Source organism: Phalacrocorax carbo, chromosome 2, assembly GCF_963921805.1.
Source record: "Phalacrocorax carbo chromosome 2, bPhaCar2.1, whole genome shotgun sequence".
Classification (NCBI taxonomy): Eukaryota; Metazoa; Chordata; class Aves; order Suliformes; family Phalacrocoracidae; genus Phalacrocorax; species Phalacrocorax carbo.
Genome location: NC_087514.1, coordinates 24,000,319 through 24,068,602, shown reverse-complemented (window position 1 = coordinate 24,068,602; position 68,284 = coordinate 24,000,319). Strand labels below are relative to the sequence as shown.

The 68,284-nt window shown below is 37.8% G+C and overlaps 3 protein-coding genes across 3 annotated transcripts; 2 read left to right on the top strand and 1 right to left on the bottom strand.

The window, feature by feature from the left end:
- Window positions 1-10,483: 10,483 nt before the first annotated feature.
- FBXO43 (F-box protein 43) lies at window positions 10,484-14,437 on the bottom strand. The gene is made up of 4 exons (XM_009505730.2): window positions 12,957-14,437; window positions 11,935-12,034; window positions 10,822-11,007; window positions 10,484-10,732 (listed from the first exon to the last, which is right to left on the bottom strand). The coding sequence occupies exons 1-4, from the start codon at window positions 14,435-14,437 to the stop codon at window positions 10,484-10,486; spliced, it is 2,016 nt and encodes a 671-aa protein (XP_009504025.2).
- Window positions 14,438-21,984: 7,547 nt separating this feature from the next.
- POLR2K (RNA polymerase II, I and III subunit K) lies at window positions 21,985-25,412 on the top strand. Its single transcript, XM_064442317.1, has 4 exons — window positions 21,985-22,134; window positions 23,830-23,893; window positions 24,673-24,765; window positions 25,250-25,412. Exons 2-4 carry the CDS (start codon window positions 23,833-23,835, stop codon window positions 25,270-25,272), a joined length of 177 nt encoding a protein of 58 aa, XP_064298387.1. The 5' UTR covers window positions 21,985-22,134; window positions 23,830-23,832; the 3' UTR covers window positions 25,273-25,412.
- Window positions 25,413-25,564: 152 nt separating this feature from the next.
- SPAG1 (sperm associated antigen 1) lies at window positions 25,565-67,489 on the top strand. Its single transcript, XM_064442316.1, has 19 exons — window positions 25,565-27,240; window positions 28,910-29,051; window positions 29,635-29,794; window positions 30,147-30,272; window positions 34,956-35,023; window positions 37,146-37,264; window positions 37,745-37,850; window positions 40,290-40,420; window positions 41,078-41,184; window positions 43,489-43,651; window positions 49,909-50,334; window positions 50,723-50,822; window positions 54,007-54,159; window positions 57,114-57,289; window positions 59,081-59,222; window positions 60,125-60,251; window positions 63,552-63,716; window positions 65,716-66,087; window positions 66,241-67,489. The coding sequence occupies exons 2-19, from the start codon at window positions 28,912-28,914 to the stop codon at window positions 66,370-66,372; spliced, it is 2,913 nt and encodes a 970-aa protein (XP_064298386.1). The 5' UTR covers window positions 25,565-27,240; window positions 28,910-28,911; the 3' UTR covers window positions 66,373-67,489.
- Window positions 67,490-68,284: the final 795 nt, after the last annotated feature.

Sequence of the window (68,284 nt, the reverse complement as noted above, 5' to 3'; positions counted from 1 at the left end):
TTGGTATCTATGAAAAGCATAATCAACAGAAGCAAAGAATAAAATATAAAGATTCAAACTTAAGTGAGCTACGGACAATTTAAATACTTTGATAAGTATTCTGATGAAGTATTAACTACCCTTAAGTTCTCTGTATGCAAATTCTATTCAATAAGACGTGACAAACAGTAGATTAACACTGAATAGCATACATTTAAACACATGATTTCTTAGTGCCATGTATCAGGACATGTTCTATTGTGATTATGAAATATTTCAAATAGGTATACCTGATGTACATGTAAGAGAAAAATGCATAACAAGATAGCCCACAAAATGTAAAGTGAAATCTTTCCAACAGATAGCATTATTGCACTGCATTGAGACTGCATTGTCTCATAATCAAACTACTTAATATGATCTCAAATGTTTAAGTTAATGTTCATTCCACCACTTTTCCCCCTGCCCCTTTTTCTTTCTGATGTAGGTTTAGACATAGGCTTTGATGTATAACATTCTCCTGAACTCCCTTAATTGCTTGTAATTTTTGAAGCAAAAACAGAAACATAAGGAATGTGTCCTTTTTGAAATTAGAAGTGGAAGCCACAAGTCAGCTTAGATAGCACTGAAGTCTGGAAGTGAGTCAATAAAAAAAAACAAAAGTCCTTTTTCTCTCCTTCTGGCATCTGGTGTATTTTGGTATAAAACTCTTAAGTCTTTGTTCTCTTTGTATTGTGCTTCAGAGATTGCATTTTGCATTAAGCTCATCAAGAAATACACACTGTACTCTCTCATGGAGAATCTATTAGCAGTCTTTATCACTTTCTCATTAACCTTGGTTAATAACACACATTTACATAAAATATTTTGTGTGTGTATGCTCACGTTTCAGTACTGATGTTATATTGCCAGTTAAAATTTCACCAGCTAGTGAAGCTGTGACATAAAGATTAAGCTCATCTTCTTCCTTTTCCACATTTTTCTCTTTCCATGCTCTTATTTTCATTTGGATGATTATTTATCTTAGCAGAATTGCAGACCTACAGAATATTTCATGGATATAGTCAAAGCCATGATCTGCCCCAGAAAAGCATCTGAACTTGTAGAAAAGATGAATGGCTAGACAGAATGGAGAATAAGTCTTAAAAAATGTAATAATACAGTAAAATTCTAGACAAGAGAAAGCAAAAAGACTAGAAGTAGATTTCAAATTATTAGCATCTTGGGAAAGCAGTAATCCAGCAGAAGGCCAGCACAGGAAGATATCTGCACGGGAAGACAAATGGGAGGAAAACATACATTTGTCCTCTCCATCCCTGCTGCCATCTCCCTCCTCTGCTTATTACTGAAGAGCCATTTGGAGAGGTGAACTTTCAGTCAAGACTTTAATCTGTCATTGTTCCTTTCCTCCACACTTCTCAGAAATTTATGCTTTCAAACATTTAGCAGGGAAAGTGTTTCAAAGTATCACCCAGCAAATCAGATCAAAACTTTGCTCCCAAAGAAATATGCATGTAAAAGCTATGCCAGCTTGCTGGGTGAACAAGTCTCTTCTTTGTGACTTGCTCAAGTAAAGACAGACATAAATTGGGTTGCTTTATTAAGTCCAAATGTGCATTTTTGTTTTTAGGTACTAACCTGTGTCTGATTCCTGGCAATGGTCACAGTGAAGTCATGAACATCCCCACAATTAGTTACTTATACAAAAAAGTAGTGAATACTATTTAAAAATGCAGATAGGTATCCAGAGGGATCTCCAAGGGCAGCCATGAACTAATTACCACAGATTTTCAATAGAAACTCCCCATCTCAGGTAGAGGTGGACATTTCATAATGTGATATCTTTAATACCTAAATATCTTTGCAGAAATCTAACTTTAGTTAAATGTAACTACTTTCTTCTTTGGATGATTGCCACATACATTATAGCTTTTGCATCTGAAAGCAGCAATCTCAAACTGAAAACAGGTGCTAGGAAACCTACTTAAATATTGACTGCAGAACTGCCAAAATAGGAGTCAGATCCTGAGAGGAAAGCACTAATTGATAATCAGATAGCTGGCCCTTAAATGCCTTAAATTATTCTGTTGGCAAAATGGCAGAAGCTGCCCGTTGTAGTGGTGTGGCCTCTATGTGTTGAATCTGAAAGTTCCAGTTTACAGCACGGTTTAATGCAATTCTGTGTCTGTCAGAAAAAGTTCATACACACACACAAAGAAACAGTTACTGGGAATATAAGCACTCAAAAGAATTCTGAAAGGAGAGAGAAAAAAAAGCCATTCCTGAAGATAGTTTAGATGAAGAGGAAAAAAAAGAAAGTGCTTGAAGGGCTAAATAGAAAAGATGAGACATAGCTTTGGTCTACCATCGTTAGGAAACTTTTACTAGTGGAGGAGACTGTCAGAGGGAATGCAGGTCCGAAGAGCCTGAAGAGTCTACAAGGGTCTCTATTTGGATAGCCACTGGAGAATATTCCTTGACTTGTCCATGTCACCAATGGCCAAGGATTCCTATAACAATCTTATTCTTCCAGGACAAGGTAGAGGTGTTTTACCAAGTTTAAAAGCTTTAAATAAAGTTTGACTTCCCTTTGCTTAGTACAGGTCTTGGAAAAAATAAAGGAATACAGAGGCATACCTGGAAAGTGAATCAGAATTTGTAAGGACCACTTAGAAATTTGTGATATACATTTGTAGTCTTGCTACCTACATGCCAGCTACCTACTTCATATCTGCAGTCATCTGATCCCTTCAGAAGTTTTTACTAGTGTCTTAAGAGATAACTGCTAGAACTTTAGGAGATTATCACACTATCTTTTCTAACTTTGGAAAGGACCATTAAGACTAATTGAAAAAGCTGTTCAGCAAGATTGGGGCAGTTTGAAGAAGTACATTAGAAATAAAGTAATTCTGTGAAGACAATATGAAAATCAGGGAAGAACTACTAGACCCACAGCTATCAAACCACATGCAAGATAAAAAAATTGGCATGGTGCATAAGTTTACAGCAAGGCAGAGAGAGTTTATTGCTAGCAGCCTTACTACAGTTAATGTAGCATAGCTTTCAACTGAAACATAAGATACAGATCAGAAGAAACTATGGCAGTTATTTCTCAGAGATGTCACTATCAGGATGTAGCAGAAATTTTGGCATCACATACAAAAGATTGCACTGTCACTGTCTATTGTCTATTTTTCATGTAGATAAACTGGAGTCATGTTTTATAATACATTTTGGCTGTGCTAATTTAAGCCTTGCATGTTTACCACCACTTCTTACTTTTAGTTGTGCAAGTAATTTTCATGACAATTTTTTTTTCTGGGGTTACTTGTAGCTTAGTTTAAGTCAGATCAGTTCCTTGATCTTGGCTTAACAGGTGTTCTAGCCAACTATGGGGCTAATGCAAGAGGCATATGCAGAAGCTTCAGCAGATAGGAATAACACATGCCTATAGTGCCAAACACATCCTTTAACGAGATCATCCCCTGACAGTAGGGGGCATATACCCAATAAGAAACATTAAGTACATGCATGTCTTTCCAGTCTTGCTGTTACAATCAAACGGATGTCAAAGGCAGCCCCCAAACCCAGAATTCCCCAGCTAAGAGCCAAGTTATCCATGTGGGATGTAACTGATACATCGAGCCAGTGGATAGCAGCGGTGCTGTTTGAGACAGTGCATCCCACTGACCATCATTTCCCACCTTTCTGTGTTATACTGCCTTGGCTGCCTGTCCAGCTGTATAATGAAGCAGACTGGGAGTCTGATCCAGCTAAAAAGAAAAAGCTGGAGGAAACACAAAGATTTCATGTACACCAGCTTCCAGAATACAGCAGTGTCAACACAACAGGTGTTAAGAATGATATAAGAATCTATAACTAGTGCTCTGTAAGATTTCAATAATGCTTCAGAAAAGCATACAAAATTACAGCCTTCTTATTTTGTAGGTATTCTACTTTCCTACCTATTGCTCTCCTGGACTCCTGAAGTACCTAGTTAAAGAATAAAGAACACATTAAGTTCCCAAATTCTCACCCAGTCTTCATTTAACAGACTAAAACTAAAAAAATTCTGCCATTTTGACATTGTTTAAAATATCTTACGTGAGAACACTTGGCCCCTTCCAATTTTGAGTTTGAAAAAGTTTGTTTTCACTTTCTTGTTCACTAAAGCTATCAAAACATCAATTAAGTATGAATAAAATGCACACAATAAGGTATTTTTCCTGCAATCATTTTAAGTCATGATAGATTGAGGAGGCACTTGTAAATTATCCATACTTTGTAAAACTACATTGGATTTTGTTATCAAATACTTTTTTTGTAGTTGGGAAATAAAGCTCAGAGTGTGCAGCTCCTGAAACTATCAGCTCTCAAATACTTCAACACTTCCATGTGGGAGTTACACTTTGTAGCCAACACCAGGCTGGCATAGAGACTGCTGGATAATCTAAGTCCATGGCTGAGAGAGGAACTGAGCCACCAGGTGCTGTTTAGGCCAGTCTATGATTCCATGATCTTGCCTGGTTGCTGTAGGACCTGGCTCTATGCCCAGCACAGCTTCACCCTGTAAAGGAGGCCCTGGAGAAGTAATACCATCTGAATCACTTCCCAGGATGCCACTCTTCTCTTGAACATTTTGGTATGCAGCTCCCGGGGGCAGGAATTATGGCCACCCTTGCTTTCAGCTATTCAAAACATTTTGCATTTGTAATGTTGAGTTCGTGTGTAAGGGTTAAAGCAACTAAAGTTCTGTTCTGTAAGAAAAATCTCTGGTGCCCCCTTGTGATAAAATATTTTGTCAATGGAATGTATGCATTTGAAACCAAGGACTATTTTCAGTGAGAAAAGCAGTTCCACCCTTAAGATAGTTACACATTTAAGTTAGCTAATTGAGCAAAGCACTTCAAGAATTAGCTTGTTTTCTTGTTATCTATTCTGTGTTGTATGATATTCTCCCTGGACTACTCTATGATAATTACTTAAACCAAGGAAAAAGTCCAGAACAGGAACTTAAACAGTGCACCAATGAGCATTTGTTTGGAGCAGAAATCAGGACCCATATCTTGATTTTCACTAAAAAAAAAAAAAAAACCACCATGCTCCCATCTTACTGTGCCCCTTTGGGACAGAGTCTTGGAACAGTTTCTTGACAGAAACACTTCCAACAGCAAGGCCAGAAAATACCTGCATCCCAATAATAGTTTTTGTACACTAGAGTACACTATGGGACAAGGATAGAGGAAAATTGAACCTGAAATTCCAATGTTTTGTGGGAGTGCTCCTTTGGTACAGATTTCTTCCAAAGATGGGAGAATGTTCAACACAACCAAACTTTGTGTTTAAAAGCCAAAGATGTTTCTATTACCACAATCTGTGTAGCATCTAATCTATCAAAACGTGCACCAGGAAAATGTGATTAATTCATGCCAGAGGAAAACTTTAATTTGTATCCCAATGGTCTACATATAGGCTAGGTACTGAGCTACTGAGTCTTGGCAGAACAAGGCATTTCTAGGAGATGTGTTCTTCAGGCCTCAAATAACACATTATTACACACAATTCAGTACTTAAGAATCACTACAAAGGATTTACACTTGCAAAATATAATCTAATCACACCAAATACTAAATCACCACAAGGCTGGAGTAGGGGGAGGGGGGGGAAAGCCTGAAGCTTAGCAGTACAAAGTATGAAGTTATGCACTTATGGTTCAGTAAGTTTATGGAAAATAAAAGAATCTTTCCAAAATTTGTGAGGTAAGGATGTGGGAGTACTATACCAAGTGACTAAACTGCAAGCATGCAGAAGATATATAAAATAAATTCTGAACTTAGTATGCATTGGTCAAAGTATTTCTGGCAGAGAAAAAAAGCCCTAATATTTTTCAAGGTCTTGAGGAGGTTTTACCTGGAATACTGGTTGCAAAGGTTCACAGAACAGATTCCAATGGAAAGAGAGAAGAGACAGTAAGACAGTCCATGAAACAGAGGTGTTATCTAAGGGATGAGACTGAGTTCAGAGTTTTTTTGTCAATTAAATAAAGAGCGAGGGGATATTTATACTACACAATCATAACATTGGGGAAAAAAAGTCTAAGGAGAGGAACAGATGTATAGAACAGCTATTTTAATAGCAATGCTGAAAAAAAGGCAACTGGTTAACTGAATAGTAGAGCAATCTGGGATAGGTCTCCAACACAAAGGTCATGAGACCGTAATCTATCCAGTTTTAAGACAGAACTTGATGAGTTGACACAAGAGTTTGCTCCAGACTCCAGGAGTCCCTTTCTAATCTACCACTCCTGTATTTCTTCATGTGCCTATGAAAACAGAAAGAAAAGGGGTTACTTGTATTAAAATTAACCTAAATAGCCTCAGGGGTATTAATGAATAATCAATATATGAAATATGAAAATAACCTGACATTATGTTGATGAGCTGCTTAATTTAATGAACAAACTTTTGTAATTTTTAGCTAGTTAGTGATAGAACATACGGACATTCTCTGTCCTATAAACAGTTCAAAAGATTTATAACAATTTTTTGCCTAAACTCTTCCATACTTGTCACCAAAGAAAGAATGATCAGAGACTTAAGTAACTTCAATTTCCTTCTCACAGACCACTTGAGGTTTATGGTTACTGCTCCAAAAAAACGATTTATGAAGTACAATTCTTGTAGCAACATCTGTCAGCAGGAAAAGGTCACTTCTAAGAATTCTTTTTTAGAACTTAAACCCACAGCTCTGGCTCAAACCGTCACCTTCAGAAATCTAAATGCATTGCCTGGGCATTCTTTGTAGGCAATATCACTCCTCCCTCTATAGATCATGGCTGTCTGAAAGGAAATAAGAATTGCAAGAATGAAGTTTTCAGCAGCAAATAAACCCAATATTATTTTGAACATTAATTTTAATCTCATTACCCCCATATTCCAGAATGAAAGACAATTCACTCCTCCCTTTCCAACAATCTGTTGTCAATTGTAAGAAAAATTCTTGAGCTGGAGAATAATCACGGGTAGGATATTTTAGGAAACTCTTCACATTAGAATTTCTACCCAAGGACCACTTTTGCATCCTCCTTCTCTGTGTGCTAGCCAGAAGTTTTAGTACCTGACCTTGGGTCTCTGAATTAATTCAGCCCAGTAGAAAAAGAAAGTTAATCTCTAGACTCCCTGACACTCATGGACTGGTTTGTTTGGGGTTTTTGTGTTGTTGTTTGGGGGTGATGGTGTCATGTTTGGTGGGGTTTTTTTGTTTGGGTTTTTTGTTGTGGGGTTTTTTTGTTTGGGTTTTTTGTTGTGGGGTTTTTTTTTAACAGTTGGTAGGTTTGGGGGGGTGGGTGGGAGGGGGTTGTTTTGCAGGCCTTTGGAGGGGGGAGTTGTTCGGTTTTTTAACACAAAGTAGGAACTTATGTTCTCCTTTGCGGTTTCATTCGAGTCCAGACTCATACAGCTTGGTGGTATCTGTTTGAGACAAATCAAGGGATACAATACACAGAAAAAAGCATACTAAGAGGGACTCGGAAGAGCTACTGCCACTCTCCTACCCCAAAGACTTAATTTCTGTCTATAACTCAATCAAATATCATGAAAGAATTTTGATTCCTTTCACCCAAACTATTAGAGGCTATTAGGTAACTATAACATATCTTGTGTTCTATTAGATGTTATCCATTACCCACACATTAAGTATATCACTATTTTATTTCTCCCTTATGTCAAGACATAAAGCTAATTTTATTTTTTAAAAAGTCACTACCAGAGAGGAACATTACCAATAGGCAAGAAGTCTGGCTTTCTCACTTCCCCTCGCCTCTGGTGTAGCAGTGAACAACAGCAGAGAACATATTTCAACCAAACATGAGCACAGTTACATTCACGATAGACCTAACTGAACAAGAGACATTTGATTCAGGAAGACATTTTTGTGAGGCAGATTTAGAAGGGGGGAAAAAAGTTTTAAATATGCCAAAACAGGGGGGAAATACTCAAAATAGAGTTCAAGTATTTTTCCTCTCAAACTACTCCTTGTGGGATGGACACTGTAGGTGTCAAAGATCCTACCTTTAAAAAACAAATAATGCCTACACCAGAACCAATTTACCACCCCTATTTTTCCTGAATTATTCAGATTTTAGCAAAAGCAAGTGCTTTGGAGAAGGTCATACATCTTACCAGATTTTATTTTTTTTCCTCAGAAGGAAAGGACACTTAACTGATTCTTAAATTGACTTCCCATACAGCTTTCCATCCAAAGGTGCACCTGTTTCAGAAATACTTCCAGAATGATTACGAAAGTTTTCAAAACAAGGCTTGCACCTCATGTATTTCTGGACTGGACTGCAATACTGCACATCAGAAAGCAAGCTAAATCCACTCCCGTCTGGCATAACTCTCCCATCAATTTCAAGGATGCACTTAAAGGCAGTGATGCCAACAGCAGTTTTACATACTATCACATGCTGTACTTATTCTGTATTGCAGTTACTACCATCCCCTATTTCGTTTGATAATTCAATAATAGCTTAGTTTGGATTAGTTTTGTTTCTTAGGAAGTTACAAACTATATGCATTCAGATTATTGTGTAATATAACTTCCTGCCTAGAAAGTTGTCCTTCGTCATGCCAGTTTAACCTTCAATAGAAACTATTAAACATTTCTAAAAATGTATAGTTACTTGTCCCAACATCCTTCCCCTCAATTGTTCCCTCAGAATAGATTATATATAAACTCCTCTTTCAGTATTCCAGTTCAGTGCTACCAATCTAACCCTAGTCAAGAATAATGCAAAGGCTTAGCAAATTCAAATAAGTATGGAATGAAAGTGTTGATAATTTTATTCATCCAACAATCATTATTTTCTGTCTGGTATATTGGGTTTATCCCTTCTTTAATGATACCATGATTGGTAAAAAAAGTCAGCACTAAAAATTCTATGACATTTTACTCACCATGTTGTTCCCCCTCCTTCCAAATACTATGTGGAGTTATTGTCCCAGAAATCAAGTACACTAAAAGTACTAACCAATTACAAATCTCAACAGTTAGAGATAATAAATAGGAAGTGACGTCTCTAGAACATCCTGAATCAAATTATCCTGGTCCATTTGTCTTAAACATCCACAGATTTTGTGGAGACGAAAAAAATCTCAGCAGTTATTTGTAATTTTTAGACAAAAATAAAGTGATACGTGAGTAAATATTAAGAGGCAAATACACTGCTTATTGCTCTAGTTGAAGGTGCTTTTTTTATCAGACTACTTTTTAAGTAGCTCAGTGATAAGGTTTACCTACAAATACACACAGTGAAGTTACAACATCACAAAATATAACACAAAGGACAAAATCAGAGGGAGAGTGGGGAAGACACAGCAGCTGATTACAAGTGTTCTGCAAGATGCTTGTGACAAATTAAGTCCTTGAAAGGACAAGTATGACAATATCAGTTGGAGAAGTAAACTGATATTATATCTCATAGCGCAAGTCCACTTCTGTCACCTATATTTCAAGCTGTTTACAATTTCTAGGAGTTTAAGAAAAAAAAAACAACACACAAAAAACACACAAATATAATTTGACTTCTGAGGGGCAGATTAAGTTTTTTCTGTAAAGGATCAGCATATTTAGTTCAAGGGCAAAATCTGTAAATTCCCTTAATTAAATCTACAGCTAGAGAAAGGATGATTTCTAGCAGTAGATAATCCTTTAATTCAAGCAGAAGTATGAAGATAATCCAGTATCGGGAAACTGAAGTAAGGTCAGACTAAGAAAAAATGTAAGTTCCCCACATCAAGGTTAATGCAACAGCATATTCAGAGATGTGAATGTATCACCTGAAGTTTTCAGGTAAAGACAAAACTCTGTAAAAAACAATAAAACAGAGTATCCACACAGCATCAGCTTGATTTAGAAATTACTGTTCCATTGACTTGCACTACAGAGGCTAAGAGAACAACAAAATAATTACTCTGATATAAAATTCAGGCAATATATTGCTTTTGAGGTACCATTATTTACATAGGTAGAAGTATTTCTTGCATACACACCTAGTGCCCCACTTTAAGATACTTTGAAAACATTTACTGTCATTTAAAGTGAATAAATAAACCCCATTTAAAAGATTTTTTAAATAAAAATAATTTTCTTTAATTTGTCTTTAAGACAAGAATCACATTTTTAAACATTTATGAGGTGCTGTAAGCTAGATATCAAAGACTACATTTAAGGTACTTTATTAAAAAATTTAAGGTGTTAGTAAGTGCCTAGCTACTATAGAACAGGTAAAACGACATAAAATGTTTCAAAATGTTCACTTTAAAAACCCAAAAATATACTAAACTGATTAAGATATATACATGAGAAGGTATCTTGATAAGTCAGCAAAACCACATTGAATTAGACTTTCAAAATGCATATATTTAGGAAGAATGTGAACAAGATTTGGAATTTAGGAGAAGGGGAAAGGAATTAAGTGTAAGGACTTACATGCCTTACAAATCTAGAGTCTTTTTAAATTTCTTTTGCTTTGGGCACTTCCTGGAGGAGCATCTTTTTTGTTCTTCTGTTCTGCAGATAAACTATTACATTCTTTTGACCCATGGAAAGCACGCAGACATAAGATACAGAACTCAAATGCACATGCCTCCCTGCTACATAGTCCCCGTTTCTTTACCAATTGATATTTAGCAGGATATTGACATCTTGGACAGGGTTTTAGAGCTTCATCAGTGAACAGAGTTTTAGCAACCTGTAGCAAGAGAGAGATAAGAGCTACTTAGTGCTTGTAAATGAAGATTTTCTAAAAAACTGAAAGCAAAGAGTTTCTTAGCTACCTACTTTTATGTATTCTTCCTGTCTACTAGTTGAATGGGGAACAGAACTGCATCTCCTGGGTGTAAGTTCAGTGTATGAACGTGGTGTTAGTACTACAGGAGTTCTGGCTTGAGCTTGAACGGGCCTTAGAGCAGATCTATTGAGAACATTAAGTCTTGTGGCAGCATCTTCAGCTTTCAAGAAATATTCCTGTTAAAGTTTATAAGAAAAAAGAAACACAGAAAAAAAACACACACAAAAGGAAGCAAATCAGGGGTTTATTTCATTGGGATTTGAAGTTCATTTTTTTGTTAGTTTGTTTGTTTTGTTTCTGTGTCCCCCCACTCTTTTCTAATGTGATGTTGCAGGAAATTTTGTATAGTGCATGTACTTCCCATTAAATGTTTATATTTAGTAAAGGAACAAGAGACCAGAACCATTGAAAACAAAGTCTCATGAGCAGGCTGAAAAGCCAACTGTCTTATCACTCTCTACTGGTCCTCGGGTTTCTGAATTAGGAGACATCTCAATAGCAAGCATAAGATTTGTCACAGTTAGAGCAAGGTTACACTTAAGTGTACATGTATACACACGTGGAAGATCTAAAAAAAATTACACTGTTATTAATATGCTTACTTTTCTAGATGCCTCTTAAGAAACTTTTGTATGTCCTCCTGATGTTCATAAGAACACCATGAGGAAGCTTAGCCACAAGCACTCCTGAAAATAATCAGGAAGTAGTCTAGAGTGGGTCCTACCGCACGGCGGACTACAGTGAAACTGAAAATAAGGAACCACATGGCACAAAGGTATGAACAGGGTTTAAGATCCAAAGCCAGAATCAGCTGAGGAAGAGATCCTAGAGGATTCTCAAGAAGGGGGGGGGGGGGGGGGGGGAACAACACACGGACACACAACACGACAGAAAAAAAGAGAGTATCACATGGTTGAAAGACTATTACTCCAACTGTGGACAGTTGAAAAAGCAACAAAAGCTATTACATTCTCCTGTTTGAATACTCATGTTGGAAGTGCCTCTACCAATTACCTTTCTGTAGCTCTACAGATGTTTCTTCTTTCCTCTGACAGGTCCTCTTTCACACTTCAAAATAATATTACCTTTGAGACAAACCTTACCTCAGCTTCTTTCAGGTGTTGTAGGTACAACTTTCTCCTCTTATCTGCACTTTTATCTTGTACAATGATTTCACGCCAGTTTTTGCTTACTTTCCAGATGCTGGAAATGAATGAAAAATGTTGTCCACTTTCACATTTTTGCCAGGTAGTACAGAAGTCATGATAGTAAGACTACCTTTTAAAGATTTTTACATGATTTCAGACTATTGGCCATTTTACAGACTCCTGCTATATATTTCAAGAGCTCACAGTATTGTTATGAAACACAGATCTCATACTATTGTGCGCCACTGTATAGAATAATGGAGTCTAGAGAACCATTGAAATATAAACACAGCATATTTTTGACTTACTAAATCAAATAACTTTCTTCTTTCCACATAAGCCACTTACCAACTTTGTTTCTGAAGTCACATTTTTGCATGTTAAGGGCTCTGAAAACATCCATGTCCTTATACTTCCACCTATTCTCCCATTCCCTTTGTAACTATTAATACACGTGGCACTCTTGATTTCTTTGAAATAAATTAGTTTCTATTGATTAAAAATTAATCTAAAACATTATAAATGAAGAAAAATTCTTTGAGCATCTTTGGGCTTAGAAATAACTGAGGAAATTAGATAACACAAGGAAAAAAATCTACAAAATGTGTTTTGAGTACTGTGTGTTATTGGGGAACTTGTAATGAGAAGAAATTACTTTCAAGGCTTAGAGAAATTTTTAATATATTCTAAAATTTAGAAGTACTGTGATTTAGTTTTAAGTTTATAATTCCCATGTTTGGCTTTTTGTTTGTTTGATATTTAATTCCCTCATACAATATATTTTTAGAACTATGTAGAAAAAGCCACTTGGTTAATAGTGACAAAACTTTTAATTTCCCCAGAAACAAAAAACTGTATTGACAACACCCACTATTCCAGAAGTTATTTTAATTTACTTGCAGAAACACATATTTGCACTTTTTTTGTGAGGGGTGGGAGGGCTAAGGGGGGAGATGGGGGGGAACAGCAGTACTTACCTGCATAGACTTTCCACTGTCAAAGCATCTAAAACTCTAGCAAGAACATGGTTTAAATTTCTGTATTTTAATTCTGTTAAAATATCTAATTTTTCAAGGCCCATTTTCTTGCCAATAAGTCCAGCAAGAACATGTTCTAATGCAAATATATCTGTTCCATCAACATTCTCTGATATTTGATTTTGGTCTGATCTTTGTCTTTGCAAGCAAATTTCATGAACTATTTTCAGAGCTGGAGTTCTTGAGAGATCTCCGTAACTTACAACTAGGTCTCCACCAGGCTGTTCTTCTAAAACTAATGCATGGTCTTCACTAACAAAGTCTCTTTCTTCTGTTAACATACATGCTGAAGTAGCAGGACTGCCATGATGATCTTCTGTCTCTGACTGCGAGCCTTGTTCCCGAAGAGTGGATAGCCTTCTAACTCGTTCAAGTTTTCTTGTCTTTCTTTTACTATGCAGAATTTTCAAGCCTTCTTTACGTTTCTGGAAGAACTCGTGGAAAGACCGCTCATGATCAGACAATGAGTCTCCAGATTTGTCCAAATGAAGTGAATTATATCCACTATCCTCAGGTGTTAAAAGATCTGGGTAACTTGCCATCTTAACAGGGGGAGAGTTTATATCACATATTTCAAAGTTAAAGTTCTCTGCAAGACTGTTGCTAGAAATCGGGAACTTACCCTCATTGGCCTCAGGTAACACACTGTAAGTAGGAGTCCTAAGCAACCCATCACTAACACTCGTAAGGATGCTTCCATTGAACTCATTGGCATTACTAACAATAATGGCCTTACACTGAATTGGAGATAAACTTTCTGGTTCTAGCAATAAGGGGTCCTTACATGTGGACTCATCTAGTGTAGAAGTCCTTTGCTGTGAAAAGGAAAGTCTCCGTTTGGGGCAATCGGGATTAGAGTCCTCAGTTTTTGAAGTGCTATTTGTCAGAGGTTTGTAACTTTTATCTTTTGGAGAATCTGAAGCAGTTTGTAAGAGTTTTTCTTCAAAACTCAGAACACAAGAGCATATTTTTTTCCTGCTGCCTCCTGAAGGACTAGGTTGTCTTTCACAACATTCTACAGTTGTGCCAGTTGGAACAGTCTTAGATAAAAGCAGCCTCCTGCGTAGCGAGGAGCCTTTTCTACTCACTTTAGGAGTTTCAAAAAAGCCTGCACTTCTATTTGCTTCTCTTCTTTCTGATAAGGAGATAGAATTCATTTCTTTTTCAATAGATGATGACACGGGAGAGAGGGCATTTGGATGAATGTGCTCAGAATGCTCTTGCAGCAGTGATAAACTTGTTATGCTCAGTGCTTCTTTATGTTCTACATCAGAATTTTTTACGGACTCATTGCTTCTGCTGTCCAGAAATACTGAAGTACAACATGTGTCTTTAAAACTGGAATATTTAAAATTGCTGCTGGGAGATGTTAATCTATTTCTTTTAAGAATATTGAACATTACTGAATGATTGTCTGACATCTTCTGCTTGGTGCTTTGACTTTGTAAATGAAGATACCAGTGTTATTTCTGAAACAAATTATAGAAGAGGTCACCAAAACACCCTCAGATTAGTGAGAAAGCCTTGTGTAAGTCTATCAAGCTAGCAGCCATGACAAAAGTATTTTCATTAGTCTTAGTAGAAACAGTGCTTATACATGAACACAAAGATAAACTACAATCAAGTAGATGGTTAGAATGAGTGATTAAAATGCATAGTTTATCGTAAGTGGGGAAAATTAAAACATACATCCAGTTAGCTAATTGATCTGCCAATACTCATCCAAGAAAAAACACTTCAAATAAGCAACACAGCAACTACAGTCTTATTTGTGATTAAATCAGTGACAAAACTCCTTCTCGTTCCAATAGGACTAAGATTTTTATTAGCACTGTGTTATTGGTTTATCCAACCACTAACAGTTCAGTCCTCAAGAATTAGCATAAGCTCTGGTAATAGATGAGTTCAGGAAAAAAAAGGCATCTCTTCCTTAAGGAAAATGAGAGGATTAATCATGAAGTCAGAAGTCTAGAAGTCTGCCTGTTATTTAGATCCCTACAGTCCCTGGAGGGAATAAAATTTGACCTCTAGTTACAAAGTGAACAGTGCATTCTTATCTACCTTAACATTTAAACGCTATCTTATAAAGAAGCCCTCTGCTTTTGCTCAGCTCTGTGGGTAAACTGAGTGTTCTGAACCTTTACACTTTAAAGAAACTGATAGACTGACTATACATCCTCTTACCACGTGCACAGAAATAAAATTTCTTAAAACTTAGTAAGTATAAAAGCTTTCAAGAGTTACTATAGCTTTTCCTAGAAAAGTTAAGTGGCTGATGCACCCATTTAAGTAAGAGATGTGAGAATACAGACTTATTTTTGCTCTTCACACATGGCAGAGTTTCTCCACCCTAACCAGAGTGGCAATAGGTCACTGCTTTCTACACACAAGACACAGTAATTGTATAAAAGATGTTATGAATAATGCCCATGTGAGGTTTCTCACAGAAACCATAGTGGTTCACATCAATGTTGTAAGACTTTCAGAGTCTGAATCAGCATCTTTTACTGGAGTATGTTACTGGCCTCTAGAACTGGTATTTTGGAACATAAGCCTGGAAATAGTCATTGAAATTTCAGAGCAGACAAAAATAGTCTTTAAAGGGGGCTTAAACACCAAATATTAAGACATTGCTAATATCCCAACAGTCCTGACTCAGTCAAGCCCTAAGCCACCAAATCAAGCAGTAGGAACCCAAACTGCCTGGAGGGGAACTATTATGTGATGATATTGGGTCATTTAACAAGCATTTTGTGACCCATACTGAAGGCACTTTATAAGACTATTGCAATACAGAAAGTACTTTGGTTTGTTTTCTACTGTGAGGAGACAGCAACATATAGAAGTTCAAAGAGCATATAGAAGTTTAAAGAGCAGACTGTGAGAACTTGGCACAAAAGCCTATGGAATCATATCAGTATGAAATCAAACAGATTTAAAAAAAAATCCATTCCCATAACTGAGAAAAATTCCTCCAGGAAAGAAAGGCATGTGAAAATCATCCCAAGATGACAACAAACTCTAAAGTCTGGCCTGCTTCCTTTCCCTCTCCCATTTTCCTCTACAAATACCTTACTTTCACATTTGTTTTCCCTCACTGCTTTTTCTTATACCCTGTTTTCACTTGGTGAAATAAATGCCAATGCAAATAAGAAACACAAGGGCATAACTTTAAGCTAGTTATTCCATCAATTTGGGATAACTGCCTTGGCAGTGCAGGACCAACTCCAAGCAGCATCTAGTGTTTCCTCTGCATCACTTTCCAACATTTTAGACAATAGGCTGAAAATACTGTGTCATGAACTAGGAAATAAATTTTTAAAGACAGGAAAAGGGTATAAAGAGTCTCTGTGTAGTGCATTGCCGCTCATCAGTTGATTATTCACACTATGAGCAGAGGATCACATCAGCATAGCTCTTTCTGTAAAAGGAGGAAGACCTGTAAGAGACCTGTGAGAAAAACAGGGCATTATCTTTGTGTAATATACAAAAAGAATCCTAATTTCCCATGCCAAATTTTGGTGAACTGCAGTTAGTTGGTAAACATTGGCAGGAGATATTCCTACCGAAACTACTGATGGATAGAGATTTAAATTTTGAATGCTATTTAGAGACATCTATTCAAACTTTCAACCCCACCCTCAAAAAAAAAATCACATACCAACACTTACCTTTAAAATTATTAATATTTTCCTTAAACACAAACTAAACACACATTTAACAAAAGTGCACAGGCTTGCAGGCTTAGAAACTTAGCATTCAGGTGGCATGCTGAAGAAACAACAAAACAAAAACTCACACTTGCAAGTTTCCTTCTCAGACATTCCATGGGAGAAGTGATCTGATCTTATGAACAACTAAGAGTAGAGGAAATGTAAAATATTACAGTATAAAATAATTTAAGCAAACTTGTGTTTCAAGTAACATAAAAGCATAGAAAAACAAGGTTTTGCAGCTGTAGGGATGATCAGAATAGCAGAACTAAAGGCACGTTGACAACTCAAAAGCCAAAAATGTGCTGTAAATACAGCAGTGTCCAGCAGGAGGGGCCTGTGAGCCTACTATATTGATTTTGAGAGAACAGCTTTGAGAAAAACTATAGGGAAGCCACTACAATATAGCCTTTACAGGCTGCACTACAATATTTCTTTACAGCAAATCCCAGTATACACCTCAGTTTTGTAGACACTTTTTTTTTTTCCAAACTTACTCCTTGTACAAGTTAAATTTTAACACAAGGTCTCATTTTACAAATACAGTACAGAAGGGAAAGCCTTTCAGAGGTGCTAAACATCTCTCATAATAAAATGAGATGCTACTTATATTCATAAGAGATGCCCCAAGAAAACCTCTTATGACCTGTCTAGTGTTCTATAAGCAATTCCTTTTTCATCAGGATAAATGTTCCATCAACTAGATTTGATATGTAATATCAAGCCCTTTTCATTTGGGGATCTTGAAGTAATTTCTGAAAGCATTGTTAACCTTGTTTTAGACATCATAAAACAGATATGCAGGGAGGAAAAGACTAGTCACACAGCAAGTCAGTCACAGAGGAAGAAATAAAATCCATGTCTGCTAAGTGTAGATTCTTGTGCTCTATACATTTCTCATATCTATTATTAATTCTGTAGTTCTCAAGTTGACCTACAAGTCAACTGCAAACCTCCTGGCAGTTTACAGAACAGAATATTTCTTATTCAGAGACCGAAGCTAAATTGAGAACAAGACTCGGATGTTTAAACAAGGAATAATTTCTGATAACCTTAGTCTTACAAAGGGTCCTAAAGAGGTAAAAGTGTCAGTTGCTCGAAGGCAGTATAAATGGCGCCTATAACTTAGACATGAGTTCTAGAATGAAGTCATGCCCATTCCTGATACCAATTTACATTCCCCAGTAGCACACTGCATATTTATGCCAAGACATTTTCTGTCCTTGTTTATCACCATTCACCTTTGTTAACAAAACAGCTAAAGGCAAAGTTTCAGTGATACAAGAATATCTTTTCTGTTATTTAAGCACATATCTTACCTGTAGTAAAACTGACTTTATCAGAAGACCCTGTTCTTTGAGAACCAGGATCTAAAACCAGCAAAGTCATTAATACTTTCAAAGGTGTTCATATTGAAGATGACATAGCTAAATCCTGTCTGCAAGGTGTGGGTCACTTACCCTAATTTGTGAAGCAACTGGAGATCTTCCAAAGCAAGGGTGCTGTATTCAAAGTGTTGCTTACCCTTACTGATAAAGTAAGAAAGGATGTGGAGAGAAAAGAGAGATGCAAGAGAAACGTTACCCAGCTGAGGTGTAGTTTTCAGTTGGTCTATGTATGTGTTCACTGCAGTGTCTAATTACCCGGCGACGAAGATTACTGACGGCCACTTGGGGACTAGCACCCGAGGGTCTCTGTCACCGGGGATGCCGCACACGAGCAAAGGAACAGCTTCACCCCCTCATCTGGCAAATGGCTGGGCGCAGGAAACAGCCTAGCGGCCCCTACCACCGAGTACAGCTGAGGCGGCCGACGGAGCTCCCTGAGGAAGGCAATGAGCCCCCCTCACCAGCTGGCTGCAGAGAACGGGAGTCCCGCCGCCTCACAGCTCGCCGCCCGGCTCTGGGGCCCGTTGCCCTTAGCGAGGAGCCGCTTCGCTTCTCTCCATCCCCCCCGGCTCCTCGCGGGCGGCGACGGCCGCTTTCCCTCGCTTGGGTTTGAACTACCCGCCCTTACCAACCGCTGCCGCGCCACCTCCCCCGCGCTGCGGCCCTCGGGGGAACGGCGCCGCCCCAGGCTGCGGGACGGGTGCCTGAGGAGAGCGGCTCCACCCGAGGGAAGAGGCCGCTCCTCAGCGACACAAGGAGACACCGCCGAGGCTCGCCTTTCTCCTCACGCTTTGAACTCCAGCCCTGAGGCCTCCGCCACACCCAGCCCACCATTAAAAGCGCCCGTGGGCCGTCCTTCCCCCTGCTCTGCTTCTTAGGTGCTTGGCGAGGGTGAGGCTTTCCCGCCCCTCCGAGAGCCCTCTTAGCTCCCTGCGGGGGGGGCACCAGGGCTGAGGGACGGCTTCGGAGGTGCTGGTCGATTGCGGCCAGCTAAAGGCTTTCACAGATAATGACCGTTACCTGCGGCACAAGCTTTAAGCTTGAGTTATGAGGGTGCTAGCTGAGGTAATTAGTACCGGAACAAAACAATCACGGAGCATTTGTCAAGTCCTTTAAATCAGCTGTCAGTCGGGTGAGAGATGTCCGGTGACGTCGCCTAGGTTTTACCGTGGTTTTAGTTAACCTGTACATTAAATAAAAAACAAACAAACAAAAAACCCAAAAAAAACCCCCACAAACAACAACAACAAAAAAACCCAAAACAACTGAGTGCTTGTTTCTCCTGAGCTCGGTACCTGGGGCTACGCAGGCGGCGGGGAACCGGCAGGCCCGAGGGGGGGAAGCAGGCGCTCGCTGCTCAGGGACAGAGGAAAGGCCAAATAAATCAGGCTTGTGCCCTCCTTCTGCTGGGTATTACTCTCCTTCACCTCTTGATATAACATTTAGCCCGGGTTATCTCTAATTTTTCTGGTTCTTTTCCTGTTTACGCTCTCAGTTTTCTTCCCTCCACCAGAAGAATTTCGGGTCTGAACGAGACACGTCAAATCGTCGCGTGTGGGTCTAAAAGCAACACCTACACCCAAAGAAACCAAGTAGAGGCTTTCCAAAGAAACGTCGAAATTGAGTAACGTAATTCCTATACGTGAGGTTTGACGCCTTCCCCCTTGGCAACCTCTGCTCCTCCAGCCTCGCAAAGCCGACCCGGCAGCCGGGCGGGGGCGGCGGCGCCCGGCGGGCTAGAGGCGCCTGAGGAAACTCGGGTTGGCAAGTGCCCATCCACAGCCCGGGGAAATTGTGACATTTTTAGGTAAAGAATATTGCTTTATGTGCCTACAAGGCAACAGTAACGGGTACAAAGAGAAAGGCTCTTGGGACATCTCTCCCTTCCTTATTAGAAGGAGAAATCAGTAGAAACTTTCAGAAATGTAATACAAGTTTTCCGAAAGTGGTTTTTGTTGTATCATCTATTTCACATTAATCGAGAGAAAATATTTTTTCAAATAATTCTGTTTTATAAATATAACATAAATTGCCCTGTGAAATTGGCAGCTTGCTAGCTCCTTAAAGCGGGACAACACGGCAGCTGCAAGTTCTGCCTCTGTCACCCATCGCGGATGGACTTATGTGACTAGGATCAGAAATATCCAAGAAATGTAACAAGTTGTAATTGCGGCTTTTAATGCAATACACCAAATGCATCACACCAAAAAAGTGTGGTTTAACAAGAAGTGTCACACAAAAAAAAAAAAAAACCAAACAAAAAAACACCCCACAACCCCAGAACAAAACAAACAAACAAACCCCAAACTCAACCAACCAAAACCTGAGAACGTTGCTTCTAAACAAACGAATGAGGTAAGACAGTCTGCAACGCTCTCACACTGCGCTCGGCTGCGACGGCTTTTCCTTCCCACCTAAAAGGTACGCCCCGCACCTCCCCACAAGCCCTTCCTCACGCTTCCCTGCCAGCTCCCCAGGAGCGGTTTCACCTTAGGGGACGGTGGAGGTCTCCCGCAGAGTCCCAACCCCGCCTGCTACTCTAAATCCGAGGAGCACGTTTATCAGAGTGGGGGTTTAGTGTTAAAGCGCTCCGCTCGAAGGAGCCGGGCTTTATCCGAAACGGCTGAAGTAACCGAAGCTTTAAGGTCCGGTAAAACATCCTATTTTTTCGAAGGGAACACTTAAAGGATGCTAATAATTATGCAATTACGTGATTTCTTTCTTAATAGCGGATACCTTAGTTTCACAAAATTAACTGTTTTATGGCGGTCTTATTCTCAAGTCCTCTTAAAATGATGGGTTTGGCAAGTGCATTTTAGAATGAGAAACGTGTCCGGAGAAATAATACCAGCTGGTTTTTATTTGTTTATTTATGAGATGGTAGTTACTTAGTGTGCGTTTACCAGGGTTCAGGTATGGAGAAGCAGGTGAGCTGTCTGAAATCATTACTGTAGTTTCCTTACGTTTAACTTAAATACAAAATTAGGAAAACCGCAACTATTTATTATTCCTCAAGTTTATTTTAGATAATCTATAGGTTATGTGTGAAGGTGATTTGCTACTATGAAAACAACATCAGTCAGTTACCACTGATGAAACATCGATGCTTTTGGGTGCTTAGGAAAGAATTTTTATTCGATATTCAGAAACGGAGTAAGAATTTTTCTTAAAATAGGGAACCTCTTGAGTGATGAGGTAAATTAAACCAGCATATTGGCAAAACACAGTACTTGTTAAACATTTTTCCAGGAATAAAGGGGAGATGGCTAATCCCACGGAACGCCTGTCGAAGCTGCGCAGCTCATACCGCCGGTGAGGCTGAGCCGGTGACCGAGGGAGCAGCCGGTCCCTGTTTCAGCTCCGTGCTACGGGAACCGCCGCCTGCCGAACCTCTTTCATAATACGACCTTACACTTAAAATAAGTCGTAAGTTTGGGTTAATATAGGTACCCATACGACACCGACCACAAGATTAAAATGTCGAGATGCGGTTTTATCCAGGGTTCTTAGACAAAATGCTTCCGAAAATAGAAAGGACCTTGAGGTGACACACCTCGGCGGTTTGAAACTCCACAACCCTGTGACCAGACCTGTTTTTACTTTATCTACCGTGCAGCTGCCGGCTTTCTTCCTAGGAAAGTGACGCTGCTATTCGGATGAAAGTTTACGTGTTCAGAAATGCCACCAAATACTCCGTGCTGTTCTCCAAGGTGGTCAAGGTAGATGGCGAAGTGCTTATTACTTCCCCGACCCTGCCACTCAGGGGCAGGAGGCCGGAGCTGACGGCGGCCTGCGGCCGCGGCTCCCACACCTCCCTGGGGGGCGTGCCCCCCCCTCGCGCTGCCCACCGCTGGCTCGCGCGGCCGGCTGCCTGGCGGCACACCCTAATGGACGCGTCACCGGGCGTGACGCAGAGCACGCGTCAGCAGCAGCGGCAGCGTCCATCAGCCCGCGCCCGGGGTGTCGTCATCAGCCGGCGCCGAGCAGGCGGTGAGGCCGGTGGAGGTGGCTGCGCAGGTGAGCGGGGCCGGGGCTCCCCAGGGGTTTTCGGTCTCCTCCCCTTGGGGCCGGTGTCCCCTTCGCGGTGGCCGGGGTGGCGAGCGGGGAAGGGCCCGTCCCGGCCTCGTGGGCTTCCCTCCCGCGTGTAACGGCTCCGCGGGGCGGTGGGGGAGGCCCTGGGGCGGGGTTGGGGCGGGCTGGGGTGCGGGGGCCAGCGGGCCGTGAGGGCGGCGCGCCGACTCCAGTTATTGAGCTGTGGTTCGTCCGCCTTAGCTCAGCTCTCCGTTTTAGAAGATGCTGCTCTTTTCGAGTGCTAGTGGATGACTGCTTCTGTCTTACTATAATTTATGTACGGCCACAAAAAGGCTATAAGGCATCCGGGTTAAGGTGCCCCTGTAGTTATGGTGAAGTAAAACCTTACTTGAAAGCTATAGAGTTTATAAAATTATCTCCAGTTCTCTCAAACGGAGTGGCATAATGGGGGTTTTAACAAGACGGTTTTGTCGAATGCTGATCAGGTTCTCTTAAACAAAGGATGAACTGTTTCTGTCAAATCTGTCCCTCTGTTTTCGAGACCCTGGTTTTCCCAGTTGAATTTATACTGAAACAAACTGTGAAGGTCAGGGAAATAATCTTCACTATAATATTAAGCAAAAGTGTCTGAGAGTCATGCTCGTAAAGAAGCATCATGAAGGCTATTCACTGGCATAAGGGATTCTCGTCTTCTATGTCAGGCAGAACAGTGACAGAGAAGACAGCAACCTCAAAAAAACCTGCAGGGAAACATTCACGTTCTAGCCTAGACTTGCACTGAGTGGAAAGAAAAATTGTTTATTGTCTCTAGTGGTTACAGCAACAACCTTAAAATTTATGGTTGCAACTGTATTTATATGGTAGGATAAGATTACTTAAAGCTTGGTAGAATGTTTGTGGAGTATATGTAACTATTTAGTCTGCTATTGTGAAGGAATACTTGTGTCCAAATAACTCTGAACAATCAAAACCATTATAGGGCATTAAGAGGTGTATACCGCTGAGTTATCAAACCCTTTTTCAGTTTGGTAGTCATACCCACCGATGTTAAGATTTTGAGGGTGAAATTTCTTCTCTCTGGCCCCTCGTTGTTTTGTCTGGATATTTTAAATTCCTATTACTTTTCTACCTACAGTGTGTTCCCAGGATTTCTAATCCCTTAGATCAATAAAAAAGGTAGATTAGGTTAGCTCGTGGTGTATCAGAGGGGAAAAGAGTATAACAAGGCTTATCTTGTGTATGATAGCACTACTGTTACACGAGCAATGTGTAAGAAATTATTTATTTTTATGTTTCCAGCAAGGAAATTCTTACCATTGGCAGGAGGGAGGAAAGAAAGTAATATTCATTGGGCTTTAATGTTTAAAATCCCATTCAACAGAAAATGTTGTGCTGTCTCCATCTTTGAAGGTTTTCTACACCAGATTAGTAAAGCTCTGAGAAACCTGATATTCCTCTGCTTTTGAGAAGTTGAACTAGATGACTTTCTGAAGGCTCTTCCAACCTGAATTATCCAATGTCCTGTGTATCAAATACAGATGGAATTTGTTTGTATTTACTTTTAAGGAAGTTTTTCATCTTCTGTTGCTTTAGATTGAGATATTGAAATTATTGTGTATGCCTTGAAAAAATAATTTAAAAAAACTAAACTGGTGTGTATGTTGTATGTTTTTTGTTCAGAACATGGATTCACAGAAGGATGTTCAGCCTCCAAAGCAGCAGCCAATGATTTACATTTGTGGAGGTAAAGACATCAGTGAATTTTTTTATTTGTTTCTGGAGCTTTGGTGTTTTAATAATGAATAATGCATGATCATTATACTGAAGGGTACATAAATAGAAATAGTTGCAATGTGGATCCTGATGTTCTTTAAAGCTTTACATGCTGATAGTACCACATGTATGTGGTATATATGGATAGTGATGTGGAAGTAATAATTCACCAGAGCTTGTGTTGCTGTGTGGAGGTCCTCCATCTCCAGAGGACACTTTCTCTAAGGGTCCGCTTGTGGTGCAGACAGCAGACCTTCTATTTAGTGCACCTCTGAGAGTTTTTTTGAAAATGCTGTGTGGTCACGCAGCTTTTATTGAAGTGCAGTAGTCAAATGCTCTTTTACCTATAGATAAGTCAGCAACTTAAAAATTGGTGATTTTGAGTTGTCACTTCAGGAATCTCTGAAATATTTTGTCTTTTAAGAAAATAAACTTGAGGCTTTGGAGCTGAAGTTTTCATTAGTAGAGAGTCTTGTATCAAGAATGGAATGTGTTCTGTGCAGTAATAATTTGGTGATTTTTAGAAAGATCCTCTTTGATCTTAATATAAATGAACCTTGCTAATTTTTTTGTTTTTGCGCAGTATCTTGATATCATCCAGCTCTTGATACAAATTCACTACAATTATTTTTTGATATGTTTTGTTTGCCACAAACAGGAATTTGACTGTTATGACTTTCGAAAGTTATCTGTGCATTAACAATGCTGGTTTTGTTTACCCACTGCCTTTGTCTTCCTCCATCACATCAGAATGTCATACAGAAAATGAAATAAAGGCGAGAGATCCTATCAGATGCAGAGAATGTGGCTACAGAATAATGTACAAGAAAAGGACAAAAAGATGTATCCTTTTACATGGGCACTTGAATGCATTTGGGAAGCTGTGGATGGGAGACAAGGTATATAAGGGGAAACTGAATGGAAGTTTTGAGTAATTATGTAAGGATCCTTCAGGGCCAAAAATCAATAGAATAGAGCAAAGTACTATAGGGAAAACTGTGCACTGTGACTGGGGATCCTGTTTTCATTCCTGGCAATTTCTCTCTTTTTCTATTTTCTGTGCAAAATATAATAAGCTGTGATCATCTGCTGGATGACATACTGTGCATAGTTCATATTAGTGAGCCTTTTAACTAAAGGAAAGTGTGTGGGGTTAATTAAAGATGAGTTTTGCAATGCTTTTAGGTAGTTAATTGTGACTTTAGATTTAAGCAGTCTCTTGGTTTTGTTTCGTTTTTTTTTCCTCTTCCGCTCCCCTTTGCTTTCTTCTCCCTTATCTTTTTTTCAACCACAGTACATTTTTTTTCCTTTAACTGCACTATTCCAGTGGTGGTTTTTGATGCCCGGTGATTTCTGCAGAAGATGTAGTGCCTTTATGCTGCAGTTTATTCTTGCTGATAACTTTACTCTGTAAATCCATTGGTGTACAAATGCACATGCTTATTTGTGTTTTAAGATATTGAAGTATTAAAGTTAACTGTGATACTAAATTTTGTCTATACTGTCTTCCAGCAATAGGTTGCTGAAGCTGACATTTAAATTGTAGTCAGAATATGTAGTACTTTAAGTTCAGTGGTATTATATTCTTTTTGAGTTAATATTGTTTTCATTACTCTCATCTAAATTTTATTTGCATTTTAACTTTGTTTAAATATTCTTTGGACTCCTGTGAACTGCCTGCCTGCGTTTTGAATAAATTCTACTGAAAATAAATAGAAGGCTACACAAGGTTGGGTCTGAAACACAGATGTGGATTTCAAAAGAGCAAATCTCAAGTCCTTGAGACCACCCAATTCAGGCACCCAGCTGTGGAGGAAGTGTCAAAAAATCATCTCTCAGAAACAAAGAGGGGAGGGAGGCAAGGTAAACATTAGGAAAAAAATGCATAAATAGAAATTCCCAAAGTCCTTCTTGACGTAGTTGTACTCAAGGAAAGAATTAGGTCTGTGCTACAGAGATAATTTTGGTAGCATCCCAGAACTAAAACAGCATCGTTTTGCTTTTCAGATGACTTCTCACAAATCTGTGCTAAAAAGATTGAAGTGGATGTTCTGTATTGATGAGCCAATACTTTTTGCATCTGTCTATTTGGAATGTTTGTTAAGTAAAACTAAAATACCCTTATCACTGAAGTGTACTACAAAAAACTACTGGGTTGTGCCTGATGCTTATTTAGCCTCCTTAAGTGTTTCCAAATATCAATTTTGATGGTGCTAATAATGATGCTTTTAATGTTCGGATAATGTGTTTAGCTCTTTCCAATATAATAAGGCATCTTTGTCACAAACTGCATGACTATGTACTGGCTCATAAATGATCTACAATGGGTTGTTTTAGGGGATAAAAAAAGCATTCTTGAGATTTTGTTTTGGAGCTGTTTGGTTAAGATTTTATTAGGTATTTTACCTGCTCTTAGCTGTAAAGACATTTCTTATCCTTGGAAGCCAGATACACTCGAGTATGAATTATAACATTTTGACGAGATGGTCGGTATGAGTTTGTTCAGCAGCTGGGCGTGTGTAGCGAGCACCTCACGCCTGAACCAGGGGATCAGCTGTGGCCGTGACGGCCGGGAAGGGCGAACGCAGGAGCTGCCCGCTGGAGAGGGGGCAGTACCAGTGCTGCAGGAGGGCTGGGGCGAGGAAGGGACGGCTGTGGCTGGACTGTGGCTGCGGACGGGCTGGGCGCCTCTTTCTGCCAGACAAATGCGGAGAAGAACATCTGCTGCCCTCAGGAAGGGGTGCAGACTTGCTTTAGAAAACAGTGGCGGGGGACTGTAGGGCTAGCTGGCAATAGCAGTGTGCGCGACTGGCTTTGGGAGGGGGACTGGTACGAAGCTAAATAAAGTACCCCACTGAAAACAAACAGGTGATGTTTTATTAAAGCTACGCCGCCAACTGCTGTATTTCTGCCGCCGCGCCCCCTCCCGCCGCTCTCCTCAGCCCTGACCGCGGCGCCCGCTTCCGCCACGGCCCAGCTGCGCAGGCGCGGCGGCGGGCGGGCATCCCCCGGCTGAGGCGTGGGCCAGGTCGCGTCTGTGTCCCGGCGGCAGCAGGCAGGTGGGTGCTGAAGACCGCAGCACGACGCCAGTGCCGCCGCTGGAGCTCGGCGGGGCTCTGGGAGCTTCGCAAGGGGATCACTGAGGAGGGCAGCCCCGCAGCCGCACCGTCGTCCCCGCTTCCCTGCCGCTCGCCTGGCCGCGTCGCTGCGCGCCGCCGGCCGCCATCTTGTACATAGCAACAGTTGCTACGCACGGGCTGGCCGCGCTGAGCCGGCTCCGGCTGGGGTGCGAGGGGAACCTCTGGGTGCGATTTTAAGGTAAATTCCTGACTTCGGAGGGTGAAAGTTGCACGGTGCTGCGGCTTCGGGGAGCTGGCCGGAGGAGCGCAGCGTGTTTGGCCGGGGCGGTGCTGTGCCCCCGTGCAACCGGGGTCTCTTGTTACCGCATTGCCTCAGAGCTGCTCTGGGCAGTCGAGGGAATTCCCTGCTCCTGACGCTTATGGAAATACTGAAACGGCAGAAAATGTTGCAGTTTTGTGATGAGTGCCTCTCTTGCTTTTTACTCCTCTCTAATAATTTCTTGTATTCATCTAATGTCTCCAAGCATGTTGTTTCTTTTCCTGCACTGAAACTAAATTCTTGGGGCAAAATCCTATCTTTCTGCAGTACTTAATTATGACCAGTTATTATTTAAGTGATACTGTAAACATTTTTGTGCAACTGCAAATTCATATGTGTAATTATGCTAGACATTAGAACATAATTAGTTTAATTGTATCTCAGTATGAGAGGGACATTGAGAGGTTGAGGGAGCTGGGGTTGTTTAGTCTGGAGAAGAGGCTGAGGGGAGGAGACCTTCTTGCTCCCTACAACCACCTGAAAGGAGGTTGTAGCGAGGTGGGTGTTGGTCTCTTCTCCCAAGTCACTAGCAATAGGATGAGAGGAAATGGCCTCAAGCTGCATCGAGGGAGGTTTAGATTGGATATTAGGAAAAATTTCTTTACTGAAAGAGTGGTCAGGCATTGGAAGAGGCTGCCCAGAGAGTTGGTGGAGTCACCATCCTTGGGGGTGTTCAAAAAATGCATACATGTAGCATTTCAGGGTATGGTTTAGGAAGCATGGTGGTGTTGGTTTGGCAGTTGGACTTGATCTTAGAGATCTTTTCCAACCTATTCTATGATTCCAACTGGGATTATATCCATACGTAGTTGTTATCACATACTAGCTAGCTGCCCTTACCGTACTTGTTAAAAATAACCAATCACTTTAAGCACTATATAACATGGGGGGGGGGGAAGGAAGAATTTCTGCTCCATAGAGCTTGGGATCAAGATCGAAAAAGATGCAGATGAACAGATCAAAGGTACTGGCAGACAGGAAGTGTCCAATTTGATCATCTTAATTCATCAGTTACGGACTTATGGGAAAAGATTCAGATTAGTACAATAATATAATCAGAGGCATAGAAAATTAAGTTAATGGGGAAAAACAAACAATTGGACTTATTCTGGATACACAGAAGACAATGGTTATCATTCCATTAGATACACTACGCTGGTTAACATCTTCCCTTAAAAAAAAAAAGGGGTCTTGCACCATCTTCTTATTCATCCCCACCACACTTGCTTAAAGTAAGTAATACCACATTTTGTTTTAAGAAAAACAGATAATGTGGTCAGCAAAAATTGTCAATTTTTCTTGAAGCAGTCTTTCTGACTTGTTCTGCTTTGCAAAAGCAGTAGAGTTGTACATATTGTTTTCCCAAAATATATCTCATATATAACCATACTTCTGTCAGGAAACCTCTGTCAAGAACAGTTTGTGTGATCAGATCTTCAAATATAAAATTTTTCTTTTGTGGCAATAGGACCACTTGCATAACAGTAGTACTTCGGAGCATGAGCAGGGTTATTCCTTAAATTGGCATTGCTTCAAAATATAACTGAGTACCTACAGAATCATTACATTGTTTCCTTTTAATGTTTAGTTATGGGTGATGAGTCAGTACCATTTTTGCTGGACCAAGGAACCACTAAAACATATCAAATACCTATTGGTCACCTGGACTACAAGTTCATTGAAAAATGCACAGATGTTAAACACCTGGAGAAGATTCTCAGGGTATTAAGGTAAAAATTATAATTTCTTAACTTCATTACTAATTATATTCCTGTTCTGTAAAATTCGAAGGAACCTGTACCTAAATACTCTTATTTGTCTTGAACCTCTATGTGACTTTCTAATTTAAAAATTAAAATACAGAGTTAATCACGTTAACAGTGTCAGATGATAACGCTAGAAATCCAAGTCCTGTTTAAACCATCCAGAAGGTCTGAGGAACACAGTGCCAAGTTTTTCTCAAATGCTGCTGCTGGATTCTGGTTCTGCCATGAAGCCATCTTGCCTGGCTGTTTGTGGTAATTTCAGATGCCATGCCTGTTTAACTTGTGCTGAAAATGACAAGAGCATGTTTTTATTAGCATATGAGCACTGTCATGATAATTTTGAACTGTATCTGCGTCCATTGGAAAGTGGTTGAAGGTTAACCCACTGGAATTTTCTGGTCAAAATGTTATTAGGTGATAGTAGAATTCACTTGTAACAGAAAATAGTCCTCTGCAGTCACTGTGGTGACTACACATGCAGAGAAATACGGAGGATGCAGTGCAGTTAGGTTCTTTTGTGTAACTTTTATATCTTTGCATTTTAAAGGTCTGGTGAAGAGGGATATTATCCTGAACTTACATTGTGTTGTGAAAAGCGTATTGAGCATTTAGATCCAGGGAGCAGAGCTCTGAGAAAAGATAAGCCCGCAGCCACAGCTTCTGATTTCACAGCTGAAGAATGGAAAACAATTAGTGGGGAACTGATGGTACAGTATAACTCTAATTTGTAGTGGTCAGTAATGTAATCGCTTTGATGTGTCAATCTTCCTCTCTTGCATAAGTAGAATGTAATTATTTGATTAAATGAGGAAACAAAGGATTATGTTGGGGTTTTTATTATTTTACTGAATTAATGTCACTTTAATCTTTAATTAAACTTTAATGCCCATTTTAACTCTACAGATTTTTTGTGTAGATTACTTTTTATTCAAACAAGCACAATTGCTTTTTGTCTTAGTTGTTTTTCCCCATTAAGAGCAGTGCATTATAAGGATAGTTGTTAGGGTCATTGTAGACTACTCTACTGCTTTAAGGTACAGATATATTATTTATTTTCAGAGCTGGGTGACAGAAATGAATGAAGATGATAAGAAACCACAATTCCTGACAACAGAAACACTGCACGAAAGACAAGATAACTTGCCACCTATTCGTTGTTCCAGCAGCTGTCTTCCTGCTAATCAGGTATCTCTAGTTTTCTAACGTCTGTTAATTATATGTCTTTCTAAAATTGGGAAATTTTATAATTACAAACTTCTAATCATTGAGCCTTTCTTACTAGATTTTGTTAGATCTTGTTAACTAGAAAATAAAAACATTTACGTTCCCTGGCAAGAGACCAATGCTTAAACAAAAGTGTCTCCTTGGTACTAGCATGTGTCTTGTAATAATGTGTTAATTCTGATCAAGAATTCACTTCTGGAAAAAATCTCCTTAAACAACCCTTTGTGTTCTTTGATTCACATTTCAAAGTGGTGTTTAAGAATATGAACTAGGTTCTTTTTGGATGAAACTATGCCAAGAGACTTTCTCCAGCTGCCAGCAGGCTTTTGTTTCATGAGACCATACAGGAGCTAGTCCAAAATAAATACCCTGAAACACATACAGTGTGGATGTTGGACCATCTGCACCAGCTGTTTCATCCTATAGCCACTTCTCTATTGGATTGCACTGGTGTACATGTAGCTTTTGATTCCCCTTATTTTATACCTTGAGTTGATATTCCAGCTTTAGCCATAAAGCAAACTTCATAATTTAGCCATAAAGCATACTTAACAAATCTTAAGAACTAAAACATTTACCTTTTTACCTAGGTATTAGTTTCCTCATGTTTTTTTTCCATTTATTTATCTACCTGAAATCTGTTTTGTCTGTGACCAGCTTTCCTTCCCCATACTAAATTCAGTATTATTGGAGGGATTGGCAGAAAAGTAGATGTGGAATGGGATTTTTCTGAATTGTCCGATGTTATCGTGGATGGTTTCAGTCTGATTCCCGCTATTTTCTTTGGAATTCTGGAACACTTATAACAAACTCACTGAAGGATTTTTCTTTCTGGAAGTTTAGAAGTGAGAAATGTTATGAAAGGATCCTTACAGGTCATGTGATATTTCTTATTGATAATTTGACAAATTTTATTGGAATAATTATTTATTAGTAAATGCCTGATCTGTGTTCCTGTGTTGCTGTGTTATCAGAAATTACTCCTTATTGTCAGCTGGTACTTAGACATCAGACCAAGACATTTGGGATAACTAGGCACTCTCCATTATATGGTATACAAAAAGGATGGGAATTCCAGTGTAATGCTTTATAAGGGGTTAGTATTTAGACTAAGGTGTGCTTTTGTGGGTTTTGTTTGTTTGTTTGTTTTCCTTCACGTTTTTGCTATGTGTGTTCCTCTTGACTATCCTATTTTGCTGAGATGAAGAGTGCCACTGTCGCTTTACTCTTGATTTATGTCCTGTGTGTTTCCTAGAACACACAACGGTAAGTAAAACATCATGTGAACTCAGTGAATCCAGATTAGAATGTAAGCATAAAATGGTGGAAAGTGGCTTGAAATCTAGGATATACAGTTTTACTAAAGAGGATCTGTTCTCCGTTCAAAGATAAAATATTTATTCAGATTTTTTTTCTCCTACTTCAAACCATGCAACGGTCTTCAGGTCAAGTTTTTATCACTTTTGTTCTTCATACAAGGTTTAGGTGTTAGCATTATTACCCAGGAAACCTAGATACAGACGGCTTTATGCCTTATCTGTGGTATATGATTTCCATTCCTTCTGTCCAAGCAGATGGCCTCTGAAGTAATTGTAACCTGTCCTGGGAGAGAGATGGGAGGCATGAAACTGAGTTTTAGAATTCAATCTTCTTATGCAGCAGTGCAGTTGTACCAGTACTAGATCACTAGCGAATAAACCCAAGTTGTTTCTGTAGTATACACTAAATTTATATCTATAGTATAAAATCTCAAAAAGATTAGATTAATATACTTATTAGTTTTTTATTTATTTCTTGCTGACAAAGCTATGTGTAATCTTGTAATTTTTAAGCATGTTTTGCTAATCAGTTAGGACTGTAATTATTTTTTACGCTGGCATCCCATAATTTCATAATGTGGTATCAAGTATAAAGTTGGCGTGATAAATTTCTCCTCTCTGCTAGAAAGAAATCCACAAACCCTTCCACAATTTTATGTTGTTATTTGGTCGGCGACTGTGTATGTTCATCTGATCTGATGCATAAAAAGTTTGGTATCCGCTGTGAAGCCAATTCTGGAAATCCTTATTGACCCTAAACTAGTGGATTGCACCAGCAGGTACAGGTTTCGTAAATGGAAGCAGTATCTTGTGTCTGTAACCAGATTTTCTTGCTGATATTAAACGTAGGTACAGTTTTAATGCACTGCTAATAGCTTGTAACTCTATATGGTGTTTTCTTTTCATTGATGTGAAGTCATGGGGAAGATTTTCCAAAACTGAATAGATAAAGCGAATTTTACCCAATATTTCCCTCTTTAACAGTGTAAGGAAGTTTCTGTCTTACACCTCTGTTTTTCTTTCACACAGCCCAGGACTTTGAGGTTACATCTATACCGCAAAATAAGAGAGGACTGCAGAGACAGATTTTTTTCTGTTCCTAACTGTCCACATTGCTTAATTATTATTTTTGCTGCCTTGTTTTTTCCAGGGCAGAACTAATGCATGGATTTAGAGATACTCACTTCCAAAAGACTCTATGGATGGGATTTCAGCAGGCTTAGGTTCCTTTGGCAAAGTTTCCTAATACTATTCCAGAAAGATTTCTGTCCTCAGATACCTCCTCATGCTACAGTCCAGGGAATGCAACGCACATTCCAAGTTGTATGTTATAAAAATCCACAGTGATGGTATCTATGTAGCCTTCATATTATTTTGCATACTCTGAACTAAAAAAGAATACTTGTTAGACATCACAGTACGGTAATGTCTTAGGCCATCCCACAGGGTCAGGAGGAGAACCAAGGTCAAATTCTGTGTCACCTGAACTGAAGCCAGTCCGTGCTTTGATCTTTGGTCCAGAAATTGTTCACCGGACTTCAAACCCTGTGGGAACCATGCATTGTGAGTTCTGGCAACAAAAATGACAAGGGCAGAGGGTTTTTTTGTTGTTTTTTATTTCCACAGCATGCAAATATACATTTTTCATCAAAGCCTCTTGGATGAGATGCTCTGAAATGTTACTGACTGAGAAATTCTTGACTCTGCTGGAGCCGTAACTTTGTTACAATGGTCCCAAGAATATGAGATCTAGGATTTTAAAAATTGTGCATATTTGAGTCAACATTTCTTCCTCATTCCTTAAAAGGACATGCTGTAGTTCTCACCCTAAATTAAAGTTGCATTAGTGTAAATACTTTGAGTTTTCTTCTGGGAGTTTCACTGGTTTTGTGCTCATTTAAGTTAAGGACTTCTGGTTTGAAAAAAATATATTTATTAAATTAGTAAGTTTGTAATATACACCAGGATACATACGTATGATAAGTCATATTTCAGGGAACCATATTTAGGAGTTACCTCCTCCAAGCATGCACTGATCACTAAATACATTTGTCATTTTGTCTAGCTTATTGAAAGACTGAGAACATTAAGAGTAATGCTGAAGTTACATGCTATAAGAGTTTGTGTAACCTAACATTACAGATAGTCAGAAGTGTTTACAGGAAGGGTCACATTTGCATTATGTAAATTGGGGTGTTTACGTCCAACTGCAGAAGTATTTCCTTGTTACAGAGTCACCACTGGTAAAGCTAGTTTAAGGGGTTGTTGCTTGTTTCTTTGGTCCAGTTTATCACATGCTCAGTTGAACTGGTACAGATACTTAGGGATTGCAGTGTAATATTTCTCAAATTGTTTGTCTGAACCCAGATAATTGTAGATCTGCAACTCTACAAACAATTACATTGGTCTAACTCAGTGATTGATGGATTGCAACGTAAGAGGAGGGCTGAGCGGCCAGGACAGAGTAGATGGGGAATATTTTGAACTGGCTGTTCCACTGTGGAATACCTGTTTGGAACCACACCTTGCTATTAAGTATTGTTAAAGTCAACAGGCAGGGAGGGATGTGTCAGAAATATAGTCTCATGACAGAGGTAGAAGAGATACCAAAGGTGCCAGCTATGGAAATAGGCTCCATTAGTGTAGGATATGGGTTGCTGTAAAAGTCAGTCAATTCTGTTATGGCGACTGATTGTTGCACGAAGGTCCTAAGGACAAATTTTAGTTAAGGCAAATCTTAGTGATGGAGTTTGTCTAAAAGCTAGGAGTGTAAATCATCTCAGGAATTAGCTTAACTGGAGTGTGAAATAGTCAAAAGAAGTACAGACACTATTTTGAAATCAAATGCATTTTTCATTTGCAAGTTTGTTGTGAGGGTTTCAGGGACTATTAGCATCTGTGCATTACATGCTCTTGGGAATGGCAAGCCTGAAATGAGGTTACTGATTCAATCTCGCTGTCAAACACTTCATCACAAGGCTGGGTTTTCCAAAGACTGGGTTCTCTCATGCTGTATTGAAAAGATGGTTTGGCAGATGGCAGCACAAGATACTAATTAGGAAGAGCAGTCTCATATCTGAGTTTTATTCAGTACCTCTGTGACATGTAACCGGGTGCAGAGAGAAAGTGTAAGATTGAAGAACTTCTCAGATTACAACGATATGTGAAATACATAAAGATTTTCTTTAAAGCAAGATGAACTAAGTTTTCAAGACTATGCTGAGATTAGTCATGAATCGTGTTAGTTACTAGGAGCATGTATTGCAGAAACAAAAGAATTTCTGCCTAAAACAATTGTCTTACAGACTGGCTCTTTCTCTTTCAGAACAAAAAGTTACAAAACAAAAAAAGAAACAAGAAAAACATTCCACGGGATTACAGTGAATGGGACAAGTATGTTAAATCCTTCGTATTTAAGTTCTAATTAAGTCTTACATATTTGTTTAATAATGGAACATTATTAAATGTTGTTTTTTAAAGTATTTTCCAGAGATAGTATTAAGGTCAACATTTCAGGGAATTATAACACTTAGGTGAAACTTAGGCTTTCCATAATAAATGTTCTGTTAAAATGCAAATGATGCTTTGTGGTGCTAACAGCTGAAAACAATTTAGTCTATACTTTTGTTCAAGCTATGTGAAATATAACAAGTCAGCAGAAAACACTGATTTTGTTTCAGATTTCATTTTTCCTTTCAACATCTAAGATATAAAATCTGTGGACGTATGTAAACCCAAGGGAATAAAGTTAGCTTAATTTATCAGGTTTTTTTGAAAGCACTTTTAGGATTGTTTAACATGGGCTTATAACTTTGATCTTCTGTGTATCTAAAGTCACAATTCTAAATTAAAAATAAAATTGATGAATCCTTATTCCTGCACAGAGCGCCTCTGACCACAAAGACTGAGATTGAGGCAAGTGCATCAGTTTGCTCAGATGCAATTACACATAATCAATCAGAGGTTTAGACAGTAGCTGACTATTTCTAGGGTGGATGGAGCCCTGATTCAAAGACATTCTGCATCATGTAATGGTGGCATATTATCCTCCCAAGATCTGTGACTGATGCCCCGAAACTGTTGAGCATGGAGGGGGAAATACACATAATTCTGTGTTTGGCACTGTAGCAGCTTCTCTCTAGTTCCTCAAATCTGGAATATGATGCTGTAGAATCAGAGTGAGGAGGCGTGAGTTTCCAGTGCTGTAGATGGCGAGCTAAATCTAGAGACTGTGGGGTTTGTGTAATGAAACTCTTACTGTCTTTCTCTACTCCAAACCCACTACAAAACCCCCATCTACCTAAGATGCTGTTCTTAAACAGTTGTACCTATCAAGTTATTTTCATGCATGTATGTTTTAGAAATCGGTGTCCTCTGCTCAAATGTGGATAAACAAAATAGGTTATCAAAATAACTTCTGCAACAATGTATTCTTTCATCCCTCTTTCCTCTGTGTCATTTAAGTAATTTTGGGATTTCATTTGCAGTTGTATGTGCTTAATCTTTAAGTGCTTTAGCAGGCTGATAATACTGAAATATGAATTTTCCTATATAACGTATTTCTCTGGAGAATATAAGCGTACCGAAAAAGAAATTTTCCAGTTTGAAGCATATCATGTTTTTTAAACATTTTTAAGATAATTTCAAAACCTTCAAATAATTCTTTAGGTAATTTCTGAACAAAAAACCTTTCACTTCATATTTTAAAGGCACCTATTTTGAAATGTGGTTAATTTATAACAAATAAGTAAAAATAAGCTAGCAAAAGGTCAGCATCAAAATGGAGAATGACTAGCCTTACCTGAAAAGGATAAATGTTTAGAATTGGATAAATTCTCAAAATTGTGTGTCTATTTCAGATAGAAATTATTCCTATAGTCAAGATTGTTGTGGAAAGCAAAGGATATTTTTCATTAAGTCCTAAACAGAAAAGCAGCAAGTGTAGTGTAGATTACTACACTTCCAGATAGTGTAGGAACTGGTTATTACTGTATTTGTTTTATAGGACTATGGCAGCAATATTTATTTGATATAAATTCCTAACAACTGTTTTCAAAAGCTGCTTCAGAGTAGCCATGGAAGTGCTGTGAATATTTTTAAATTTCTCTCACCTTTACAGTATTAATCGCTTTGAAGCTGTTTCTTAAGTATTTTGGCAAAGGTTAATGGAGATGATCGATAGGGCTGGGATTGAGCCTGATGATACTGTTTCTTAAATTTCCCGTCTTTTTGGGTGGGATGGTGAGGAGGTGAGGCAGACATTTTCTTGGTTTGGTTTTAACCAGAAGGGAGGAAGAAGAGGTAATATATAAGCAGGAGAAGCACACACACACAAAAAACAACGCAAGGAAAGGAGGAAAGACTAAACATCTTTTTCCTTACTAGTCGTGGTTAACTGAACACAGTCTGAACCTCTTTTTCCTTTAGTTTATAATGGGAATATAGTATGCCTTTCTATTAGTAGAGGAGTCTTGCTGCGCAGCACTATTGAATTTGTTGTTTTTGTTAATTTAAGGTTCGATGTGGAAAAGGAGTGTTCTAAAATTGATGAAGGCTGTGAAGAAAATAACTCAAAAGGAAGATTCTTTAGTAGGCCAAGTCTACCTATAATCGAGAAGAAAATAGACACAACTGGTAATTTCTTAGAAACATAATTTTTCTTTAGTTATAATACTGTGGTGTAGAGTGTGAATACAAATTGAAAAGCAATTTATAGAAGTGAAAGTGTCTATTTTTCAGCCCCTAGAGGTGCTAAAAGTTCTTAGGAGGTTAACGGAAGCCATAATTGAAAAAATTCTAGTCTTGGTGTTAATAATCAGTTAAAATATTGATGTTGTGTTTAGGTTGAGAGCACTAGGTAAAGAAATAATGCATAGTTCTGCTATTATAAATCAATGGTAGAGGTTAGCCAACCGCTTTCATCTTGCGTTCTGAATTATATGTATATCAGAAGGATTTAGGTTCTTATTATAGAAAATAAAGTACATATTTGTCTTTTAGTAAACCACATTCTTTAAAAAAAATATACAGATGATGGCATTCAAACTATTTTAGCTGACAGTGTTTTGACTGCATCTGTGAAAGTTGTTAGTTATGTATGAATATTTTTTCTAGGCATGACAGTGAAAGAGAAGATTTTTATTGCTACTCGTGAAAAAGAAAAGGGAAATGAAGCCTTTGCCATTGGGGATTATTTGGAAGCAGTGACATATTACAGTCGGTGGGTAAATACTGTTGTGTTCTTTTATTTTAATAACTGTTACTTGTGAATATTGTTTTTAAAGCAATGTAATTAAAGCATTTTCTTACTGAAGCAACTAGTGACAATTAGATTATTTTCAAGAGGGCAGAAAGATTTGCAGAAGACTACTTAAAGTAGTGTTGCATCCAGATAATTATTTTTATTTATCAGGAAGATAAGTGGATAAATAGTGATGGGATGCAATCTGCAAGTGTCAGAAAGTTCTTCAGGTTTTTCAAAACCATTGAGATTCAAGGGCAAGTTTACAAAAATAAAAGGATAAGCGGTGTGTTGAGAAACTAAATTAATTACAAAGGAATTCTAATTAATCATATTGGTAGGCTTGTCTCCATTATTAGTAAGTAAAATTGATTTAATAACTTCTTCTTACGAGAAAGAAAAATCATTGTGTGCAGCTTCATCATAACACTGTCTGTAATTAGTAGCAGTCCAGAAGAAAAGTATATAAACACTGGATATAAAAAAATATGAGACTCTTACAGGTTGCTTGTCTAATTTAGCGCATGGTGGGCTACATTCAGACTTTGGCTTCATTTACATAAATAGAGGTTGTTGCTACAGGACCGCCGCTGTAGTTGTTTCAAAAGTAGAAGAGTTAAAGGTGAACGGAATTGAGCACAAGAGAAGAGAAGGATAGCATTTCAGTTAAGGTATCTGAATGCTACCTTGGGAGAAGTAGGCTTTTTTTTTACCTTTTTCACATTGTTCAAACACAGTGCCATGTATGCAAACCAGGATTTTCATGAGACCAACATTTGTTTCTCGTTTGCAGACTACCCATCTTGAGACACTAGAGGTCTGACTTGCAAAAGTGCTGACTCCTAACATGCTGAAGTGATGTTAAAAGAAACTCAATTGTTATGTTTAACTCTGTGCTTTGAAATTATAAGGACTTAAAAAACCCATGAGTTCTAGAAGTGTCAAAGTTGTCACTTAGAAATTGAGAGCATATGGGAATCTTGGTGTATTAATTACCAGTGTAAACTGAGGGTAATGATATGGTACTACTGTGAGATGAAGTGTTATGATAACTCATGGGCTGTGATATTATGGTGAGATACCCTAAAAAAAAATCATGAGGAAGCTAATGTGTCTGTGGTCAGTGCAGAGAAGTATGGAGAAGATAATGAATAGGAATAAATTGTGTGAAACAGCAAGAAAATAAATGTTGAACAGATTTATGTTTAGGATGCACCATTCATACTGTCACTGAAGGAGGGAGGGTTTTGTAGAACAGCTTATGAAAATTTACCTGGAGATTGTTGATGTATATATGTGCACAAAGGTATTGATATTCATAGTGCACAGGCTGTTTAAAATGAGGCATTTGATGTGCATTTTTTTGTTCTTGACTTGCAGCCTTAAGAAAGATGGTTTTATTTATTTTAATACATGATCATGAATATAAAAACTGTCCACAGTTGTATTTCATACACAAAAAATAAAATAAAAATTTTCTCTTGCCTGTTCCAAGACAAACCTTCATACATTTAATCACTGCTTAGACTAGTATGTATCTCTTCCTCCTCACCTTCCTACTCTTTCTAAAGAGCCTGCATGCCTCCATCACAGCACTCCAGCCATGCAAACTATCCCACCATATCTCTGTTGTCTCACTGAGATCATAGCTGCACAGACCTTTCATTCTTTTTTATTTCCCATGCTTTGTGCATTTGTGCACAAGCACTTGAGATGGTCCTCTGGTCATGCTTTTTTTCACAAAGTGTGGGTCTCTTCCAGCATGCTGTCCCCCCAGCACTTCCCTATTGCTCCCTCTTCTCAGTGACCACAGTTTAGAGCGTTCCTTGCTACGTTAGCAAAGGTGTTGGCAAAGATTGTCTTGCACCACTTTGTCATATGGATCCCAGTTGTCTTTGTTCCTCAGAGACCATCCTGTTGTTATAGAAGCTAAAGCCCTGCCTGCAATACCAGCCACACAGACAGATATTGAGCTGGATGATTCATTCACTGCTACCTGAGTCTTTCCCTTTTACAAGCAAGGTCAAGGAGAAGCTCGTGTGGCCCCCCATGGTCTTCATCATAGCCTCCAGAGCTCTGTAGTTAACTCTTGATACTCCAAAGGTTTCATTTGGCAGTTTCATTTGAGTCTACGTGGATGACACAAGAGGTATTAGTTTAAGGGACAAATGAGCCGTAGCATCTTCTCTGCAACATTTCAGATCTAAGCCCTGGCAAGTAACGGACTCTGAAGATGGTAAATCTAGTTGATGGATGCTTGCCTCTAGTCTCACAGGAAGGAGTCTGTAACCATTATTGTGGTTGGAATATCAGTATTAATATTGTTATAATACTGTTTTCAGCTTCCAGTAGTGGAGTATTTCTACATTCAGGTTTTCTAACTATAAGCCTATCATGGTCAATACTCCATTTTTTCAGGAGTATATCAGTAATACCCACTGCAGCTGCATATAACAACAAAGCTCAAGCAGAAATCAAACTTCAGGACTGGGACAATGCTTTGCAGGATTGTGAGAAGGTACTAGATATGGAACCTGGCAATGTAAAAGGTAAAGTAGAACATAAGCTTGCCCTTCTATGTGTTATTTTATTTCTAGAAAATAAAATGGCATATATCCATTCATGTTGTTAGTTGACTTCATTGAACTTTAGATCAAGTCCAAGTATAAAGAAGAAAACTGAGTAGCTCCCCAAAGTAAGTCTAATAGCATTTGGGGGGTCAGGGAAGTTTTATGCAGTCCATCCTGTTGATCTGTAATGTGTATTCTTATACAGTACCATGGGGCTAACTGTTATTTTTTTAATATGATGACTATAAGCCCTCTTGTATTCATGCAGTGCACTGTTTCCATAATACCCACAAAAGTATTAATTACCTTAAGTGACATGAAAACAATGAAAGTTGCTGATCTAAGCTTTTCTAAAAGCAAGGGCTTGAATGTAGCTAACTATATTTGAATGGCAGGAGGCAGAAAATTGGAAAAATATGAAAAAATGCTTCACAATTCATGATTGCTATCCCAAAAGGCGTCGTGTGAAATTACATCATTAAAAAATATCAAGAGAATAGCTATTACTAATACAGAGTCATTATGCAGTAAATGCAGAATTTTAAAAACTCTTTTATGCTTAATATGCCTAGAAGAATAGTGTGTTATCTGCTTTATGCTTCATATACATAAATAATATACTATGTTCCTCTGTAGCTCTGATGCGCCGTGCCACTGTACACAATCAACTGCAGAATTACCAGGCAGCTATAGAGGATCTGACGAAAGTATTATGTGTTGAACCAGAAAACGCTATAGCTAAGGTAAAGATAATTCAGATGAATATGACTAGAAAAAGTTTGCATGCAGTTGTAGCTTAAAGTGAGTACAGTTTATATTGTTTGATTTGAATATGAGTTTTGAGGACACGCTCGATCTTATTGTGCCAGTGATCAGTTTCCCAAGACCATATAGGTGCCTGTGGTGGAAATCAGGTACCTGAACATGACCAGAACTTCTGTTCACTACTTAATTGTGAGAACCTGTAGGCACTCAAGTCATCTTTATTAACGTAATTTAGGTGCCTAAAATTTTGCTGCTGAACATGCTTACAATATTAGTGTCTTAGCTGACCAAAGTTATTTGGAAGTTTCTCTCAAAGAGATCCATTGGGATAGGTGTATTTAAGTTTGACACATAATCCACAAGAAAAATTCAAAAGAGATGCCAAGTTTTTATTGCAAAGTTAACCCAAAATGAGAGGATCTGGGTTCTGTCCTCACTTCAGCCTGATTTCTCACCTTCAGGCTAGAATGAAGAACCTTTCATGCCTTCTGATGAATCTGGACCCTTCTTAGCCAATTTTGGGTCTAAGAAAGCTGGATGTTTTCTTTGGAAACGCGGGGTCAGGATGTGGTCCTTGTACTACTATTACTTCCGCTATTTAGGAGACGATTGGTTCGTGTAATTTCATTGGTATCTTCTTAGGGATGTTTTGTGGATTAGGATCCAGTCCTTGCATTTGGATTCTACATGTCCTAAGAATCTTCAGTACTAGGCAATTCTGATACTAAACTGCTCTTTGCCTGTTAATTATGAGTCCATCATACTGTTACCCTCCCAGTTTTTTTACGTATGACTTCTGGATGCTGTGCAATTGCCTCATCACCTGAATTCTATTCAGATCTTATTTTTGGCACGTTTTGAGCTGCTAGCAGCTTGCTGATGGCTATTTCTTTATGTGGAGTTGATCACTGCTATTGCCTGCACCAGTGAGAGAGGTCCAAGCCTGTTACGTCAAATGCACCACACACAGCATTTGTCCCATTTAGGGTGTTCTTGGAGCTAGGTTCCTGTCCAGAATAGTTCCCAAGTTCTACACCAACCAAGGAATCAAGCTGCCTGCTTGGTTCCCCACCCCCTTTTCTTTCTTTTTAAACACCTGTCTTAATTTGAGTTCTAAAAGAGCTTTTGAGTTTGTTTTTTTTTTTTAAGACTGAACCACTAAATAGCTTGTGAGTCTGTGTGTTGTCACAGTGTTGACAAACCAGACATAAGATACTTATTCAAGGATGCTCTTCCAGAGATCCAGATACATTAGTAGCTTTGCTGAGCAATGCTTCTGTAGCTGAAAGCAGATGTCTGTACTTTGTCCTTATCTGTGCCAGCTATTATGCCTTGGCTGAGACATCTAGAGGTGACAGACTGCTTGGCAGGGCATTTTTTGAGTTACTCTTTGCTTGGAGGATCCTCAAAACCCTCCTGAGCTAAATATGAATGTATTTACATGCAGAGTGAATGTTTATGTGCAGAGTCACTAAAATAAAGGTAAATTGCTTGTCAGCAACTGGAATTCTTCAAGGTACTTTGTCCACATGAATCTTTGCTTGTCCCTGCTCTGGTTTTACCTTTTTCTTGAGGAAGTGAGTACTGAAATGGCACTTCCTTGTACAGCATTGAATTAAATTCAGACTAGTGCATAATGTTGGGTGTGTCTTACTCTGCTCTGAAAGTGTGAAGTGCAATTGGAGGTTTTCTTTTGAGTAATCAAAAAATGTTTATGGAATGAGAGGCTGTTTGATCATCTAATTTGCATTTCTTACAAGAGCAGCAAACCTTTTCATTATTCAACAGTGTCCTTCTGCTACGCTGCTAAGAAGTTGTTGCCTCTTTTGGTTCTAGTTCTATCAGTTACATTCCTCCACCAGATACCAAATTCTCTATAGCATAAGTTTTGATAAACTGATTATAGATTTTTTTCAGAGATTCTGGAAAGAGCCTGTTTTCTACATGTCTCTTCTGAGTAGACCATGCCAGATATCACAACAGTACAATCTAGTTTTTTTCCTTTTAATTTTTTTTGCTTAAGCAGTTCCTTCAAGAAAATTACTTATTTGTGTGATATCTTCTGAGTTTCTAAGAGACAGTTGAGTGTTAATCTTGGTTTTGATACTGACTCTTGGAAAAGTCATGTTTATTTTCGCTGTTTATATATTGGTAACATTTATCTCAATAGTCTTCAGGATCTTACGTGGATTATTTAACAGAATGTATTTTCTGTATATAAATTACCATTTATATACTTATAGAAAAAGGCTTCTGCTATTGCTGTTTTTTCTTTATTACAGAAAAATCTGCTAGAGATAGAAAAGAAACTAAAAGGTTTAAAACCTGCATCAGAGAGTCAAGGCAAAGGAAAAAGAATACTTATTCAAGATATAGAGGATGCAGAAGGTGATGAAGAAAGACGGGAAAATAGAGAAGAACATGACAGAACCAGTGGAGATAAAAGTAATGTCATGTAATTTCCTATTTATTTTTAACCTGATGAAAAAATCATTGCCTTTGATATTGCAATATTTATTCACACAATTCATCCATATCTGCTTGCATAGAATTTTGCCTGTTTGAAGACTAAAATTGCATTCACTACTTAAAGTAGATCGGTGTGTGAAAACTTAGAATCCGGTTTTATTATGCATCTTTGGAATTATTTCTACAAAGGGTATAACAGAGACAGATAGAAAATGTTGCAATAAATCACCTACTTCCCTCTCTTCTGTGTAATTTTATACCTATCCTTTGATGGAGACCCAGTTGGGAATTTCTTCTGATGTTAGAGAACATTTTGTGTTCCTTAGCTCTTTCTCTTGCACAGCTCTCCTGCCTTCCCACCATGACTTCTTCTGCATTAGTCCTCCCTTGATTGGATCAAAGGGTGTAAAAATGATCAAGTGGCAGGTAATTTCATTTGTTGTTGTTGTTTGTTTTGAAAACTATCATGCTTTTTTTGTTTGTTTTCCATGTAAGAGATCATCTGTGTGCTCCAAAAGTATGTATTAGAGATAAACAACATGTAATTTTTGTTCTGTATGTATTTTACAAGTAATTGAAATGCAACTCCCATTCATGGATGAGTGTGTGACTAACTGTGAGACTGCTGAGATGAAGCTACAGGCCTAATGAGAGTACATTACTTGTAGGAGGAAGTGAGGCAGCAGGGGCTATCAAGGCTTGCACTGGCAGGTTGCTTTTAGATTCCACTGCGTGTCTGGGCTCCAACCTGCAACACAGTAACATCCCTGGGTTGATTTCCACCCTTTCTCCTTTCTGTTGGTTCCTTAAGGTAATGTGGGACGACAACTGTGGCTTCTGTGTTTTCCCTAGCCTGTGTAGTTATCTTGAAAGTAAATCAGTCTGTGGCTTTTCCAACTTAATTGAGAATGTTAGACTGTACATGTATGACTTAATAATGCATTATTTGCACACAAATTGAAGGAAAATACATTTTTCAAAATCAGTAGGTATCCACTAAGTCTCTTCAGCTAAAACCCTGGAAGAAAGGAAGCAACATGTCCCTAGCCTTAACTATTAGTTAATTTGGGGTTGCTTTCCACCAGGAGCTAGATGACTAAATGCCTTCTAGCTCCATAGGAAGACTCTCATTCTGTTGATGAAAGGTTGAGCTTTTAAATATAGGGAGGATTGTCCATATGTGTTCACCTGATATACCTAAGTATTTTTGAGATTTAGGAGGCAAGCATCTTCATAGATTACTCTGTGTTTTAAAGTACAAGTGGAAAAAATACAGAGTCAGTTATTGAATAAATCTCGTCTGATATGGTCTGTGAACCTAATAGCAATAAGTAGACTACGTGTCTTGTATGTCTTCTCTATATATCTAGTCATGTAGTCGCAGTCAGTCCAGTACTCCATGTCGTCCAGTCATGTAGTCACATTTTTTTCACATTCTAGTTGATAAGCCTCACGCATTCCTACTAAACTAATAATTCAGAAGTTGGAAGAAAAACAACAAAATATTTTTTTTCTTTAGCTCTGAAGAGTTGATTTCTCAGCTTGAAACAAAACAGTCTAAATAAAGATTGTAGTCTCTCTTCATCTTCTATGTCTCTGAAAGCAAAAGTAAATAAAATCCTTTTTGTACAACAGAAACAGAAAATTGCTTATGTCCTAGAGACTGTAAAAAACAGTATTCAGGCACTATAAAAACTAAAAATCATGTATGTACTGACAAAGTGCCTGATATTTTGATGTGTTTATAGAACTTGTAATCTCAACTGATAAATATGGTTTAAAGATAAATATATTTTAAATAGCCCCTTTTAATTCATAAGAATTTGCTGAATTGTGTGGTATTTGCTTGATCTGTAACAATAATTTTAAAAATATTGTAGTAAACAGTTCTGAAATTCAGTAAATATTTATTCATAAAAAAGAGCATTTAAACAAATGAAGTCTAAGCTAGCGTTGAAATTATTATTTCCCAACCTGTTATTGCTGAAGTTGACAATACATCTCTCTTTAAAATATGTACTTCAAACACATACAAGAAACCTTGTAACAAACAAAGCTAAGTTTTCCGAGTTGACCATGGGAAAAGATGTTGCCTAGAGAGTGTTTTCTTTGTGCATGGTTTATTTATTACACTTAGAGGTGAAGAGAATATTCTTCTGGATGAGACCTTCTTCCCAATTCAGGACATATATATTTTTTATTTTCATATGCGCCCTGCTGGTTTGTACACCTTGAGATTGCTGGCTTGGCACACTGACACTTGGTGTAGAAGCATCAGAGCACCTCTTTTTCCTTTGTGTTTCCTTCATCTGAATTCTAGTTTCACTACCTATGTGGTATTAAACTAACTTGATGCCACAGCAGTTGGCTACAGAGAATTATTTTGTGATTTTTTTTTTTCCGGTCTGTTTTCTACTTGATGACACCAAATTAAGGTTTTTGTCATCGAACATGACAATATTGTGATTTGGAACCACTGTTAGACTGAAGATCATCTCCTTATATTGCTCTGCTATCTTGTGACTTTGTTTTCTTTCACTAGATCATCCTTTTTTGGGAAAGTTGTTAGGAGCTGAATAGGTATGAAAACTCTCTACATCCTTGATGAATTATGCACAGTGTTCTCAACTGGTCTTGACCATGATTCATGGTTTCTCTCAAGTAATGTGCTTCCTGCCCTTAAATAAACAGAGCTGTCATCATAATGACTGATTTACAGCCTTCCAAAACAAATAGGCATTGATTACACTCTTTTCTCTTGTTGATTTTCTAAACATGTTTTATGAAAATGTTTTATCCAGATAAATCTGGATCCTTCCTCTTTATATTTTTATTTGTTCTTGAATTATTCCATGTGGAGTAGTGGAACATTTATTTGATGTTACAGGTAATTATTCAACATATGTGTGAATGTTTCATGGCATTTCACAGAGAACAGTGAGTAAGGTCTTAGATTAGCATTTTGAAGTTTCTGATTTGTTGAGAAGCAAAGCATATTGGGTAGGAGACAATTAGAAATTAGAGCTCTTCCCTACTTAAGCAATCAGTTGTGCTTGCTGTTGTATTTTTGTCATTCCTGGTATTGCTTTCTGCTCTCCTCTACCACTGAAGCTCTGGGATAATTGAGATGTTACCAGGTGGTTAATGCTTACTGGCTGCTCTGTATCCTCACTTACCTGGCCTTTATGCCATACATAATTTCACACCTATGCAATTCTTAATTTGTAGTAATCTCTGTGACCAGAATTTTATTGGAATAGGAAGTTTCTTTGCCATCGTAGCCTTGAATAATTCACTCTGTTCTCCTTATGGTTAGAAGCCTTATTGATGAGGTCTTGTATGAGGACATTTGGTCACCCTGTTATCCAATATAATACTTAATCTGTATTCCTTGATCCTCTTTTCAGTGTGCTTGTTCATGTGCTATTTTTGATTTTTAGAGTTTTAAATTCTCTGAAGAAGGAGCTCTCATAATTGATTTGTACAGCATCTAGCACAATGGAGCCCAACCTCCTGTGGCTTTTAGGCTCCATTGCAAGCTTGTAATATGCAAATTTAGATAATGTTAAAAGAAACAGCATTGAAAATTAAATCTAGAATTGCGTTGGTGATGCATATCCTGAAGTTAAGAAAAACCCTCAGTTACAGTGTCAGTTTAAATGCTGACCAGTAAATCTTTTTTCATTCTTTATGAACACAGACTGCTCCTAAGCAGTCAGAGGTCGGGGTTATTTGAGAAGTCTGTTCATTATATGTTCTGGCTCAGAACAATCCAACTACAATCTCAGTCAGCTAAACCAAGAACACATAATACAATACAGGTATTTGCTGACTGTGTGTAGCACAAAAGTAAAACATTATTTTAAATTATTAAAAATTAATCTGTGGCGATTTGGACCATTCCAGTTGCCTTCATATGTAGATAGTCCAGAGTGGATAAAAGAGTTGAGAATGTTTCCTGGCTTCATAATAGGCAAGGTCATTGTGAACTGAACTTAGATATGTTGCTTTTAATTCTGCCGTCGCTATTTTTATGCCATGCTTCTGGAGGATAAATACTTTGTGTAACTGGAAATTAATTTTAAATTAAAGATTAAGTTATCCATTACAAAAAAAATGCTTCAAATATTCTCTTTGGAGTATTCAGTAGCTTTTTGTTTTATGACAGTCCTTCCATTTTAAGCTCATTATTTTAGTATGAACATGAATTAAAATTCTTTCTAGTTTGTATTTGTTTACAACAATGCAAATCCTATCCATACGTTTCAGTACCTTTCTCTAACTTTCATTTGGAATTTATAATGTATCTAGATCTTTTTTGTTTTGTTTTGTTTGTTGTTTTTTTTTCTTTGAAAAGTTCACAAGTGCTGATATTTTATTTTTTTTTAAGGCAAAGCCCAGAATACTGCTGTCATGAATACATTTCTCCATAGGGACCAAAAGAGGAATATTGTTATGTTATAAATACTGAAACTGAAAGGCACTGAGAATTAGATTTGAGAAATATGTATGTACAATTTTGCGCATGGTGTTTACTCAGTCCAGAAATATTTAGGCGATTAATGTAACCTGACAGCTAAGCAAGTTAGCTATGGGTATTCTTATTTTCAAGGGGACTCCAAATGCTATAAATGTTTCCATTTTAATCCAGGGTTAGTTCTGGGCACTTCATCTTCAGGAAATTTTCTCCTGTATTCAGGAAATTACATTCACATTAATGACAGTCACATTCACATCACACATTATCTGCCTTTCTTGCTTTGTCTTGAGTAGTTGGGATGATCTTCAAGAGTGTTTTGCTGTAGCATTTTTTTTATAAAAACTTGTCCCATCGCTTGTTTGTCTGTGACATTTAAAATTCTTTTTCCCTTTTTCTTTTTTTTCAGTAGAAGGTACACACAGTATTCTCTGTTTTGGTAGATGTAAAGTAAAAGTATTTTAGCATGTATCCTAAGGAAATTATTATTAAGTACTATGGTCTTCATTCATCTGCCCAGCTGGTCTTTTACCCTCATCCACCCTACCAAATAGACTTTAAACCTTTTTGGCATATTTGGCACTGCAAAATTTGTTGGATGGTTGTATAGAGGTCTCAAATATAAATAAATTACATTTTATAAAAATGTCTGCGTGGATAGATTTATCCTCTCATTGGTCCTTACTGTCGACTATAAACTTGTTATTAAACATGGTATTTCAAAACAGAGACCACAACTGGGACGGATGCAGTTGGAGCTTTTGTCTGTAGCCTCTGAGAATCTTTTGTTTTTAAAAATAGTATGCTTTCCCATCCTGTTCAGTTTGACTTCAGTAACACTTTGTGCATTAAAAAAAATAATTTCTGTATTCTGGAACAATCTGGAGTTCATCCATATTCAGTCAACTTCAGAAGTTTAGTTCGAGTCAATTGGAAGCATGTCTCCAATATCTGAAGTGATCAAAAAATTATGTTGGGCAGATGAGCACATCAAGTTGAGGGAAGGTGAAAACCCAGCATCTTAATTAATAGTACCGAAACACAGGGTTGCTGTTGCGTGACTGGTAGTATCGAGAGTCAGACTTTCTGCTGCAACCTATATTTGAAAACCCTGGTGGTAGTCTGTGAAGGATTCGGTGAATAAGGAATTATATGTGTCAATATCTGAAACCCTTATTGTATGTTTTTTTCTAATTAAATTAGTAATAAATAGTAGCAAAAAGTGAATTATCAGAACTCTCTATAAAAGGCTTTTTGACATCATGTTTAAATGAAACCTTTTCGAGAATGATTTATAAGCTTTTACCCCTCCTTTTCTATGTTGTATTTGAGGGAGTTTTGAAGTGTGCAACGTTACTGGTTTGTTAGCTGTGTGTTCTAATTTTAACATGCAAGCATTTTGATTTGGCCATGGAAAATCAAAGCATCAGTATTGTACTAGCCAGTATTTAAAGAGTTAATTTCAAGGTGAACTCTGTACCATTCTGACACGACAGAACAGGGGTTTACAATGTACCCAGCAAGGAGAAATGAGATTTCGTAGTAATACCTGCTCAGTAATAATTGCAAATTACTTGTAAGTAGGATTTTTCTTCTGTGTTCTTGGCAGTGTTTTCTGAAGCAAATAAATCGTGGTAACGTTAGGATGCCTGGAGGATTTGGTACCCTGTTCTTTGGCTGTACACCCCTCTTTTGCCAGGACGATAGTTCCTTCTGATGATGCAAGCTCTAACTCAGCTCATTAACTTCCTCGTAGAAATTGGCTTGCCAGTCGGAGGGGTGGCGGCTGCGGAGGAGGCTGACATGGGGAACGCGCACAGAAAGTTTCATAGCAAAGGCGGTGGCAGTAAGGCGGAGGATAGAGAGACACAGAAGCAGAAGGAATCTACTGAGAGCAGATTAAAAGAAGGCACATCAGAGAAAAAACCGCAAAAGCATTTGTCAGACCATGAAGGTGAAGTTAATGGCTATTTATGCAGCGATCAAAAGAGTGAAAGCCCTGAAGCTGAGATCTGCAGATCGCACGGAGCAGGCTCTCAGTCGGCTGGTGGTGGCAGTTCTACTTCACTTCCTCCTGCTGCAGCAAAACTAAAAAGTGAAGGAAACGAGTTATTTAAGAGTGGACAGTTTGGAGAAGCTGTGCTCAAATACTCGGAAGCAATTGAATATGTCAGCGGTCTAGGTGAGTGTGATACCTTGTACTTAATTCTAGGATTATTGTTTAGATTATTTAAAGGAACTACAAATGAACTAACCTAGCCTATCCCTGGGTTTTTGGCAGGAGTTACTGTGCAGTAAATTCTTTGTCATTGTTAGAGGTTAATTCTCGTGATGCAAAGTACAGGAAGATGAACAAAATAATTTTTTCACTTCCTTGGGGCAGAGCTGTTTGCTTTTATTTATGTATTTGAATAATTACATATTCTAGGTGATGTGATAAAGGAAAGCTTCTTACAGCTTTGCACTGTCAGCAAACTGCATGACTGCAGTGCAACTTACAGTATGCAAGTCTTTAATTCTTGAGTGTCATTTTAGTAATGGTCTTTGATTTTAATTCTAACTTATTTTAGGAGAACAAAGTCCAGATGATTTAAGTATCTTGTACTCAAACAGAGCAGCGTGTTACCTCAAAGAAGGCAACTGCAGTGACTGCATTCAGGATTGTAACAGGTAAATTGCAGCCTCCCATGTAGAGCAACAACATTCCTGATGATGATTAAACTTCTTAACTAATATATTCTTATTGCAGCTTGACTTAGAACAATCTTCAGTAAAGTCTGATTCCCTGTCTAAATGACAGATACCTTTGTCAGTTATGTAAACACCCATATGGAACCTAGAGAAGGAGTAACTTCTAACTTAACTGTCTTACTGTGTGAGGCAGTTGCTAGGCTTCTTGTGTACACAGAAATGCATAGCAGGGTTAAAATGTTTCCTATAAAAGCAGGCTTACTTCAGTCATGCTCTGTAGTAACTTAGGTGTAAAAGCTTTGTTAAGCCAGATGCTTATCACAGTGTTGGAAATTGCTTTCAAGCATGCGTATGGTGTGTGTGTGTCTGTGTTTGCTTTGTTGTTTTGTTTTGTTTTTTCTAAATATATACTTGGCAAAGTTATAAACAGTAATTACAACTGTTAAGGAGTTGAGCCTAAGTCCTTTCTGCTTATTGTGTCTTTTAAGGATACAGAGTTAGAGAGGACCAGGCACCTTCAATAACTTCCAAACAGTGCCTTCCACTAAACTATGGTTGTATTTCTAGATGCCTTTTTTATATATTTTCATAGATAGGGTTAGTAAGACTGAGGCTTAAGGTGCAAAAAAGGATCCCAAGACAGTTAGAAATCATATTAATGAATCGGTTGGGTTTTTTACTCCACAACCCAACTGTTAAAAAAAAAAACAACCCCAAACTAAAAATAAAATATGCCTGTAACTTTGTATTAACTAAATATTTGACTTACTGTATATATTCTACCTGACAGAAAAGCTTTATGAAAATGTCATCTGAAAAAATTGACTTGTTAACATGTGTTTTGTTAAAACAGATGCAGGACTGTAGACAGTTAGCTGATAAAACTTAACAGCCATCACATTCTTCTGTTCAGGAGGTTTGAAACATGTAAGACTTCAACTGAAATCAGTAAAACAAAGGTTTTGGGCTTTGTATTCTTACCAACTGGAAGCTTAGTTTCTTACTATGTAATGATAGCGTCCTTGCTGTCAAGCACATTTTCTGGATATACAAGTGCTTAGTGAACACAACAGAGACAGAAATAATTCAGAGACTGGGAAACAGAACTGCAAAACTGCAAGCATGCATGAATTAGGCAATGTCAACTAAATTTTCTCTAGGTAGCACAACATAAAGGATGATCTACAAATAGGTTACTTGATTTCAGAGTTAAAAATAGTGTAATGCTGATATTAGCAATATAAAAATAAGTATTGAACATTTATCTTTTATTAAGTTTTAGCAATTTAGGGCTTAGAAGTGTATCAAAACTCCACTGTTGGATTGCTCTTTGTCTTGAGACTCTGACTTGGAAGTGCCTTTGTTGTTACAGAAAGTGAAATAGGGCCCCTATGCACTGATGTTATTTTATTTAATGCTGTGGTGTGTTTTGGTCCCTGGCTGTATGATATTTACATTCTACCCTGGAAATGTAGTTTCCATTCCCACTGATCACACAGAATCACAGAATCACAAGTTGGAAGGGACCTTGGGGATCATCTAGTCCAACGCTGTTCTTAAGGCACTGTCATCTTTCCCTGAGTTTATTTATGGTTGTTTTTTTAGTCATTCTTGATGTTAGGAACCTGAAATTGTGATAATATTCTTCTAAGTTAGCGAATGTCAAGCATTTTTGCAGAGGTTTTGTACAGGCTACGATGTTGTGCACTGTTGTATTTTTCAGATGCGTTCAGCATCATGAAAACAAATGGAATGTTGGAAATATTTATGAAATAGAAATTGGAAATGTTTATTCTAAAAATCATTATTTCTCTAGCTTTAGGGGGAGTAATTGAGCAAAGCCAAGTTACAGCAAAGAAGGCCAACAGCCTCCTGGGCTTATAAACAGGAGTACAGCCAGTGGATTGAGGGAAGCGATTATCCCCTTGCACTCAGCACTTGTTAGACAACATGTATGATAACTGTCAGTTTTTGGCTTCCTCAGTACAAGACAGACAGTGGTCAACTGGAGTGAGTTCAGTGAAGTGTCACTGAGGTGGTTGTGAACCCTGGAGTGCTTGCCTGGAGAGGAGAGGCTGAGGGAACTGGCTTTGCTCAGCTTAGAGAAGAATGGCTTCCAGGGGTCCTAACAGCAGCCTGCCAGTACCTCTGAGGAGATTATCCAGACAGTGGATTCTGGCTATTTTTGGCAGTGCATTGTGGGATGACAAGAGACAGCAGAAAACTAAACCTCACAAGGTTTGGACTGTGTATTAGGAGAAACTTTTGCCCATGAACGTTGGGGGACATTGCAGCAAGTTGTCCAGGGATGTTGTGCAGAGATTCCCTTGGAGGTTTTCAGGGCCCAACTGGATAAAGCCCTGAGCAACTGTGTCTGATCTCAGAGCTGGCCCTACCTGTAAGCAGAAGGTTGGACAAAGGACCTCTTAGCCTGAATTACTTCAAGATTCCATGAAATCTAATTGGCTAGACTCAACTTAATTTCAGTATCTCAGAGTTTATCTCATTTTCTTCTTAGCAAGAATCATTGATTTATAAAAGGTAGACTTTAATAAATAAAACCTTTGTGGACTGCTTCTTTGTATTGCTGGAAGAGCACATGGTGTTTGAAAGGAGTTCTGATTGCACAGTGTCAGGGGTTGAGCTCAGTTTTGACCAGGCACACTATCAGAAGAGTAAAAGGACAAAATACAGGCAAAAACCTAAAAGCCAGAAAAATACAGGTGTATATTAATGTCTCACTACATGCATTTATTATGTGCATACTTTCATGTAAGGAAATAAAACTGGAAATCATGTAGGCAAAAGCACCATATACTTGAAATCCCCATGGATATAGGCATGACTTAAGAAAAATAGCTTTTGTTCCTGAACAGCTGCCGTTACGTTAATCTTTTCTTGGTGATGAAAGTAGTTTTCCAGATGGAAGATAGGGATTTGAGTAGAGTAAGTTGTAGCAAAAGCACTAACAATTTCATAACTGCATGTCATTTAGGGTATTACTATAAACTACTTACTACCATTTTCCTTGGTTATGTTACTGTAAGGCCCATCTGAAATCACAAAGTTGTTTGTTACGAATAGTTGTAGATATAATGAGATAGTTTTGTTAATATTATTTCAGTTATTCTGTTTCAGTCCTGCATTTTTCTGTTTTCTCCAGAGCTCTGGAGCTTCAGCCATTTTCCCTTAAGCCACTTCTACGACGAGCAATGGCAAATGAGTCTATGGAGCGGTATCGTCAGGCGTACATTGATTATAAAACAGTCCTACAAATAGACAGCAGCATCCAAGCAGCAAATGATAGTGCTAATAGGTAACTGTGCTTACAAATTTTCTACTCATATCAGTGCAAATAAAAAAATAGAATTCAATTTTGTTTGTTTGACATGCTCCCTCCGTTCTCTATCAGAGGCCGGGTTGTCAGCATGAGTGTGTTGTAACTAGAGGACTGGCAGTTTCATTTAGTTGTTTTCCCATAGCTTCACAGTTGTCCTCTGCCAGCAGTAGGTCACTTTGTTTTAGAAATCTAATATTTTAAAGGCTTTTTTTAATTGGTGCTTCAACTGATTTTCTTTCCTAAGTTATATTTGATACCACGTAAAGTAATACTTTAAGGTCTGTACCTTTTCTTTGACATTTCTGTTTCCTTTTCATATTAGCATTCTTCCTGTGGCAGTTGGAGATTTATGTTAAGTGTGAATCCTTCAGTATGCTGCAGCTGCGTAAACAGTGAAGTAACTTGATACAGTGGTTGGCTGCAAAGCCTAGAGGTGTAAAAAATATAATTGAATATTATTTTTAATTTGTGTTAATACTTCCAACATCAATTCTTGCTGCTCAGAGACATCTCAATTTCTGTAATTATATTTCAATAGTGTAAAATTAGTGTTTATACACTATTGTACTTGTGTTCTCATTAACATATAGTAGGTACTTCAGTGCGTGAATGATAGGATTTTCCATTCCCTTTCTTTTAATGGGCAAAAAAAAGTATTTACGAAACCAGAACAACCATTAATCATTGAGGAGGAACTCGCATGCGACTTTTAACAACAGAATCTAATACCTTTTTTCTTTTTAAGATAAGGCCATGAGCTCTTACATTATTGCTTCATTAAAAAGTCCATAATATCTTTAAATTCTGTTTATTTGACCAGTGGTGGCCAAAGGAGATCATGATGCTTTATCATCTCCTCTTAGAAGTCTTATTTTTGAAGATACAACAAATTTTTACTGATCTCCTGTACTGATCTATGCTGATAATAGAGCACTTGGATTGGTGACATAATTACTCATTCTGGTATCTGTGTGATTATTATACTTTTTTTTTCCCCAACCTTCTTGGCTTATTTTATCTGCAGATACTCTTTTCTTATTTCTCCTTGACTTGTAACTTGCTTAGTAATAAGCTTATTTCCTTTTTTCCCCCTTAACACTCTTCCTTTTCTCCTCTCTAGGCCTTCCTTATGTTTTTAGCTTCACTGCTCATTACTCTTTCTTCCCTGGCAACCCATCACCTTATTTCAGCTGCTTCCTCCTTCTTCTCTTCTGCTGGTAATTCATTTTTGCTTGCAAATTCTTAGTTTCTAAAGCATAGATCTCCTGCATAATTGAACTTCTACTATAATGTGTTTTATAATATTTTTATCATCTATTAATTAAATTGAAACTGTGTATCAAGTTATTAATTTTCATTTCCAAAGTATCAGACCTTTTAAAAAATGAATTTGTACAAAAAATTATTGTTACTCTACTGCCTTTTAACTTAAAGGGATAACCCCAAAATGTAATTCAATTTTTTTAATATTAGGAATATCAGGTCTTAACAACCTGCTTTTATTGGGAGATTTGGAAGTCCCTGCAGGAAATTGGAGGGCAATGCTGTAGGAAGCTGGCAGGAAAAACTCATCATCCTACTTGTGTCTGAGGGTGGGTTTGATAAATTGTGTTAAGGCTTGTCTTTCTGTACTTACCTAAATAAGCAGGCTTTCCAAAAATCTTAGAATGGAATGGGTGTTCAGTCTGGTGTTTCTAATAATTCTCATGTAAAAGACAAATAGAATTTTTAATATAAAACCTTTACCTGATCTATATTTTTTATGCATATAAAAAGCCTTTTCCTGATCATTTTGCAATCAACAACATTTAAAAAAAAAAGTAAACAAGAAAACTTGGTTGGATAATTTATGCTCATTCTATTTCATTTTTCATGTCACATTCAGGGTTCTTTTTTTTTTTTTTAAATGTTAATGTATTTTTTTTACACCTGTGCTAGATGGAAATGCAACTAATATACAGATTTCAGGTTTATTGGCTATACTATCAATGTGACTTGTTTTACTACTCAATTCAGAATTCTCCTTTGTTAAAGTAGATAGTAGACTTAGCAGGTGAACTTGACTCCTAAGCTCATTTTGAGATTAGAAGATGTTTATCTCACTACTATTCTCATTCTCATAATTAACACATATTTGGTTTGGTTTTGTTTTTTAAATACTACAAAAATTGTAATGGAACCATGAAGTTTTGTGTGGCTTTACTCACTATGTTTACTTAGATCTTTCTCCAAAATGTGTCACAGCAATGGGAAATTACCACCTGAATGGATTTTTGGATTGAATCTCTTATGTATGGAAATAGTTGACCTAAATAGACTTACGTGTGTGTGTGTGTACGTGTTGGTTTAAGAAAGACTAAACAGTTTTCATGTATTTTCTTTGCATTTTTAAATGGCGAAAAAGAATGCTTGATTGACAAATTTGACTATTCTATAAAATGCAACTTAATACCTACTTTGTGACCTGCATTGCTTTTTTAGAGAATTGTTGTGTAAGATGTTTCATTTGACATTGGCAAATTTACGTACCATGCATATTGTAATCTACACCCATTACAAGTAACGCCTCTGAACAGCTGAGAAAAGTAAACAAAAGAAATCCTTCAATTTTTTTTTCCTATTTCTTTATTGCATGTGGTAGGCAGCATTTAGAGCTTAGCTGCAAAATTTTGCTTGAATATTTACAGATTGTGCTGAAGTCAGCTTCTTGTCTTCTAAATGCCAGCATAAATACTCTAAAAAGGGGGAAAATCTTAAATGAGTGCAACACCGTTGACTGCCATGACAATCTTTTTTAAACTAGTTTTAAGGATATTTTTTCAGTTGTTTTTTGAAAAAATGGAACATTGCATTATTTCATTTGGGTGTAAGTTATTAAAGCGTGAGTTAAATATATGAAAAGTCATGTTGGTGGGGCTTTTCTCTTTCAGAATAACAAAGACTTTAATAGATCAGGATGGTCCCAGCTGGAGGGAGAAACTGCCACGAATTCCAGTTGTCCCAGTTGCTGCTCAGCTACACAGGTGGGATGGAGGAAACTGTGCTTCAGAGAATAAGCCAAGAAGTACTACAGATACCAACAGAGGAGAACAGCTGCAGATGGAACGTACGTATAGTTAATGTAAATATATATATATATAAATTTAATTAAAAAATGGAATATGATTTAATAATATCAAAGAAACTGCTTTAGAAAATATTTATCAGAGATTTGTGAAAAGCCAAGTTAGATGATGGTCATTTACGTGACTGGGTTTAATGTGTTTAATGGAGCCAGTTATGATAAATTTTTTTAAGCCCAATGATGTGGTTTGCAGCATGTAATTTCTGAAGTTATGTAAAACAAAAGAAAATACACCAGAAACTCACCGGCAGACATAGCTCTAAGACTCACCATTGAGTCCTGCCACAAGTATCAGTGGTTTCCCTGACATCATACTACAATTAGAACCCAGTTTTCACCAAAAAACCCACCACCCAAACAAACACCCAACCTCAGTAACATAATCAGCTGCATAATCTGTAGCTGTCATTTAATTGCTCATGAAACCATTACTCAGCGCTTCAGAATAGAAAGGGTAGGTAGACTTCTAGGTGGGCAGTAGTTAGTGAAATGGGCTATAGAGGAACACTTCTGATTTTTTATTTTTTTCTAAAATGTGCGATGGATTCTAACTTTGACAGTGTGCATTTAGTAGTCAGCTTTCAAAGATCTTAGTTTTGGACTTGTTCACACATAAGCACGGAGTGCTTGACTGCTTTAGGACACTTTCTTCCTTCTGATTTTTTTTTCCCTTCATTGTAGTTTCTATTTTTCTTCCGTAAATCAGGTGGAGGAACCTTTCCAATTCCGAGGCAACAATGTCTGTTGGGTTTTGTGTCTTACAACTTGAGTTATAATTTAGTAGTGTTTCTTGCATAAGTCTGTTCTGGTTTCATGTCATTACTTAATTTTTTCCCCAAGTCCATGTGTAGTTTTCTCGCATAGGAGACCGCCATGTTTTTATAGAAGAACTCACTGAGTTTAATTATGGGTTAAAATTATCTAGTTATATACAGTGTTTAAAACCTGAAGCTTGGCAAGGGACTCATATTTAGCAAGGTACAAAAAGTAGATTCTTCCATTATGATTGGCTTAGAGCTATGTTATTGTTTGGTCACAATAGAGACATGAACCTGCAGTCAGGATTTCTGCTGCAAACATAGCTAAAAATTGTAGCCTAACGCAGAAGCATATGCAACAAATGATGTTTAGAAGGAAATGAGTTTAGAAGGACAGACAGTTATGGAAGAACCCAGTATTAACTTAAAAAAAAGTTTAGTTAGGTGTTTTCAGGTTCCCGGAAGCATCTTCTATAAATAGTTATTAACAGAATATTACTGATATATCACTAACCCCTACTGATGTGATGATTTATTTGTCGTTGTCAGTTTAGCATAGTAATTGTGATGGATAGTTGCATGCAGAAAGAATATTAGATCACGTTATGGCTGCCGTGGTGTGTCAGTGGAGATCTAGAAGGCTTTTAATCCTGCTGATTAAGTCTTCACCATTGTAAATAAGACTGGCTATCTCAGTGGAGATATATAGGCCTTCTCTACCACACAGACAGGGTGGGCAGAAGGAGGTGAAAGTGTAGAGCTCTCTGTTGCATTCCCGTTATTTTCAGCAAAATAGTTACCTGGGTGCACAGGGAAATACGTGTTGTGACAAATGTATATAGGATAGTCTATGCCTTTCTTAGAGCAGCAGGGAGATCAGGGACAGAAATGGCAATGTTCAGGCTGATAAGGATACTCCAGATGCCAGGCATTTATTCTTAGTCTGGGTAGGTTATTCAGCTACCTTTACTGAACTGACCTTCTTATGTAACGCTGTGATCCTTTTGTAATGTAGGTGAGGAAGCTGAGGAGAAGTTCAAGATGTTAAAAAACGAAGGGAATGTTTTTGTAAAAAAGGGTAAATATGAAGAAGCTGTAAATAAATACAGCGAATGCATGAAGTTAAATACCAAGGAATGCACGATCTACACTAACAGGTAAAGATCCAAAATCTGACCCCACTTTGTGGGATAACAATAGTTATATTTTCTCATGCAAATAGAGATCTTGTATCACTTCAGCTACTGTTGTAAAAAACAAAATGGATTTTTTTTCCCACTTGATGAGTGCTTCTCACAACAAAATTGATTATTTTTTTGTTGTTGTTAAACTGCATTATTTTCCAGGGTGAGCAAGTATTAATGTCACTCACATATATCTTAAAATCTTTATATAACTAGAGTAAGCAATAGTAAAAGTTATAATTAGCATAGCATTTTGCAGCGTTTTTTGAGATACTTGTATAATTTTAGTTAAAAACTAACGTGCTGTAGCAGTATCTCAAATACGAAGGGTCATAGTTCAGAAAAAATGTACATTTTGAGAAAATAAAAGTAGACACATGGTCATACAATAACATTATTTTAAAGGTTGACCTAATTCTGCAGCATAATTCTTTATGCTGTAATCTTACCAGCTTTCACAAACTAAGAAGGATTTGATTAGGCCAGTACTTGAATAGGAGAGTTCCAAGTAATATTTACATGCAGAAAGCAGTATTGCTTATTTAATCTAGAGCACTTTTTTTAACCTACAATGGCTGTATAAAATCCATACTATATCCACTACTATACTATCATATTATACTGACATAAGCTCTACTTTTAAAATACTTACATCTCTGCCTAACTTGAAGCATTGGTCATACTTGAATTTTGACTTTTATTGCAGGAATTGGCCCTCTCTAAATTATTCCGGTGATGTTATTAATACTTCCTGGTTTTGATGTACTTTAAAAAGTACCACATTGAGACATTAACGTTTACAAGTCAAATACTGTCGGCACTACAGCACTGTAGAATTTACTTACATTGCAGTGTATTCTGTTTTTCTGTGTTAGAGCTCTCTGTTACTTGAAACTGTATAAATATGAAGAGGCTAAGCAGGATTGTGATCATGTTCTTCAGATAGAAGATTCTAATATTAAAGCTTTTTATAGAAGAGCACTAGCGTACAAAGGATTACAGGTGAGGAAAAAGAACACGGCAGGTATTCTTAAGCACTTCTAAACTTGCTGATCCTCTTCAAAGGCAATCAGGTAGCTGCAGTCGATGGGTGAATACAAACAAAGTATGCAGTGCTGATGATATATTACTTCATAGAGCATTAGGTATACATAAAATATTATATAAATGTTTTTACAACATAAAAACCTGCATGTTGACTTGTAATAATTTGAGAAAGTACAAGAATATTGGAATAAATGAGGTTTGACTGGAGATTGGTTAAGCAAGCTTCAACTCTGTTCTAACATTCTAATATTATTCTGGGTATCTCAGTCTGGTTTTTTCTGTCAAGGTGTTTACGGTATCTTTGCTGATAACAAATGGATTCTCTCCGAGTCTTGTCTTCATCTGTCCAAACTAAAATCTCAAGATGTCTTTTGGCATCTGCTCATATTTGAGTGCTTGTCGTATTAAACCAGGGTATTAATTATCTTCGTTCTTGCTCTCTTCCTTCTCCAAACGCGTTACTAACCTTTGTCGGTAATCTACTTTCTCACTCTGTGGACAGTGTGAGGGCTCATCCTTTTCCTTTCCACCTACACAGCGTTGTTGTCTGTACTGTGTTCAGCTTACACACAGGTTCTTTGAGTATCCTTTTACCTTCTCTTCATAAACACAGGCTTATGTTGCTCATATTCATCCTGGATGTGACTGCGAATCTCATGTGCCATCACTCGAACCATGTCATTCCTTTTGTCCATCCTTCTGTTGGTTCCCCTTCTTCAGTGATGTTAATTAGCTTCTACACTCTGTAATTATTTCATAGCGATCCTTACCCTACCTGTCAGCTCTTACCTGGTATTGAACAATCCGATCAGCTTTTCGCTACTGTTGGCTCATGATGGCAGCTCTCATTTTCTACTTTGTATTAAATTTTACAAGTGCCTTTAAACAAGCATCTTTAAGTGCTTCCTGCCATGTTGCTCTTTATAACTGGAGGTGGTCACTCCAAGCATACACCAAGTTCCAGCAGTGTCCATCATAACAATACTTACCTCAGATCTCCATTACGTTTGATGTCTTGACAAAAAAATCACCTGACTGTCTTTCAGCTTACAGATCACCTGAGGACAACCTGCCTGTGTGTGGCCATATACTAGCCTGTTCTCATCCTGTGTTGTAATTCCAAATGCAAGTCTTAGGAACCATGATATATTTGTTCCTCTGTTACAGTGGCTATGAAATGTTGATGTTTTCCTTTGATTAATTTTCAGAGAAGGTGAAAAGTCTTAATTTTGTATAAAATCTTTTCTGTAACTGTGCCAAGCTACCTGGTATTAATCATCTGTAACCTTATGTTGTTGAAGTTGATAAAAAATTAGTATACATATGAGAAGTATATAGTGATTCTACCGGTCAAAAAAACAGGAATTACAGAGTAGTAAGAATGTCAAGAATTGGAGAAATAACTTCTGCTTTTTTGAACATCGTAGAAAGAATTACTGGTTTTGTATTCTTGAAGACGTAACCTGAAACATGCTGTTCGCAGATTCCTTCAGAACAGTCTGAGCCAGGGACTTCCAAAATGTTTTGTTGTGGTTGGATTTAGTGCCTTCATTATTGCTAATTCCAGGGATGTGAGTAATTCACAAAACCGGGGAAAGCAAGAGAAATTATTTGAGGTTGACAAATAACTCTGTAATAAAAGATTTTAAGAGCTAAAAGCATGTAGTTTGGCAAAGACCTAACTGAGCTGGGAAGTGTTATTTTATGTAAACATCCAGATATTTAACCACAAAAGCTGCAGTGGAATTTAATTTAGTAAATTAGGATTTTTTTTTTAATAGATCTACTGAGATGCAGTTAAGGGAAGATCAGGAAAAAATCATGCTGATGTGATGAATTAGACCTGTAACACAGGACACAGAATGACAGACTGCATCTTCTACAGCTGATAGTCCAGTCTCTTCCTTTGAGTCTAACCATATTGTATGATTTTTTGTTGAGAAGTCTGGCAGGCTGCAGTTTTAATTCCAGGAGGGCTGATTGTTTGCTGGCCCTTGTGATTGTTTTCAGAAGTCTGTTCCAGAATCTCATTTCTCTGTAGTTGTGAATCTTCACATCTGTAATTTGAATGGTTTGGCTTAATTAGTAGCTGTTCTTTGATGAAAGCAGTCTGCCTCTTTTCTGCAATCATTTGCTAAGGCCAGATAATTCTAGCTCTCTTACTCTTCTTTCATGACATAGCAGACTTCAGTTCACTTACAGACTTGCCGCAATGGCTCTGCACCTTGAATACTGGTCATCGGTATTGAACAAAATATTCCACGTAGGGATGAGAATATGAGTGACTTGTGCTCTAGTGCTTTTATTGCAGTTGGGATGCTGAGGAAGTACCTCAGCTGGTACATGAGGATCTTTTTCATGATAATATGAATGACTTACAGTATCCTTACGATATTGCTTGGGAACAGAAGAAATATGGGGTCCCTCACACAAAGAAATTATGTGCATCTTTTACAATCTGCATGGTCTTTTACTGTTCACTGTTACATTTCATCCTTATTTTTGATACTCTGGCCTTCAAGGTGTTCTGATTTTAATATGTGATATTCAAGTCTTCCTCAGAATTGAGGTAATGCTACTAACTTTGTCCAGAAAATTTAGTCTAAAAAATCATGTCAAAACTTGAAATAAAAATACTAAACAAGTTACAAGACTGAAGGTGGAGGAACTGTGTCCTAATGCTACTCTGTCACTGTGTTTGTCCTTCTAATCCTGTTGTTTATCCCAGAGTTCATAATGTAATCTCAGTCATGGGAAGTATAACCAAAGTTTTCCCTTCTTTAACTGTAAGAGATGGTGTGCTGGTTGAGGTCCAGGAAGATTAGGTATATTTTTAATGTAAGCTTTATTTAACACTCTTCTATTGGCAAAGCAAGTATGCAAAATGTTGAAGGACTCACATGATATTAATCTTGAGGAAGTGTTACTCTGTAAGCAGCTATGCTTAAAAGCAGCAACCGTCAATAATCAAATCTCTGATACAGGGAATATGTTTCTTAGAATAAATTATTTCATATTACATATTTAATACGGAAGTATTTAGTTGTAACGTACTAACTTGAACTCATCCCCAATTTCCTTTTTTCCCTCTAATGAAGTGACTGAATTTAGATTTTTTTTGTTTTTGCTACTTAATGCCACAATCCTAGCATTTTTATTTTCCTTAATTGTAAAGGACAGGATGGTAGTTCTAATGGTAGTTCTAATTTTTCTAATGGTGTGTTTATTAAAAAAAAAATTCCCTTCTACTTACAGAATTATCAAGCCAGTGTTGATGATTTCAACAGAGTACTTCTAATAGATCCAAATGTTCTTGAAGCAAAAAGGGAACTAGAGGAGGTAACCCAACTGCTTAACCTTGACAGCAGTGCTGCAGCTGGCGGCCAGGAAAAGCAAAGGAAGAAAATAACCATACAAGAGGTATAAATTAACTTTTAAAAGCAGGGCAGTACAGAAGCCACAGATTTGAAGAGATATCATTAAAGCTTTTGTTTTGCACTTGTTAGCTCTACACTTTTTTTGGGTGGGGTTGTATTTTTCATGTTATTTTGAGGGCACATTGGAGGATTCTTGCATATGATGTGTTTGGCATCCCTTCTGTAGGAAAGCCTGGACTGCTTTGAAGTGTATTCAGACTCATAGCAGAAATGGAAAAAAGTAGATTTAGATTGCACTAAACTTGAGGATATGCTCGTTGTAAACAAAAACGGTTTAACAGAATACAGCTGTCGAATAGCAGTTTTGCTTTTAAAGTCCGTGCTACTCAGGAAGCTTCTGTGTGCTGGCAAAGGTTCACTATCAGCAGGCGTGCCGGCTGGGCTCGTGCTAGTAGTAAAGTTACTGGTCTGAACAATGAAATCTTGCCTTAAAGAGTGAGAGAATGGGTAAAATACCTGTAGGATCTTACACAAGAAACACATGATGTAATGCTGTGTAGTGATCAAAATGTAAGCCTTGCAGAGTTCTGGGTAGAATTAGGCGATGAAAGGATATTCTCAGTCATCTGATAATTTTGGATTGTAACTTTGCTGGTCCTTTAAGAAGCAGGGGAGGGAGAGGGGGTGTCCCTTTTCAGTTTAAAATACATCGTTAAAACACATAGTTTGCCAGTCTGTACACTATTATACAGTGATACTGTAATTTGATTGAGTCATTTCAAAATGGTTGTATACTGGAAACTGCAGTTATTAATATAGAAACAACTTGTTTTATTGAAACACGTCACATTGTCACGAGTTCATGGGATTTTATGTAACTGGCATAAGCTGGGCATAGTGTTAGTTAAGCTCTGAGTTGTGACAAACAAAGGGACCCGGAGAATGTTTAGCGGAGGGAGGTTTGGGAAGTGACTGCATTGCTGAGAGACTGGCTAACTACATTCCTGGCAGTGGTAATTTTTCCAGAGGTGGGGCAGGAAGCATTTATGTTTGCTATCATAATTACAGCTGCCCCCTTAGAGAACCTTCCCTGTCTTATCTGCTGTAGTACTAGGTAGTTCTATGGAAACAGACTGCAAATAAAAGTAAGGAACATTTTTTGGAAACCAGGATCTATCATCATTTTTTCACTTTAATCAATCTATAATTATATATGACATATATATATATGATTTCTGTCTTGATACTAGGGGTTGTTGAAGAAATAGAACAAAATGTCTATGAGCCCAATGCAGTATTTTTCAGAAATGACTGATCTAGCTCCCAGCACAGCACTGTACCGTGCAACACAGTATCTTCAGACTTTCTGAAGAATTTAGCATCTGTTGAAGAGACCCCACTCACTGAGGTTTAGTCAGTTTCTACTAATTCCACAGCTCTTGATAGCTTGAAATGGATTTTAGCAAGTGCAGTTGAACCCAATGGTTAATTTTGTAGTGACTGATTCATGAAACTCAATACAGGCTGCAAACTCTGGAGGCGTGAAGTGGGTATTGAGGCAGTTGGACAACGCTGAGCTTTGTCTTTCCACAGCGGGACTCCAGACGGCAACCTGACACAGGTGCCGTGTACCTGTACCTGTACTGTTCTGAAGGCACAGCAGTGAAATGAGACCCAGGTTATCTGGTGACTTGAATTCAGTTCTGCCTGTCTTCTGCAACTTCACATTTAATATGTGCATACAGCCCTTCTTAGCTTTCTCCCAGTGGTCTTCAGTTGTCCCCTCTACAGCAGAGTGCCAAGCAGTGACAGGATGTGTGAAATAAGCACTTTTGACAACAGACCTTCACAGATGAATTAGAGAGGTACTATTCTTGGCGGGAAGTAGGACATAAAAGAATACAGTTGCCCTCTTTTATGAAGAGTGGGATGCTAACTTTAATTTAGTGACATTATTGATGGACATACACATGTGGCTTATGAAGCTTCAGGTTATCTATATGTCCGCATTAATGTGATTTGTTGCCAATTTCTTTGCGAAGGTGTCTGAATCCGATGAAGAAGAGAGACAGTTTGCTACATCAGAAGATGTGACTGATCATGTTACTTCTAAGGAAGCAGTTGAAAAGTGTGTGCCACTGCAGACCTCTGGGAAACTGCACATTTCTGAACCATCTAATGCATATGAATTTGGTCAGATTATAAATGCAGTGAATACCAATAAGGATAAAGCTGCTTGTGCAGATCTTTTAACAATTACTGATCCCCAAAAATTGCCAGTGCTGCTAAGTAACAAACTTGAAGGGGAAATCCTTTTGATCTTTATCCAGTCATTGGAATATTATGTACTTGGAAAAGATCCTGGCCTTGTATATCAGCACCTTTTCTACTTGAGCAAAGCAGAAAGATTTAAGGTAAGAACCTAGATTGAATGCATACTTAAATTGAACAGAAACTTAAATGAAATTTTAATCTTACAAAATCAGTGTATCGTTTCCTTTGATCTCTGTCAAATGCTATGATTTTCAATCAGCCTGTACTGATTACAAAATAATCTGTTTTTTCAGGTAGTGCTGGCCCTTCTTACCAAAAATGAAAAAGAACAGGTTCAGCAACTGTTTGACTTACTTACAGAAAACCAGAGTGATCAGTACTCTTTGGAAGATCTTGAGAGCCTTAAAAAGGTTTATGAACTTTAAGAAGTTAAAATTTATTAGTTGCATGCATATAGTTCATGTTCATAAGATGGCTGTATGAACTCTGCAGACTCGCATCGGTTGAACTGGGTCTTTACCCAGACTGTTTGAATTCTGTTTTGGTTTGACAGCGTATGCACATTGAAAACTTGCTGCTCTTTTTTCTTGTAGTTGTATACATTTTTGATCTCTAGAATGTAATGCATGTCTTTGTGTTTAGTAACAGAGTTCATGAAATTTGGCATACTGGTTTTATTTAGATTGTGTTAATAATATACATATATATTTTACATTATATATATATATGATATGAAATATCTTGATGGTATGATAGATAATACACTTTGCCATCACTTGTTATATCATTTTGTGAGTCGTATGGTCTTGTGATAAAGAAGTGTCTTTGAGAAAAACGGGTCAGTGAGTTAGCAATAGCTTTGCTGAAATGAGTTTACAAAAAGTATTAACATTTTCAGATAAAGTACTACAGGCCACCTGTTTCTTCACTGTCCCTGGTCTATACAAAACGATCTACATATCTTTGGTGCAATACAGCTTAGCAGCAAAGGTGAATGAATAATATATTAGCTTGTCATGGAACACTTTGAATCAAAATAATTACCCTTTTATTTAATGATTATGTTTTCAAAATGATTAACAAGTGAGTAATTTTTAATGGAGAGATAATTGTTTTCTGTGTGTGTGGAAGGACTGCTGGTTTGCACAGCTTTTGGAGTGACAGTGGTAAACAGGTGAACAAGTGGCTGCACTTAGCAATAAAAATATTTAACTGAGTTTTTTGATCAGAATATTTAAAACACCAGCTATTTCTGTTTACAGACATATTTATAAAGCTAAAAGTAAAACCGTTTTGTGGACCAGTATGATTTTTTTTTTTAAATTTCAGGCAGTATTTAAGTTTTATATTTGATTCTGACTCCTTTTTTTTCAAGATGGAGCTTTCAAATTTTTCAAATACCCCAGTGCCTTCTTTGCACATGTGATATAAATGTATATCAAACCCAACAGCACTGCAGAAATACCATTAAGAATGTTGTGCTAATGAAAATATTTCTCAGGTGTATATTAATTAAAAAATAAAGTCTTTTCTTGAAAATTACCATTATGGATTCTCTTTTATGGTTCTACACGTTTTAGGCTTATGATTCTGACATGTAGACGATAAGTTTTGTCTTGAAGTAGAGCGCCAAGAATAAGGCTTCTAATTTGTAAAGCACTGTCAGTACAACGTTTGGGTTTAAATAGTCTCATAAAAAGAGGACGTCACCTGTTTGAGAGAGATCTGTCACTCATCTGTGCATAACTGATTGTACTTCACCAACAACGTGCCAATTTCAGTCGTCAGTCATGGGGGCGAGGTGTGCACGCTCACCAACTTCTGTGTTAGTATTTTTTCTACTGCAGTTCAGCATGTTCAGAGAAGATGCATTGTATGAGTGCAGCTTACTGACATGGCTTAGAAAGCTTCACCGGCTTTCATCTAACAGAGTTCAGAGTGTTTTAACAACAATAAGGAGGGTTGTATTAATAATACACAGATCAGGAAAAAGTTCTTTTGCTAAAAGCAAGCATAGAAACCAGCTATATAATTTCAAAATACTTGCTTGAAAACTGTAGTTGTGTAAGAGCCAGTGTTAAACTACCACGCCACAGAAGCTCATGATGAAGTTAAATCTTTCTCTGTGACACCAAAACCCCAAAGTATTAAAAGCTCTTCAGATACCTTCGCAGAAGCAGTTTTGCCTGCCAAAGCTTGTATCCCAGTTGTATAGTTCATTTTGACAAGAATACAAAAATCAGTCTTTGCAGCAGTAAATCATAAGAAGAATAAAAATTGGTAAATTGCTAGAAAGCTTAAACTCAGCCCTAATGAAAGACACGGCAACAAATGGGC

Coding starts and splice junctions, on each gene's coding strand:
- FBXO43 (XM_009505730.2), bottom strand. CDS start 14,437: ATGTCAGACAATCATTCAGTAATGTTCAATATTCTTAAAAGAAATAGA. Junction 12,035..12,956: donor ACAGTGGAAAGTCTATGCAG/GTAAGTACTGCT, acceptor ATTCATTTCCAG/CATCTGGAAAGTAAGCAAAA. Junction 10,733..10,821: donor GACAGGAAGAATACATAAAA/GTAGGTAGCTAA, acceptor CTCTTGCTACAG/GTTGCTAAAACTCTGTTCAC.
- POLR2K (XM_064442317.1), top strand. CDS start 23,833: ATGGATTCACAGAAGGATGTTCAGCCTCCAAAGCAGCAGCCAATGATT. Junction 23,894..24,672: donor AATGATTTACATTTGTGGAG/GTAAAGACATCA, acceptor CCATCACATCAG/AATGTCATACAGAAAATGAA. Junction 24,766..25,249: donor CAAGAAAAGGACAAAAAGAT/GTATCCTTTTAC, acceptor GCACTATTCCAG/TGGTGGTTTTTGATGCCCGG.
- SPAG1 (XM_064442316.1), top strand. CDS start 28,912: ATGGGTGATGAGTCAGTACCATTTTTGCTGGACCAAGGAACCACTAAA. Junction 57,290..59,080: donor AGAACAGCTGCAGATGGAAC/GTACGTATAGTT, acceptor TTTGTAATGTAG/GTGAGGAAGCTGAGGAGAAG. Junction 66,088..66,240: donor GCAAAGCAGAAAGATTTAAG/GTAAGAACCTAG, acceptor CTGTTTTTTCAG/GTAGTGCTGGCCCTTCTTAC.